The sequence below is a fragment of the Glycine soja genome, chromosome 8, assembly GCF_004193775.1.
Source record: "Glycine soja cultivar W05 chromosome 8, ASM419377v2, whole genome shotgun sequence".
NCBI lineage: Eukaryota > Viridiplantae > Streptophyta > Magnoliopsida > Fabales > Fabaceae > Glycine > Glycine soja.
The window spans coordinates 21,310,527-21,382,615 of record NC_041009.1 but is presented as its reverse complement, the minus strand read 5'-3'; the positions used below and the strand labels follow the sequence as shown (position 1 = coordinate 21,382,615).

At 32.4% G+C, this 72,089-nt stretch overlaps 5 protein-coding genes, 3 long non-coding RNA genes and 1 pseudogene across 10 annotated transcripts; 3 read left to right on the top strand and 6 right to left on the bottom strand.

Annotated features, from left to right (window-relative positions):
• Nucleotides 1-11,051: 11,051 nt before the first annotated feature.
• On the top strand, nucleotides 11,052-15,073 carry LOC114422716 (ninja-family protein AFP3-like). Its single transcript, XM_028389204.1, has 2 exons — nucleotides 11,052-12,077; nucleotides 14,359-15,073. The coding sequence occupies exons 1-2, from the start codon at nucleotides 11,333-11,335 to the stop codon at nucleotides 14,763-14,765; spliced, it is 1,152 nt and encodes a 383-aa protein (XP_028245005.1). The 5' UTR covers nucleotides 11,052-11,332; the 3' UTR covers nucleotides 14,766-15,073.
• A 4,509-nt stretch (nucleotides 15,074-19,582) lies between these two features.
• Nucleotides 19,583-21,962, bottom strand: LOC114422715 (probable endo-1,3(4)-beta-glucanase ARB_01444). The gene has a single exon (XM_028389203.1). The coding sequence runs from the start codon at nucleotides 21,878-21,880 to the stop codon at nucleotides 19,919-19,921; it is 1,962 nt and encodes a 653-aa protein (XP_028245004.1). The 5' UTR covers nucleotides 21,881-21,962; the 3' UTR covers nucleotides 19,583-19,918.
• Nucleotides 21,963-32,185: 10,223 nt separating this feature from the next.
• LOC114424608 lies at nucleotides 32,186-32,792 on the bottom strand. Its single transcript, XR_003669038.1, has 3 exons — nucleotides 32,449-32,792; nucleotides 32,318-32,369; nucleotides 32,186-32,233 (listed from the first exon to the last, which is right to left on the bottom strand). It is a non-coding gene; the product is annotated as an uncharacterized LOC114424608 (long non-coding RNA).
• A 5,523-nt stretch (nucleotides 32,793-38,315) lies between these two features.
• On the bottom strand, nucleotides 38,316-38,950 carry LOC114424609. Its single transcript, XR_003669039.1, has 3 exons — nucleotides 38,842-38,950; nucleotides 38,711-38,767; nucleotides 38,316-38,625 (listed from the first exon to the last, which is right to left on the bottom strand). It is a non-coding gene; the product is annotated as an uncharacterized LOC114424609 (long non-coding RNA).
• An 857-nt stretch (nucleotides 38,951-39,807) lies between these two features.
• LOC114424607 lies at nucleotides 39,808-41,415 on the bottom strand. The gene is made up of 2 exons (XR_003669037.1): nucleotides 41,326-41,415; nucleotides 39,808-40,106 (listed from the first exon to the last, which is right to left on the bottom strand). It is a non-coding gene; the product is annotated as an uncharacterized LOC114424607 (long non-coding RNA).
• Nucleotides 41,416-47,329: 5,914 nt separating this feature from the next.
• Nucleotides 47,330-51,460, top strand: LOC114422714 (LRR receptor-like serine/threonine-protein kinase RPK2). The gene has a single exon (XM_028389202.1). The coding sequence runs from the start codon at nucleotides 47,572-47,574 to the stop codon at nucleotides 50,980-50,982; it is 3,411 nt and encodes a 1,136-aa protein (XP_028245003.1). The 5' UTR covers nucleotides 47,330-47,571; the 3' UTR covers nucleotides 50,983-51,460.
• A 4,352-nt stretch (nucleotides 51,461-55,812) lies between these two features.
• Nucleotides 55,813-58,884, top strand: LOC114424016 (annotated as a pseudogene).
• Nucleotides 58,885-60,610: 1,726 nt separating this feature from the next.
• On the bottom strand, nucleotides 60,611-63,089 carry LOC114424532 (protein NETWORKED 1C-like). 2 transcript variants are annotated; one of them, XR_003669005.1, is made up of 3 exons: nucleotides 62,223-63,089; nucleotides 60,844-61,018; nucleotides 60,611-60,670 (listed from the first exon to the last, which is right to left on the bottom strand). XR_003669005.1 is itself a non-coding variant. In XM_028391389.1 (2 exons), exons 1-2 carry the CDS (start codon nucleotides 62,637-62,639, stop codon nucleotides 61,013-61,015), a joined length of 423 nt encoding a protein of 140 aa, XP_028247190.1. In that variant the 5' UTR covers nucleotides 62,640-63,089; the 3' UTR covers nucleotides 60,698-61,012. The 2 variants fall into 2 exon arrangements, 1 of the variants encoding a protein (XP_028247190.1); XM_028391389.1 differs by lacking the exon at nucleotides 60,611-60,670 and having other exon boundaries at nucleotides 60,698-61,018.
• A 539-nt stretch (nucleotides 63,090-63,628) lies between these two features.
• Nucleotides 63,629-66,679, bottom strand: LOC114424530. Of its 2 annotated transcripts, XM_028391388.1 has the most exons (4): nucleotides 66,539-66,679; nucleotides 65,325-65,794; nucleotides 64,846-64,923; nucleotides 63,629-64,228 (listed from the first exon to the last, which is right to left on the bottom strand). In XM_028391388.1, exons 2-4 carry the CDS (start codon nucleotides 65,778-65,780, stop codon nucleotides 63,746-63,748), a joined length of 1,017 nt encoding a protein of 338 aa, XP_028247189.1. In that variant the 5' UTR covers nucleotides 65,781-65,794; nucleotides 66,539-66,679; the 3' UTR covers nucleotides 63,629-63,745. The 2 variants fall into 2 exon arrangements, 1 of the variants encoding a protein (XP_028247189.1); XR_003669004.1 differs by lacking the exons at nucleotides 63,629-64,228; nucleotides 64,846-64,923; nucleotides 65,325-65,794 and adding an exon at nucleotides 65,821-65,930.
• Between the last annotated feature and the right edge of the window lie 5,410 nt (nucleotides 66,680-72,089).

The window sequence follows — 72,089 nt, the reverse complement described above, 5'->3', positions numbered from 1 at the left end:
ATCTACAACACTGTTGTCTATAAAAATAATGTTGTTTTACTATTTTTTTGTAAATAAATGATAATAATTTTTAGGTGAAGAATTAGAGGAACACGAGGAAAATTAAGTTAAAAAATCACTTAAGCAATCTTAGCATTAAATTGATTTTTTATGTAAAATTTTTAAATTTATGTAAGTAAAATATACAAATAACAATCCATTTAAACAACCATTCATTGTACATGTTCTTAGTTGCTTTAATACAAATAAGGAATACAAAATGGATTATTTTCAAATTTCGGAGATCATAAATAATTTTTAATTTGAAGAATTAAAATTAATATATAATTTAAATTTAAGAGATTAAAAAAATATTTAAACTTTTTTTAGAGGATATAAGATTATGAAAATGAAAACTAGTTTTATTGTGAAAAAAACTACTCACTCTGTATAATATTTATTATATTAATTATTTTTAGACTATAAATACTTTTTAATAAATACTTTTTGTTAAAAGAAGAAAAAGAATATATTAACAAATATTAGAATAAAAAAATATCAAAAATAATAAAGATTATTTTTAAAAAAGTTATAAATTTAAGATAAATATATTATTATAATCAAATTATTTATTTTTCTTAATTTTAATAAATTTAAGACTTTATGCAAGAGTGATCGTTTACATTATTATACATGAATTGTCGATCTGATCCTAATACCTATTATACTAGGAGAGATAAAGAAATTTCACTGGTAACGAATAGAACGCATCCAATCACAAGTAGACACATAACCCTAAATGGACCACACGTTATTATATTTTGTTATTCGATTTGAACGATGTTTCTATAGTACTACAAATTCCTGTGAACAATCACTTAAATATAATAATTCAATGAAAATGGAACCTTGAAGGGAATGATAATACTTGGGGGATCGTGATAATAATGCAAAATAAAATAATAAGAAAGCTATTGCAAATTGACAATAGAAAAATTAACGAATACTCTATTCCAATTGTTAATGATAAATTATTTCACTCGCATCCTTGGGAGTCAGATGAATGATTGATTACAGAATAAGTGTGCCACACTTGATAACAGGTTGAGTTTGTTGGAACGAATTTGAACTTAATTTCCATAAACCCAATTAATAATTACTCTATTTTTTTTAAAACTCGGAGTAGTATTTCTTTATTGAAAGTCAAAGAATAATTTTTAAGTATTGAAATTTGTTGAAGAGATTTAGAAATATTTTTTCATACATATAAACTCTGAAATTCTTTTATTTATATATATATATATATATATATATATATATATATATATATATATATATATACCATTGATTACATATTATTGTATTTTTTATAAGTAAGAATCAAATTTGATATTAAGATATTTATAATATTTATATATTCTACTTAATTTAATTAAATGAGTTAGATTCTTTAATGATTACAGATTGTATAAAAGGTAGAGTAAACACAAATTTTAGAGATTATGGTTGTTTTTCAATTGATAGGATCATGATAAATTATATGTTTGTTCAACTTTCTATTTTTTATTTTTGAAAATGTTAAATAATTATATATTTTTGTAGGTTTCTTATAAGTTTTGAAAAAATATTTTCAGATCAGACTTATTTTTAGACATTTGTTTATAATGATTTTCATTAATTTGTACACTTATTTTCATAAAAAATATTGAAATTTCATAAAATGGAAAATAAAAAGTGGTAGGGCCTTAAAGGTAGTAACTAAGTAAGAGAGAAGAAGGAAATCTTATTTATTTTAGGATATTTATATTCTGTAATAAAATATTATTGAAAATAACTTTTTAAACGATATAAAATATATTTCAAACATAGATGTTTTCAAGAATATTCTTAAGCTTCTCTAAAAGAATATCATTCTTAAGAATGTTTTTAGGAATCTTATGCCCTAAAATAAAATAAAAAAATCATTTCATAAAACAAATGAAACCAAAAACACAAATTTTACCAAAGCTCCAAATAGTAAAAGAGGTACGTGTTTTCATAAAATATGCTAAACATATTTTTAGAAAAGAGATGCAATTGTTATCTAAATACAATCTGATTAGTTTCACTTTTAAATAATATTAATTTGATATTTAAACTTATGTGTTTTACTTTCTATATTTAATACAACAACAACAACAACGCCTTATCCCACTAGGTGGGGTCGGCTACATGGATCAACTTCCGCCATAATGTTCTATCAAGTACCATACTTCTATCCAAACCATTAATTTCGAGATCCTTTTTTATAACCTCTCTTATAGTCTTTTTGGGTCTTCCTCTGCCTCGAATTGTTTGTCTTCTCTCCATCTGGTCTACTCTCCTCACTATAGAGTCTACCGGTCTTCTCTCTACATGCCCAAATCACCTAAGTCTATTTTCCACCATCTTCTCTACAATAGGCGTTACTCCAACCCTCTCTCTAATAGCTTCGTTTCTAATTTTATCCTGTCGAGTCTTACCACACATCCACCGCAACATCCTCATCTCCGCTACACCGACTTTATTCTCATGTTGGCTCTTGACCGCCCAACATTCTGTTCCGTACAAAATCGCCGGTCTTACCGCAGTCCGATAAAACTTTCCCTTTAGCTTGATCGGTACCTTTGCATCACATAACACCCCCGATGCTTTTCTCCATTTCATCCATCCTGCTTGAATGCGATGATTCACATCCCCTTCAATTTCCCCATCATCATGTATTACAGACCCAAGATATTTAAACCGTGTGACTTGAGGGATAATATGGTCTCCTATTTTCACCTCTGAGTTAGAAACCCTCCTTCTTTTGTTGAACTTACATTCCATATACTCCGATTTGCTTCTGCTTAGGCGAAAGCCATGTGTTTCTAGAGCTCGTCTCCAAGTTTCCAACCTCTCATTCAACTCCTCCCTCGACTCTCCAAGGAGGACTATGTCATCTGCAAAAAGCATGCATCTCGGTGCTATCTCTTGGATTTGTTCCGTGAGGACATCCAGAATTAAGGTAAAAAGGTAGGGGCTAAGGGTTGACCCTTGATGTAAACCAATTGTGATGGGAAAATCGTCTGACTCTCCACCCTGTGTCCTAACACTAGTCGATACCCTATCATACACATCTTGGATAGCTCGAATATATGCAACCCTAACCCCTTCCTTCTCTAGAGCTTTCCACAAAATCTCTCTAGGCACTCTATCATACGTTTTCTCCAAGTCAATAAAAATCAAGTGCAAGTCTTATTGGGCCATGCGATATTGCTCCATCACCCGCCGTAATAAATAAATCGCTTCCATGGTCGACCTTCCCGGCATGAAACCAAATTGATTCTCAGTAACTTGAGTCTCCTTTCTTAATCTCCGTTCGATCACTCTTTCCCATAATTTCATGGTATGACTCATGAGCTTGATTCCCCTATAATTTGCACAATTTTGTATATCCCCCTTGTTCTTATAGATTGGCACTAACGTGCTTCTCCTCCATTCCTCCGGCATGCGTTTTGACCTCATAATTTCGTTAAAGAGTTCGGTGAGCCACTCAAGACCTCTATCTCCAAGAGTTTTCCACACTTCAATAGGTATGTTGTCTGGCCCCACCGCCTTACCATTACTCATTCTTTTCAACGCTTCCTTTACTTCCTGTTTCTGAATCCGACGATAGTACTTATAGTTCCGGTCCTCTTCTCTTGTGTCTAGACTGCTAGAGTCATATCTATATCCATCATTAAATAAGTTGTGGAAATACGCCTTCCACCTTTCCTTGATATCTTTTTCATGCACTAATACTTTGCCTTCTTCATCCTTAACACACTTTACTTGATCCAAATCTCTAGTCTTCCTCTCTCTACCCTTAGCAAGCCTATATATAGATCTTTCTCCGTCCCTGGTTCCTAGAGCTTGGTATAGTCCGTCAAAAGCTTGGGCTCTTGCCTCACTCACCGCCTTCTTGGTTTCATTTCTAGCTATCTTATACTTATCCCAAGTTTTAGAATTTCTACACCTAGACCACTCCTTGAAACACTCCTTTTTTACTCTAACTTTGCTCTGAACATTTTCATTCCACCACCACGATTCTTTACCCCTAGGTCCAAAACCTCTAGATTCACCCAACGTCTCTTTAGCCACTTTAATAATCTCTTGGGACATCTTGTTCCACATATCATTTGCACTTCCTTGTGATTGTCCACACCAACCCTCCCATATCTTTTGTTGGAAGATTCCTTGTTTCTCACCCTTCAAGTGCCACCATTTGATCCTTGGTGCTACCAGAGGACTTCTTCTCTTTGCCCTATCTCTAATTCTTACATCCATAACCAAAACTCTATGTTGGGTAGTCAAGCTCTCTCCCGGGATAACTTTACAGTTCAAGCAATACTTCCTATCAGACTTCCTGATAAGGAAGAAATCTATCTGAGAACATGTCCCTCCACTTTTGTAAGTGATAAGATGTTCCTCTCTTTTCTTAAACCATGTATTGGCTATAGAAAGATCCAAAGCCTCCGAAAACTCCAAGATGGATTTACTCTCCCCATTCATCTCCCCTAGGCCAAAACCCCCATGCACCCCCTCAAAACCTCTAGCCACGCTACCTACATGTCCATTGAGATCCCCTCCTAGGAAAACTTTCTCTCCTTGGGGTATATCCTGAAGTACCCCTTCTAGATCCTCCCAAAATTTTACCTTAAAGTGTTCTGCTAACCCAACCTGAGGTGCATACCCACTAATAACATTAAAGGTGTCCTGTCCCACTACCAATTTTAAGACTATGATACGATCTCCTACTCTTCTTACATCCACGACATCCTTCTTCCACTCCTTGTCCACAATAATCCCTACCCCATTTCTTGATCTGATTTTTCCCGTATACCACAGCTTAAATCCCGAGTTGTCTAATTCTTTCGCTTTTTCACCTGTCCACTTAGTTTCTTGTAGGCACATAAAATTGATCTTCCTCCTCACCATAACATCCACTATTTCCATAGATTTTTCAGTAAGTGTGCCTATATTCCATGTACCAAAGCGAATCCTCCTGTCATGAACTAGCTTCTTTACCCACACCCGTTCACGAAAATGTGGGAACCCTTGCTTACTTTTCACTACATCCGGGCGGCGATGCAGCGGCTCTTGCTCTTTTGACACTGTACTCGAGCCATACAGCGCGTTGCTTCCGGGCAACGACCTAGCATTCACATTATTACGTAATTGATCCATGTCATAGAGATTCGACAAAGTTTAACGTTGGCTGTCGAAAGCCTAACACAACCCTCTCCTTTTATCCGGGCTTGGGACCGGCTAAGAATAGCAAAGCTACCCTAGGCAGGATTACTTTCTATATTTAATAAATGAATTTTTTTAATCTTAAAAATTTATGTTTTAATTTTCAAAAGATCTCTGTCGTTAAAATTTTTTAATTAATAGAGTTAAAAAAATTAATGACATGAATCTTTTAAAAATTAAAATATAAACTCCAAAAACTAAAAAAATTCATTTATTAAATTTCAGAGATTAAAGAATTCACTTATTAATTATAAAGACTAAGATGAATAAATTTAAAAATTATAAAAAGTACAATGTAGAGAGATGAAAAGGAGGGAAAAGAAAAACTAAATATTACTTTGGATGATGCTCAAAATGAGCAAATCAGTTTTTACATGAATATATGGAACCTTATATAATTAAACGTGTAACTAATTTGTAATTAACTAAACTAACTTGTAACTAAATAGACTAATAAATAATTTGTATCTCTAACACCCCCGCAAGCTCTGGAAAACACTTCCATCTTGGAGAAGATAATACATTTGCATCAAAGAAAATGAAAATAAAGTCTAAAAAATATATCTAAACATGCCGAAATACATCGACAAAAGCTGTAGCTTTTAAAAATCTTTGACCAACTTCAGTTTTTTCAATCTTCTTCCAAGAGTCCAAAGCAAGCATCAAAGCTTAACCATTAAGCGAAAACAACAACAAGACCATTTGGAAGAAGCTCAAATCATTAATCCATGAAACTATCAAAGCATAACCACCAAGTAGAAACTATACCTCAAAGTTTAACCACTTGGTAGAAGTAACAAGGCTTAACCATTAAGAGCAGAAGTCAAACAACAATTCAATGTTTAACCATCCATGACAAAAACTTAAATAATGTTTAATCATCATGGACAGAAGCTTACATCAACAAAATAGAAGAATTACAAAATTTGTCTTCTATGAGGACTTTTCACAAACACTTTGTGAACCAATAATAACCAAGGCTTGACCACCTATGGTAGAAGCTAAAATCATCAAAATAGGCCTAAAAGAATCTTGGAAAGCCTTTGTGGGAGCATTGCATGTATCACCGCTTAGACTATTAGTCATAGGTGTAGTGACAACAACAACAGGCCCATTAACTATTGTTTCATGTTGAATACTTCGAGGATCGAATACCAAATCCACAATCCTATGTGCCACTGCACTTCCAATACCAAAAGTTATTCCTTCAGCTACGATCCTAAATAGAGATCCACAATCGCCACCTTGAATAGGAGCCAGACGTGGAGCATGGTTAACACCATTGGAGCTACCGTGGCCACGGGGCATTTTTCTTGCCAGACAAAGAAGGAAAAATAAAAGTGCGACGGATAAAAAAAGATTAGAATGAATTCATTACTCTGATACCATGATAAAAGTTCAAGGTAGAGAGATAGAAAGGAGAGAAAAGAGAAAGTGAATATTACTTTGGATAATGCTCAAAATGAGCAAATCAGTTTTTACATAAATATATGTAGCCTTATATAACTAAACTTTTAACTAATTTGTAACTAACTAAACTAATCTATATCTCTAATAAAGGTCTCTTCCGTTATTTTTTAATTAATGAAGTTAAAATTTTAACGGTAGGGATCTTTTGAAAATTAAAATGTAAGATTCAAGGACTAAAAAATTTATTTATTAAATTTCAAAAATTAAAAAACTCTCTTATTAACTATAAACAGTGAAATAGATAAATTTAAAAATTAAATTAAATAAATAATTAAATAATAAACATTTTACTAGTCTCCTACCCAAGGCTTTTTCAACTTGAAAGAGTTTAGAAGACGTACTTATAAAAAGACAAACACGCGAGAACAGGCACGGCAAAGAAAGCTGGTGGAAGCTGTCCTAACCGATGAAAGTGTGCAAATTAGAAATTACAGATAGTGGTGCGATGATTCAGCATTCAAACAGTGAAAGGACTCGTTGGGCAACACTCCCTCCTCCATTAAACGTAGTGAATTAATTGTTGTTATACTATCATAGTATTTGACTTTGATCAGTGACGGCAACGTCAACAGTTATTACTACAAAATAAAATTTTTATTTAAATATATTGAATAAATATCTTTTCCCATAAAAAAAGATTTTGTTCTTTTAAGATAATTTTTTAATAAAAAATAATTGATATTAATTTTACTCATTTTATTATTTTTAATTTATTATTATTATTTTTAATAAAACTTATATAATTTTTAGTTTGAAAAAATAGTACACTATTTTTTTCTCCCAATAAAAAAAATTTAGATCCTCCACCCTCTGAAACGGAAAATAATTTATGATCAATCAATCCAACAACTGATCATGGGGCACGACTGCATGACCTATTTCATAAATCCTTTACTATTTTATAAATAAAATGTTAAAACCACATAATTTAGTGTCTTATAAACATAGGATATTTAATATTTATACTGCATAAAAAAATAATACAAAAATGTTATGAAAAACATTTAAAATTATTCTATATTCATTAATAGAAAGACAAACAGTATAGTGTCTGTCTGTTTGTCCATTTTTTTTCTGCTACTTGAATTAATTATTTGGTGATTTCTTTTATTAATGTAACTGATAGTAGAGAAAGAGATTTGTTTTTTTTTAATAACTGATATAAGAGATAGAAATGGAATAATAAAGTAGGATAAAAAAGTCAAAAAATTTAGAATCCAAGTAAGGTCTTCGGTGGAACATAATTGCAAATGATCCATATGGATCATGTTGAAAAATGTTAATCGATTGAGAAATGTATCAATTTTGTCACAAACAGTAAAGATTAAATGGAAGATCGATATGTATTCTCTCTACCAAATTCCTTTGCAAAGATGGAATCATAAACAACATTAAATATAAAAATGTATGCATAGGCGTAACAAAGTCACTTTATCCCTAACAATACAATGTTGAAATGTTCATTCCCAGTTCTTTAGACATTATCATTTCCCAATGAATAACCCCTAAAAACACAGATGCATGGATGACTAAACCACACAATAACAATGAAAAACAGAAAAGAACAATAGAAATTGAAATAATAGATAAGAAGAACTGAGGGGGATTACATTACAAGGAGTTTTGACTGCTAAGATCCAACTGAGGGGGTTTAGCCTCTCATAGTCATGAGAGACTTGGGATGGATGACTAGTAACAAGCAATTGAGAGGGTTTAGGCTCTCATAGTCATGAGAGGTTTGAGATGGATGACTAGTAACAAACAAAGGGGGAATGACTAAGAAAGAAAGTTTCTCCTAAGGGATAGACCTAGGTAGCTATGAGACTCTGTGTGTCTTTCCCTTTTGCTTCCTCCTCCTTATATAGGCACTAAATAGCTTAATTTTCACGTTGACTTCACGCTTAGCGTGAGCTTTCGCACTAAGTGCGCCTTTGGGCTTTGTTGTGGGTTTTTTTGCACGCTAAATTTGAGTTGCGCGCTAAGCGCAAGAACGTGCTAAGTCTGGTGGCGCGCTAAGCAAGCTATCTAGTTCTTCAAGATGTTAATTTCTTCATTATTTCCTTAAAAAAATAATAAAGTAAAGAAATTACACCCATTTATTAATCCAAATTGATTATCAAATTTGCTTATATTTCGCAGTTATCAAAATAACCGGGTATAATAGGTTGTTTTGGTTTATTGTATATTTTTATATTTTGGTTTTTTTAAAATTTTAAATAGTAAAAAATTACATTTTCAACCTTATTGAGATTAACCCTACCTCTTTACTGATATTTAGGGTGCGTGCCTGTGATCATGAGAGACTGAAACCTAGATTTTACAAATTGATTTCCGACGACTAATAAAATCTTGAAGATTGATTTGACGGAGGGTTGCTAGTGGCAATGACGACATTGTTGGTGCGAACCGTAAATCGTTTGGCTTTGACGGAGGAGAAGCCAATGGTGAAGATGGCTTTGACATAGAAGAAGCTGACAACAGAGAAGAAATAGACCTTGAAGGAGGGCGAAAGCGTCGAGAAGAAGCACATGGAGATGTGTTAATCATTATAGATACACTGAGAGTGTGTTTGGATAGAATAATTTAATTAGGTAATGTATTTTTTTTTATAGGGAATTAATTTTTTTTTATTATCAAAATTAACTATTTGAATATTTTAGTAAAAGAATTTCAAAATTTTAGAAATTTAAAAGGAATTTTAGTTAGTTGAAAGAATATAATTTCAAATTCTTTCTTCAAGGAAGTGAATTTGGAAATTTTGTAACTTACTCTTGAACTTTTCTCTCTCAAACTCAACTCAATGTACCTCATCGTCATCGTCTTCTCCTACCCTCCCATTGACCCCATCAACTTCGATCTCATCATCGTCGGCACCGTCCTATCGGAATCCATCATCGCAGTCGCCGCCTTCGTCGTCGGCAAAACCATCCTCCACCTCGACCCTAACTCCTTCTACGACAGCCATTTTGCTTCTCTCTCCTTCCACGATCTCACTTCCTACCTCACTTCCCCGCACTCCTTCCCCTTCGCCACAATCACTGTCGCATCCTCCGACTCTAATGACATCGTTGTCGTCGACCTCGTCCACCAACCCATCTGCACCGACGTGGAAACTGCGACCTACGATGAATCCGTGTTTCTCAGCGAAAATTCAACATCGATTTGGGAGGTCCGATGCCACTGTTCTGCACGGACAAGACGATTGATTTGTTGATGAAATTGGGCGCGACGCAGTATTTGGAGTTCAAAGGAATCAACGAGAGCTTCGTCTATGAAGCGAACACAGGTTTGGTGAACGTGCTGGATTCTCGAGGAGCGATTTTCAGAAACTAGAAGCTTTCGCTAAAGGAGAAGAACCAGTTGATAAGTTTCTTCAAGCTGATTCAGCAGTACAGCCATGGTATCCAAACACAAAATTTTAAAAATAAAGAAATTTAAATTAAAACATTTAAAATTCTCAGAATTTAAAATTTTTTAAAATTTTAAATTATCTCATCCAAACACACTCTGAGAGTATTTTTATGGACCAAGATTTTCAATAGAGACTATGTGACAACCCTTTGCTCTTATTAAGGCCAAATAAGTAAATTATATTTTCTCATAAAAACTAAAATTATTTAATAATATAACAAAAATTTGCTATAACAAGTAACATCTGAACAATCTTTTAACCGTCCAATATTATATAAATATATCCTGCTGATAGTATAACCTAGTGCAAAATGGACCACATTTTTCATTTGTTCACCATAGAATTGGCCTCCAAGTAGAGATATTTATGGTAGATATAGGCTATAGATGATATCAACAAAGAAGAAAGAAGAAAGAAGAAAGAAGAAAGAAGAAAGATTACTAATACTATTGTAGATGATATGAAAACTCGGACTCATTATTCTTATTCATGTGAATAAATAAGATAAAATATGATTTTCTTTTCTTTTCTTTATGGAGGGAAAGAAGAGGGTGTGGATTTGCAAGCTCGGCGTGGGTGTTATCTTGTATTCTAGTGTAGTATGTGTCACGTTGTCATTCCATCACGTGTAGCTTCATTTCCTTGACTCTCCCTATTCATGCGACACGTGTCCAACATCGAAACTCGCAACCCAATCCCCTCTCCTACTACAAGACAAACCACTACCCAACAACACAACCACTCGCCTCGTACGCGCCACCTCACCACCCGCTCCTCTCCTCACCTGTCCCTCCAAACCCCCTCACCCCTCCACGTGTCACCCCCTTATCCCCTAAGCCCATTCCCGTCATTTCATACACCCCTTCGCCTTTTCTCTCATTTTCCCTTTTTTCTCAAAAATTCTGTTTTTTTTTTCCTTTCTCTCTCTCTCTCTCTCTCTCTCTCTCTCTCTCTGTCCTTCTATATCCTCAGCAACACACTCAGAAAATGTTGAACAAACAGCTAGAATCTTTTGTTCCAAACAAAAACGTATGAATTGGTCGGTTTTTCTACGGAGTCGTCACCATGAATCATCTTCAGTTACCACCAACAAGCTCCACGCTTGAGTTTCACGTTTCTCCGAGGTTTTATTATCATCCGTGTCGTGTCTCTGTCTCCGTCTTTTAGTTTCTTCTTCAGATGGCAGAAGTTGAAGACAGAGACAACAACACTCGTCACCACCATCATTACATTTCTTCAACAACAACAACACAATCTCCAATGAACAATTTCCCGCGAGATCTGTTAAGAACCTTCATGGGAGTGAACAATAATAATAATAATAATAATAATAGTAATAATAATAATCACCACAATTTGCCTATGCCAGTGGTGAAGTTAGAGGAGGAGTTAGAACTAAGTCTCGACCTTTCGATGAATGGTCGATTTGGGGTGGACCCCACGGCGAAGAAGATAAAGAGAACAACTTCGATACCGGAGTTTGCAAGCGACAAGGAGATGGGATATGCTACGGTGGGGTGCACGGGGTCTCTGGTGAGGACGTGTTCGCTTCCGACGGAGACCGAGGAGGAGTGGCGGAAGAGGAAGGAGTTGCAGACGCTGCGGCGGATGGAGGCGCGGAGGAAGCGCTCCGAGAAGCAGAGGAACATGAAAGCCTTGAGAGAACAACAACAGAGGGTTGTTGGTGTTGTTGGGTCCCAAGGGAGCAATCCGGTGGATCAAGGTGCAGGGGAGTACGGTGAGGTTGCAGTTGCACCACCCTTGGCGAGAACTGTGTCGTTGACCACACGTGTTTGTGGACTCGGCTTGAATGGGGACAGTGAAAAAGAGAAGAAGAGTGGAATAGTGTTGCCACCTCCCTCGCCTTCTCAGGGTTCCATTGGTTCTTCCGGAATCTCTGAAGCTGAGTCTCAACAGGGTCAAGGTAATTTAATTACTATTACTACTATTTTATTTTACCCTCTTTTTTTTTTTTTTGTATTTGTTAATGCATTTGCTTGCTTTCTTTAATTGTTCTGGTTTTTAGTCCTTTTCATTTTTGTGTGTTTTCTTTTAGGATATCTGTTAGTCACCAATGAAGCCGGAAAAGTGCCATTTTTGTTACTGTTTTTTTTTCTTTCTTATTACTTTTCAAGCCTACTGAGGAATTAACTCTAGGAAAAGGCAAGGAAAGTCTAAAATTTACGCAAATATCTACGTTTAACTCACCCTAAAAGACTTTTTGAGAGATCAGATTTGACATTTTTCGGATGCTAGATCCTGTCTTGATCCATGAAGTTTAACTTTTCAACTCTATTGTAATGAAAATTGGAATTACTGTTTTTTTTTATTATTATTATAGATGCTAACTTTGCATTAATTGATCAAGATGAATGAGTTTTTGGATGTTATTGTATTTGTCACATGGAGCAATCACCGACCTGGGATTCACTGTCAGAGATGTCAGATCATGTCTGCGCCTCTCAAATAAATTTTGTCTTGGTTCAATTTGGCAATTACTAGGTGATTTTTGTAACAACAAAACGTTTCACCTGGTAGTATTATTATTTAAGCTGGAATTGGAATTTAATTTTAAGATTCATAAAACGCTTTTCAGAGTCTTGATTTTATAAGTTAATTTATTTTAGCACCAAAATAAAATAAAATCGTAGTATATGCTACTGGTATGTCTTATGTGTAAACATAACATCATCCAAAAATGAAAGCCTCATCCCTAGTGGCTAGTACGTCGGGGAGATTCTTACTATGATGAGAAGTCTCGAAAACCTCTAACTAGAATATTGATAAACATAAAACTGGAGATGAACATATGCATGTATGAATATTAAATTTAAGGCAATCATTCTTTTTCTTTTTTCTCCTGAAAGAAAGCAGTCATTCTACTACTAAGATTTTCAATTTCCTTTTACTCTAGGCTAGAAAAATGAATATGATTAGTACAAGAGTTTGGATCCTCTGTAGTCATGCAGCCTCTCCAGCAAATATCTACCTTTAATAACTAATTACCAATTATAAAAATATTCTTTTTATATTCTCACCTTTTATAACCATCAGCTATAAATTCTGTAGAGGCAGCAGAATTGTTGCAGACAATCCAAGTGCTTAGAAAACTGATGTTTTGAACATTATTTGTCATAGTATACGAATGATATTCAAATTATATTTTTGAAGGAGACAACTAATTTACTTGAATTACTTGACCAAACGAAGCTCAATGGTACTATAGCATATTTATTATTATGGTCAAACTAGGTTTATGGATGAGAGTGCTTTCAAATCAATAGCTAATCGCTATCTCTTGGAACACTATAGTTTAGTAATAGGTTTTTATCTCATTTCAGGGTATACAAGTAATACTTGTAATGCTAAAATTTATTAAAGAAAGTGAAAGAACATGAATGTTAAAAATTATTAAAACCCTCCATTTCTTTTTCTTGTAATGCTCATTTCACTTAATCTATTAAAATATTTAGGAAGTTCAGACTTGTTAATTATCTTTAGATATTACTAAAATATTGAGATATAAGATGTATTTGAGTTTTATTCAAACCCATATTCAGCTTCATGATCTGTATATTAGGTTTGGCTAAAGTGTGGTTAGAATTTTTTACTCACAACTTTGCTTTCATAGTTTAACATCAACATTAGAGAAGTTGTTGATTCTTGTTTTATACAATATTTTTTTTTTCTTGTATAAATATGCTAATGATCATGAAAACTGCAACTAGTTTCAAAGGTGTATGTTTACATATTTCTTTTATAAATTGAATAATTTTCCATTTGGCAGTTGCCCCCTTTCGATATATTGCCACCAAAATGTCCAGAACATTAATTGAGTTTGGACTTGAGTGTATGCATTGTTTTGAAGAGTTACAGCCTTGTTTTCTGTGGACACAATTATACTTCACTTATATTGATTCATCATTAACTTCTAGCAACTGAGGGTATGGATGGTTGCTCAAGTACATGTCTCAAAGAAATCATTCTTGTAATCACAAAAGTATTGTAATTCATGAAATGCTTTGTCCTCTACTACATGCTATATCAGTTGGCAAGTTGATTAATCAACGCTTATATTATGATCTAATTACTATTCTGTCTGCAAGCTTCTAACTTTTTACAGTGGGGGTGACAGAAGTGGATTACATGAATTTTTTTTGGGCATATCTTTAACTATTTTTCAAACCGTTTTTGCTACACTTCAGGAACAACACCTATGGATGTTAGAAGCCCTACTAGTGCTAACTTGTTGCCAGACAGTGAACTGAAATCACCAGCAGGTGTTGCTGAGAACAACACAGGCAAGAATGCTGCTGCTGCTGTAGTGACAATGAGAAGTCAATCTAACAAACATTCACCACCACAGAGCAGAACCAAAGACATTGTGAGGAACTTGTTGGAAGACATGCCCTGTGTCTCCACCAAAGGAGAGGGCCCTAATGGGAAAAGAATAGAAGGCTTTCTTTACCGGTATGGAAAAGGTGAGGAAGTGAGGATAGTTTGCGTTTGCCATGGCAGTTTTCTCACCCCTTCTGAGTTTGTCAAGCATGCCGGTGGCAGTGACGTGGCAAACCCCTTGAAACATATTGTTGTTAGTCCGAGCTTGTTGTGAGGCCAAGAGAAAGAACCAACCAATTATATGAGTGATCAGATTTTACTCTATTGACTCCTATGTTCACTCTTGAACTCACCTCTACTTCTTCTTCTAATCTGCATGTTATGTTCAAGTTCTGTTCATCTTTTGAAATCATAGATAATATTCTGAAAGAATCTGATTTTCTTATTCAGGTATTCTTCCCCTTTGTTCCTATTTGACAGTAGAACAGGAGGGACAATGATACCTGTTAGAGTTTGTTAGCTAGTTTTCTGTTATCTGTTAGTTTCCATCAACTTAATTTAGTACTTCAGTTTTTGTTTTTCTTCCCTTATGGTAAATCACTAAATTGATTTTACATTCTAACAAAAATAAATTGATGTTACATATATTTTTGGGTTAAAATTAGTGTATTAACTTTAAAGTAATTCTGTCCAAAAAAAAATCTTTAAAGTAACAAAATCTAGCAAGGCTAGATTCTTGTGTTTCAATTTTCCCTAGAGATATGGAATGAAATGGAATAAAATAAAATAAAATTGTTATTCTTTTTTAGGTTAAATGAAATGAAATAAAGATTATAACTTTTTAATTATGATAAATTGTCTAATTATTGGAGCTATACTAATGAAGAAAAAATAAACAAATTGAGAAATGAAATTATTTTTTATTTTAAAAATAGAACACTTAATAAAAATGTCATTCCATTACGATTTTTCTTGGACGAACCTTTGCTCAACATTTCACCTCTAGCAGTTGTTGCACTCACAGAAACAACAACAATTAAAGTCATTAAATTATGATTATGATTAGTTATTTTAAAATAACAAAAATCTAGTGCTTAGTGAAGAATTATACCTATATTATTTTTGTTAGATGTAAAGATTAGTTTTTTTTTTATAAGAAATAAAACAAAAACAATCATTATATTTTGAAAAAGCATTTTTTTTCTTCGTAACTAGAGAAAATTATATAATTTTTCCTCATCTCGTGCAAATTCATAATATATGTGTGTTGAAATTCATCTAATACAAGTGTGTGTGCAAACTGCGTGTCTTCATTTTGCAGTATAAGGAATTTGTTATAAAACAATCCTCTCTTTTTAATGGAACCTTCTTTTTCTCTAAACTAAAGTCTAGCATGACTTGACTCTCAAATGATGCATGCAACCTTCTCTCTCCCACTAAAATCTACCTTGACTTAACTCTCAAATGATGCATGAATGGGTAAGTAGATTTTAAATGCAGGATGCATGTATAAATTAGTTAATGACTGAGATTTATTACCTCTACCTTGTAATAATACAGGTTTCAGGTAAATTTTCTATTTCCTCGCTCATTAGAAAGTTTTTAAAATTGTAAAGAAGGGATAACTGGATATGTTAAGGAAGGAAGGAAACACAAGGCTAAGGTGAATATAGAGAAGATACATTATATCTGGGTTTATTTTAGTGTGTTTTTCTTGTTTTTATGTTATCCTATACGTGTTACAGAATATCTGAGTTTTTTTGCCATCGACATTTGATAGAGATATAATTTTCTGTGGTTGAATATGCCAAGCTGACCATCCTAAAGACGTGGAAATTATTATTTGGTGTTTAATTATGAAGAAATCTTTTTCTTGGATTTTTAAAAATTATTTCCTTGTATTTCATCCCCTTCCCCGTTTAATTTCTTGCTTGATTAGTGATTACACCGGCCGGGAACTTGGTGAATTAGAAAATATTTCAGACTTTTGTTATGCGGATGGGAGCAATAAAAAATGCGGAGCTGTTTCTGGACTCAAAATGCTAATTAATTCAATGACATAAATTTGATCCTGCCATCTAAATTGGTTCTTTAATATGCATGATTTTTGTCTTAATCTGCTCTTGATTATTCTATTCCGCAGTTTTACAGCGTGCCATTTCAGACTGATCTGTTTATAATTGCACAATTTGGTTTATGAAAGATGAATCATTATCCATCCACCACCATATGTTAACCCAAAGTGCAGAGTAGAATAAAATGCAACAACCCATAATTAATTATTCATATATCAGGCACGTTACTCGTATAAATATCAAGTGTGCTGCTAACTAAGAAAGTTTCTTGTCTCATGGTCATATATTAAGCAGATAAAAATAAGAATGGAAATATTACGGATATTATGGACTTATATATGACAGAAAGGCTTATCAAAATCAATACGAGGAACAGTGCATGTTATATAATGGTAAAAATTAAAGGATCCGAGAACATCATGCACATAAATGAATATTAATCCTTTGGCCTGTTATTGTTGTTGATCTTCACTTAATTGGTTAATTTTTCAAAGTCGCTGGGGAGTGATAGCAGACTCTCATGTCACTTGGTTGTACACCATATTTCACCAGCATCTCATTCTTATTACGTGCCATAATTTCACCATTTTTGGTGAAGCATATTGGGAGCAAGCCACAACAAGGATGAGATAAAACAAATGATTTGGTCCAAGTAGATAATTTCTAGAGTAACTTATAGAATATTCTAAAATGTGTGAGTAAGGATAAAGAAAGTTTTAGAAGTCATTTGCAAATATTAGATTAAGTGTGTGCTGACAAAATCTTAATCATTGGTTTGGGAGGAATCATTAATATAAAATGGAGGTCTTGTATTAAAGTTTGTATGAAACTCAATAATAAAGCCACAAATCAAGAAGATTTATACAAATAGTCTCTCCCTCCAAAACATTTTATATAATCTCTCATTCTCAAATATTTCCTTTAGTGCTAAAATTTCATTCCAACAGAATATGTAATTTAGAAAAAGCAAAAAACACAGACTTACACTGAAAAAAAAAAGTTATAGGGGGATAGAATTACCCAAATTTAAGCGGATTACTGATTTATTTTATCTTATATTCTCTATCTTTAATTTCATGGAAAACAAAATTATTCATAGGAGTAGGATTATCCAAAATTTTCAAAACTTTTCATTTATTTTTTCATGAATCCAAATTTTTTTTACCTCTTCCTTAACGTTCACGTTATCCTAAACTCTTCCGAACCACAGAAACTCCCCAAACCCAGGAATGAGATAAACAAAACAAAGCTAACACCCCCATTAACCCAAAAGAACCAACACCACCACAATCTGCTCCCTAACACCATAGAAAGCTTCAAATCAAAATTATCAAGGTGCAATTCGTTTTCTCTCTTTTTTCAATCGATATTATTTTCGTAGTAATTATGGAATGAGAGTGGAATTTATTTGAAGTTAATTTAATTTTGAGATATCGGTTCTGTTGATTTTGGAGTTCTGGTTTTGCCATGGAAGTGTTAGGAAATGTCTATATGTTGATGGATTTTGGAGTTTATGAGTTCAGTAGCATGGGAGTTTCTGGTTTCGAATGCTTTGAGATGCCGTGTAGCATGAAGAGAAATTTTATTCAGTATAATTTTCTGTAGATCAAAGAGAACGATAGGAAAAGAAAAAAGATGTGTGATAAGAATAAGATAGATGATGTGATAGAGAAAAAAACAACATAATATTAAGTGTAGAAAGTATTATAATTTTTCATTTGTGAGAAAAGATATGGTCAAAGATTTATAATAACTCAGACACCGTTTTCAACCGACTGAGTTAAACTCTCTTTGACATAAAAAAAATTGCATGACCGAAGAAATGTGTTATTGGGGAAGGAAAATGTCAAATGTGGCTAGCTATGAGATGACTTGGGAATGTGTAGTGGAGTAGTGTGGCCTGATGTTGATGTAATGGAGTGGAATGTATGCAGTTATATTTGTCTCTGCGGGGCCCTGCAAACAGTGTGTTGTATCAACAGTTTTGAAGTGTGAACACAAACAAGAAAAAAGACTTTTTTCTTCTTCTAATTATGTTCCATATGCAGGTTGTTTTCTGATAAACAAGTTGACAAAAAGTGCAATATTTTAGATGCTTTTTGATATTATTCCTCAATCAAAAATAGAGTTTACTTTGATTTCAATAACTTACATAATTATAGCTCAAAGGGCTAATTATCAAGATAAAATTCTAATTTTGATTGACCTAAGATATTACCCTTAAATTTTCTTTACAAAAGTATATTTTTTTTCATAAAATAAGTTAATTAAACACAATCTCTTTTGTTTTTGTTCCTTTTTCTGGTTTATCCTTCTTATCTCGTGCATCAGTGATCCAACTTTGAGTTCTGTTGGACTGAGACAAAAAATTTGTCTTACAATCATTTCTGTAAAAAAATATTATTGGAAGTATGCTTAAGTTGCTTAGGAAATCCATACCTTGTTGTTCATTGAATCTCAGTTGAGTCAGTTCTGCAATCTCACTCAGAAACAGTGGTTGTGCGAGCAGTACAATGTATGTCAAGATCTCTACCACTGTTGGTGGATGAGCCAAATCTGAACAAATTGTGGATTTCTCTGGCTTCTACCGTGGTAATATGCTCTTGCAATTTCTTTCGAAATTGAATTGGGACCAATTGTACAAATTATAAATATTTTGCTTCAATAGTTATTTTCACAAACTCAAGTGTTGTCCAGTGAACCTCGGAATCTGTGAAGATTTTTCTATGAAATTGTTTGAGTCTAGTGTTGCTTTTTCCGAATACATTACTATCAGCGTTTCAGATACTTCTAGAGAAACAAAACGTTAAATCAATATAGACTTGTTTGTGCCAGTAAGAGTAAGAGCACATTTGTGTTGATGTGCCTTGTTTTCTTTGGGCATCTTTGATTCCGAAGGAAAGGTCGATTGGACCTAAAGATCCTAATCATACTATGTAGTGAAACACATAGGCCACCTGATCACAAAAAAGATAAGTCATGGCAAGTTTTTCCATAGACCTTTGCTGTTTCAATAGGCTTGAACATCATTTGTTGATTTGATTCAATTGTCTCTTAACACCACTTGACAACATAAGCAAAGTGTGTTTTTTTGCACTAGAAACACTGTTGAAAATTACAGGAAACTGAACTGCTAATACAGTAGAAAAATCTGCTATACTGCAAATTTTGTTAAATTCTTGAAAATTCCCAAAGCTCAAATTTACCCCCATCACATTAACAATCACTGATACAAGATGTAGAATTTCATAAATAACAGAAAATAAAATATGTTGACAAGAATCAAATTTAAAAATAATATTGCAAAAATAAAAAACTTGTCCAGAAGCTTGTGTGCAAACACTCCTCCTCCTCATCTGCTGTGAATCCACCACAAGAGATTAGTGAACGAATTCCCATCATCAAAACCTGTCAACTTTCTAATATTCTGCAATGCTGTTTTCTTATCATAAATTCCTTGCAAGGCATAGGTCATCCCCTTCCACCCTTGACTACTTAAAAAGGGCACTGTCCATTCCACAAGCTCCTTCACATAATCAGCATCAGAGAACAATGTCTCAGTAATAGGCAACAAGGGTAGCACTTGGATTCCAAGCCTACACTCTCTACACGTAGCAGGGGCCCACCATAGTTTACTATCCCTCTTGTTAGCCCACAGAACACCCACTATTCTGTTATCTTTTGCAAATTCTTCTTCATACAAGTTGTCTTCTGCTTTCACATGCCACCAGGTTTGTGCAGCAAGAATCTCCAACGCCACCAGCGTTGATCCAGTGTCAACAAGACTTGAGTCACCATATGCTAGACCCAGCAATGCTGCTGCATAGTATGCATTCACTGCTTCACTTGTACTTTCTTGATTCCTTCCATCTTCAAATTCAGTCAACCCTGCAGCCCAAGAGTGTAACTTATAAAGATCAAAACACCTTAGGCGTGTATAATCTGAGTTATATCTTTGGCCCAAGTTCATAAAATCTGTCACAAGTGAATAAACTTGTGGCTTGTACTTTTGTCCCCATTGAGGATCAATCTTTGCAAGAACTGCAATTCCATAAATGAAGTACCCCAAATGGAAATGGTGATCATTGTAAATTCCAAACCCAAAATCAGCAGTTGAATCTGTAGAGCCATGTTTAGTAACAAGTCCACGCCATTTTCTTTCATAGAGAAAAGCATTCCCTTTGAAAGTTCCATCCAACCAGGGCTCAATAGTCTCCTTCAGAAATTTCTTAACCTTTGGAATCACTTTAGGGTAAGACACTTCTTCCGCTATCAACGCCAACCTCGCAGCCCTTCCAACCTGCTTCCCATAGAAATAAGATGAATTTGTTCCTATTGCTGAAGAATTCAGCGCTTGAACATCCTTAACAAGCGCCGTGACAATCTCGCCATAAGACTCTTTCTCCACACCTTTGTTAGAATTCCATGTCACAGGAATAGGATTGGTTTCCAACACCCATGAATCTCCAACAACACCAACAAGGTCACCATCAATGCTTCTATACTTAAAATCATTCAGCACAGTAACATCACGATCATATGACAGAAGCTTAGCATGAAGAGGGTGAGCCAGCATGAGCAAGTCCCCAGAACGTTTCTTTTGCCATTTATACTCAACACTAAATGGTTTCTTGAGTGCTGCATCACCAGACACAGGGTAACAAGAACTGAACTTGTCAAGAGTTTCCACATACTTGGAATCAGAATCAGGCAAAGCCGCTATACGAATGATGCCAGAAAATGGCTTGGATGTAACCTCAGAAGGAACATGGTTCAAGTAGATTGGAGAGGAGGTGTATATGATCCATGCCTGAGTGTTGTTAAGCTTAAGGGTGTGTTTGGTGTTGTAATCATCTGAAGACAAGGAAACTACGGTGTGCACTGTTTTGATGGAAAGAGGTGTTGGCTTTGTGACAGAAGCAGTTATATAAGGGCTTCCTCTGACAAGAAAGAATCTAAGGTTGGAGCTTGGAATGTCCAAAGTGACACCAAGGTCACTGTAGGATGAGACTACACGGTTTTGTTGATATGATGAGTATGTTTTAGAGGCAGAGATAGTGAGATCTGGCACAAAAGCTTGGTACAGGAGTGCTGTGGTGAAGAGGAGAAGAGGGTATGAGGCTGAGAGTGAAGAGTTTGAGGATTGGATGAGGTAAGGATGAATGTACTCAGGCTGTGTCCCATTAGGAATAACAAAGTTTTGGAAGAAAGAGTTTGTGGGGAGTGGTGATGAAAGGAGGTTTGGTGAGAAGTAGGTTGAAGGGTCTGGGATGACTGTGGATTGAGTTTGAGGGAAGAGAAAAGAAGAAGACATTGTTTGTGGAGAAGAGAGAAGGGGATGGGAGTTGTGGTTTGCTTATTGCAATGATTGTGGTCTCTTCTTAATATGAAGCTAAGAGATATTCTAGACCTAGCAAGTTGACTTTAGAATAATGGTTCGGTGTATTATTATATCTTCCCTCACGATCCTTGTGTTTGGTTAAGTTATGGTAAAAGAACATTTAGAGTGAAGAGGAAAATTACAAGATAGTGTTCATTGAAAGCTATGCAATTAAGTGGAGTCGGTAAAATGTTTGTGGTTAAAATAATTATAGTCACCACTTGTTAGAATGAAGAGGAAAAAGGAAAAGACAAGATAGTGTTAAATGTTAATTGAAAGCTATGCAATTAGTGTTGAGTGTGTAAATGTTTATTACTTACTGTATAATTTAGTGTGTAATTGTGTGTTGTTTTTCATTTGTTGCTTTGTATAAGCTGGCATGCAGTTTACTTGGATGGTACCGATGATGGATTATAGTAGTATTTTATTTCCATAATTTTTTTATGCCAGAGAGGCAGATCATGTGAACACCCAAGGCAGGTAAAAATTCTAAGCGGAACAGAAACTTTTTCCTTGATTTGTTAAACCCCTCTGTCTCTCTCTGTTCAATTTACAATGTTTGAAGAGCTTTTGTTAATTGATTGCACAGGATATTCTTATTGAACAATGTTACTAGTATATTCTTTTACAAATCTTCTCAATACTTTATAAAAAAAATAAATATATTTAATATTTAGTTACTTATACTATACAAATTAAGTAAGAAAAATTGTAGGGAGAAGTTGTAAGAGGATTTAAAAGTTCTCATTCTTATCTAACTCTGTTCTACCAAAATATAACACGACATAATATTGGCCTATATGGTTATTTTGTTACTATGCCAGCTTTTCCGTGCAGTTTTCACTTTTTATTTTCTTTGTCTATTTGGATGTTGAAAGCTGCGGTAGTGCTTGCCTTGCAAGTGGTGATCCTGTAGCACAATGGTAATGGTGAAAACACAATAAAATCTCATTGATTGTGTTCCTGACCATTTATTATTATTACCTCATTAGCACTTCAGCTCCAACACATAAATTCACATATGTTGATTCTAATAATTGTGGAATTAAAAGCTGAAATCCTGGACCAGTGACCCAGATGTGCGTTGAATTTTACAACACTGAATGATTTCTCCAATTTTGCAAGTTGCAACTAAATATCTCTTTCACCAACACATTCAAAATATTTATTGGAGGAAGTTAACTTCTTTAATAAATTTCAATATTAATTTTTGACATTGAATAATACTTTCATTAAAAAAAAAATGCGTATGTCTTTCCCACTTGAAAACAGGTAAGATGCATCGGGAAAATGGTGTAGTACTATTCAGTTCAACTACAAATTCTTCCATTTTTAGTTTTTATTTATATATTTTTTTAGTTCCTGCACATACGTGGGAGATATATAATTTGAACCCGTTAAAAAGCGGATGAATTGGTACATTTTTTTTTGTAAGCGGTTTTAATTTCAGCACAAGATGTGCATAAATTTCCCCCAAAGGAGAGAACAAATGAATATCCATCTAAAACTATTTATTATACCTTTTAATGCAATTTTTAAAATTAGACTTTTTTTAGAGCTCTTAGCTCCGACAAAATTGAATTAAAATAATTAATTTTATAATTATCTCCCATTTGCATCTAATAAAAAAAGCATGTATTAATAAATGCACTTAATTTAGTAATTGATATTAGAAATTCCAGTAATCACCCCCAGCTAATGAAACAGCTTTATATTATAAGTAAGAAGCTTATATTTTTGTAGTAATAAAACCATGAGAAAAAGAATTATGCACGTATAATGTAAAATTTTTTATATAGTTATTTTCATTTTATATGATAAGTTTATTCACTTTTAAAGTAATTATTTATAAATAATTTAAACGATAATTTGAGATTGAATGATGGTATAAAACTATTTTACACCATCAATGTATAAACATTAAATTCTAAAATTATTTGGAACAACTTTGATGTGAGTTAAAAAATTATATCTGAAATTTATCCTTTATTATATTCTACTTATTCAGATGTCAGCTAAAACATTACATCTAAAATTTTTTCTTTATTATATTCTAGTTATTCAATGTGAGCTAAATTTTATTATGTATAAGATAGCTTTTTTTCTGATCAATGTAAAATTTTATATGATCGTAATACATGTTTTCTCATTATTTTAATTATTTAAATTGTAATAGAAGATAGGAGAAGGTCAAGCAGCCCATTTTTAATAAATATAAATAACATAATAATAGCTTTATTAGTGCTACTATTACCATTTTATTGAAATTTATGAGACTATTTTGAAACTATATATTTGCGGACTTATTCAAAGTTTAGTTCGATTTATATAAATTTAGATTATTTAAATGGTATGTCAAAATATGATTTTAGAGCTTTTTAAGTTTTTTTTTTATAGTATCAAGGAAGAAAATCGTATTTAAGATGAGAAAAATTATTATGAAAGAAAAAAATTTAAAGTCTTATAAAATATGTTTTTAATTAAAAGACAAAACTGGATATGATAAATTAAAATTAAACTCTTATCCCAAGATATATGCCACATAGAAAACGTACATAAAATTGAATAAAATATTGATCAAGTACTTAAAGAGGTTTCATAATCTTAATCATTTAGAAAAAAAGATTTCTTTTGACTACGGTTCAGATTGGATAATTTTTTTCAAGTATACTTATAAAACAAGAAATAAGGAGGGAAAACAAACTAAACTTCTCTCATTAAAATCAAATCACGTATTTCAATTTTTAAAGAGTTGGATGAGATATTTTTTTAAAAAAAATTAAGATAAATATGTTAATTTTAAATTAATGAAAATATAATTTATTTATTATTTATTATTTTTATCTATGAATAACTATTTTGATTCATCTTCATATAGATGCACCTTTTGTTGAGTTGTTTAGTCAGTGGAGATGCACCTTCATCATAGATGACCGTTGAACTAATAAAATGTAATTAGTTGATGTATACAATCTTGAATGCTTCATAAATTGTTAAATCATAATAATATAAGTAGTATTTAATTAAAGTAAAGTGTATGGGAGACAAATGTACTAACAAAATCAAATCTGCATCGTTTCCGTTGCGTGCTCGGCTAGCTACACGCTCCCGCATACATGACGTAGCAGGTGACCGTTAAAGAACAGACAAAAATGAAAGATCTTTGCGACTTGAAAGGATTTGCTTTGACATATTCTAAAGCAAATGTAAAAACCCACCGTTCGACTTGCTTTATTATTCACTGAATTGATTGGGTATTTAATTGAATTAACTGTACAAACTAATTAGTTAGCGTAAAAACTTTAAAATTTTGAAGTTGGGGCTTGAATAATTATACTTTTTTTTACTATATTATTATTATTTTTATTAATTTGACATAATATATAGTTCGATCCAAATGAATTTTATATTAAAATGCTAAAACATAAGGGGATTTATTAATTATTATGGCATGCTATATATTTAAAACAATAGTGAACTAGTAGACCAGGTTACTTATACTACTATAAAAAAAGAAAAATTAATTTCATACATATTTATTTTAAGAATACAATTTACATACACTATCAATATAAGTCAACTAATAAGAAACGTATGATAAAATATGACTTTTAAAATAATTAGTATAAAAATTAATAAACTTAATCCGACGACCATTTGTAATTAAACGTTTTGTACGGTCCTAACACATACTAATTACTTGAGTATTTTAAAATATGTAATTATTCTTAAATTTCGTGTAACAATGTCCCCCTTAATTAATATGTGTTAAGTTTTCATTTTTAACCCATCAAATAGACGTTTCAATAAAACCAAAAAATTCCTATTTTTTCAGTAAACGGTGCTTTGCAAATAGTGTTTTTCAGTTAGAATATAATTTTTGGTTCAAAATATGTATAATGTATGGAGGTCCACGAAGGGAGAATAAGTCAAGGTTAGCAATAATTTCGCCAGCCATTTATGACCTAAAATAGTTTATACAACTTTGCATACATTATAGATATAAGAAGAGATTCATAAGACCAGCAACTAAAAGAATAGAAGGATTCAGCCATGTGTTTAGGGAGTTAAATAATTTTTTTATGGTGTACAGTTACATACTTATTTTGCTGTCGGTGACTTTTGTCACGTTCTATGGATGAATGTTCATATGTTTTGGCATCTCTTGCACTATATTATGTACTTAAATCCCGTTTATGCTTTATTTTGCTGTCGTTATGTCTTTTGGATGATTGTTGATGAAGGGATGCTCATATCTAGTCTTATTAATTAACTATTTTGGGATCTCTTAATTATTAATGCATTTTCCCTCGTGCTTATTATTCAGAGTTAGTTCTAGTAGTGTCTTTCACTCTTTTGGACGATATTTAATTTGTTGATTAAAAGATATGAGATGAGCCTAAACTTGTTGCATTAGTTGTTTTAGATATCTTGCTTGCACTATATTATGTACTTTTTGGTCGGGTTTCTATTCATGAAATAATGCTATCTTCATCCTAAAATAGGAAAAAAGAAACTGATGTTTATGATGAATGAACCATACTAATCAGGCAATGTTAATTAACCTCTTGGTCGACAATTCATAATTAATAAGGTCAAAATATAACAATTAGGGGTGGGTAAACGGGCTCAGGTCTATCGATTGGTCTGCGGAACCTGCGATTCACGCGGATAACGGACCAATTTTTTTAAACTGTCCATGATTATATGTCATATTTTTTTGTCCGTCCCGCTTGACCCGCGGACTATGCGGGTTTGGCCTATGGGTTGTCCGCATTAGGATTTTATTGCTCCAAATATGAAATCATTTGTTGTTGCAGATGTTTAAGTTTCATATTTTAGATTTATTGCTTGGATTCTCTTTTGTTAAAACATTATTTATTTTATTGATGTAATTGACTAATTGTTGAGATTTTATTTACATTTGTATTGAATTTAATTTGATTGTGTTATATTTTTATTGAAATTGAATTTTTTTTAAAATTAGACTCACAGACCAGCCTGTTTAACCCACAGGATCCGCGGGACAGGGACGAACCAATTTATTTGGTTCGTGGTAAGGATGCGGGACAAGCTAACCCATTCCGCTGCCAATACGGACGGGCCTACCCGCTTACCTACCCCTAATAGCAATGCAAAGGCTAAATGCATTATAATCTAACTACCTACCCTTTTTATGACTGCTGCCCTATTAATTTAATTGACCGTTAATTCATCACATGTGTTGTCTATCTTTTTTCCTCTATCAATGATATAAGGAGTTCTATAAATAGACTCTAGAGAACTAAAGGCAACCTTTAACTTTTTTTCCTCGATCAATGACATACTTGTAACCTATTCGCCATCTTATCATGTCCAAATTGATATGAGCTTGAATGTTTGCCATTTAATAGAAATCATGCTATAATATAACCCCTCCCGAGTGTGAATGAAGACGACATGCTAGCATGAACTTTTTTTTTTGTTTTTTTTACTAAAATGGGTAATTTTGTAAAATTATTTATCAATAGAATGTTTTAAAAAATTATTTAGGGATAATTTCTGCCAACTAAGATTTAGGAAGCCTCACTTTAAGTTGCATGTGTTTTTCATTTATCATATACTAGAAGACCTCATTTTGATTTATGTCTTTTTAGGTGTTTTTTCAGTAAATGAGGTGTCATCCTAGTATGTTTAATCTCTGTTTGGTATTTGGCATCAACTTTTCTTTTTTAGAGTTAGCTTGATCAACATTGATGATGCTTCCTATATTAATAAAACACTTAAAAGAAGTCACTCAAAGAAAGACATCCTATTGTTGGACAAACAAAAAATGTAAAATGTTACTTAGAGTGGTATTTCTAAAATTCTAATTGACAAAAATCATCTCAGCAGATAAATATTTTTTTAATTAAAACACCCATACTGATAACTAATTTTGGAAAATGACCTATTTTGGTATTATAATGGGCTAGCATGAAGTCAAACCAATGACGAGGTCATATCTCTTGCTTCCGCACATCAAAGTCTGTGTGCTCACCATCTCAAGCTTAGAGAGCTAGGCATTTACAATGATGCATGCATTGGAAATGACTGAAAAATAATTAAAATTGGGTTAAATATCACTTTTGGTTTTTTATATATTTTTTTAATGATTTTTGTTCTCATACATATGAAAATATTTAATATTTATTACTGTAAAATTTTAGTAATATTTTATCCTAATAAATTTAAAAATGTGTCACTTTTTTTAAAAAATAGGTTCAAGTAAATTTAAATTTATGATAATAATTTTTTATATCATATAATTAATATTAATATGTCATTTTTTATATTAATTATGTATATTATTGATGTAAAATAAAATATAAATTCAGATATCTTAAACGTATTTTAAGCTTAAAAATAATATATTTTAATTTTATGAGAATAAAAAATATATTTTAATATTATTTTTTAAATGTTTATTTTAATGTTTTATATTTTTAGATTTATTAAATATAATATTTTCGTCCCTAAAGTTGACGTTCTTAATATATAAAGAATTAACCGTCACAAAATGCAAACTTCTTAATTTTGCCTCTTACTCCTCTTCTTCTCCCTCCCCCTTCTGGTCTCTCAGCCCCTTCTCCTTTCTTTGAAGTTTTTCTCTTTCTTTAAAAATTCCGCTTTTTTCTCTTTTTCTTTTCATTCTTCTATCTCTCGAAAGACGTCACCTTGACACAACTCTTTCTCTCTCTCTGTTTGCTCTCTTTGTGGTGTTCCCTTCTTCCGATCCTCTTCTTAATTTCTTCATCCACGTTTTAAGTGTGCATTATTTTTCTGATTTGGAGAGTTGGTTTCTCCTTTTGTTCATTTTTACATGCCTATTGCTATTGTTATTTATTTGATTCCCTTTTTATTCATGATTAAAATGTTGCTCTAGTTCTTTTGTAGTTTCAATTTCATCAACATCAAATTATCTTTATGTTTCATCATGCATGCCTACGACATCAAGCTTTTCTCTGATAGAAATGACTAATACTTTCTATTAAAAGTACACTTTGTAGATTGATTAATTTAAAGGCGATCGAGTGGAATTTCATTTAATTAATTACCAGTTAGTAAAGTTCAGTTAATCAATTGTCATTTAATTTCTTTTCCCCTTATATTGGCCAACATTTCTTGTGGTTGTTCTTGATGACATAACATTATGACTAGTCATGCATGCAAATTGCAATGATTTCAGGAGCATTTCTCATTATACCCTAGGCTGAGTCTATATAGGTTGCTTCTCAAGAGTTAAGGTTATGCCTACTTTCTAGGGGTCACACATGTATGTTTTGAGATCAACTACTTGTTCATGGTTACATTTAATTATCATGATATGTTTCTGCCTTCGAAACTGCATAAAAGATGAGCCAAGCATATGGTAATTATGCTTATAAATCCTTAATTTATGTGTATGCGTGTGTATTGTATGTATTTATTAGTTTAAAGAATTTACAAAATTGTAAGTTGTAGTATATATTAGCAGAGCATGAAAAGTGGCCAAGTGTTACATTTGATATAGGGATTGTAGACTAGTAGTTGTTCTTAGCAAAACATGTGTTGGCCTCTTGGTATATATTCTCAGCTTGTACAAGACATGCATGCCTGCTATGAAGCATTGGTCATATATGCAGGGTTTCAAGGCTCAGAGCATAACCTTTATCAAAGCATGGACCTTATAGTTTACAGTTCTGTACATCTCCATAACCTAATTAATAAGGATGTTAAATTTAAGTTTAAGGTCAAGTTTAAGAATCGAACAAGTTTTAGTGAGAGTAATTAGCTTTTATATAATAACTAGTCAGTAATCCGTGCACATGCACGGGTCTTTTGTCTAAATGATTTTTGATGGAAGAAAAAAAAGAAAGAGATTGTAAAAAGATAAAAGAACTAACATTCATATTAAATAGATGTAAATAGTAGAGTTGATCAATTGTCAAATTGTTTGAGTCATTTGATTAACCAAACTTCAAAGGTTGATATTCATGTGAATTTGAAACCCATGCATACGTATGAGTCACTTGATTAAGAGACTTCAAAGGTTGATGTTTATGCGAATTTAAAACCTGTGTATACGCATGAATCACTTGATTAAGGAAACTTGATGTTCATGTAAAACAATTGTTTCAGATCACAAAATTAACAAACTATATTAAGATGAATCTCATAAGGCTTAAACATAATAAACAAAATAAATGTTTAAAACTAAAAGGATTAAAAAGTAAAAAAAAAGTGTAATTAAATTGAGAATTGAAATTTCAAATAAGTAAAATAGTTTTTTTATAAATATATAACAGCATGTCAATTATAATATAAATTACTCCATATTTACATTTGTCAGGTCACTTAACAATTGTTAATTTATACTTAAATACTTGAATTTGAAGCACCTCAACAATGACCACACTATTTCCTCTAATTACCTGCAATAATAGAAAAAAATTAACAATTTCAAATCCATGTTCATGTTCTATTAACTGCACTGTCTTAACAACTTAAATTTAAAAGACAATGCAAAAGAATAGAACTCATCACCATTTCTATGAGATTTTTCTCATTGTCATTCACTTCACCACAAAAAAAAAATTCAAGTGAAAAATAAGAGGAATCCTAATGTTTTAAAATCCCGTGATTGTTCTGACCTACTCATGGTGGAGAGAAGGGATCAGAGAAGTGAACAAAAAAATATGATAATAGCATGACTACAATTGTAAAGAAGAAAATGAAAGACGAATTAATAAGAATGAAGAAAGAAGACATAAATCCATAGCACAATAGCATGAAATTTGAAGTTGAAGTACCTCTCAAATAGCTTGAACCTTCCATAATTTTTTTTAAAATAATAATAATAACAATAATAATAAACATGCATAAAACAAAGTACAAAGAAAGAACCTTGCAAGCAAGAAAATCAGAAAGTGTAAAAAAGGGAAAAAATCAGTAAGAAAGAAAAAACATGAAACAAACAATAATAATAATAATGATAATAATAATAATAATAATAATAATAATAATAATAATAATAATAATAACAACAACAACAACAACAACAACAACAACAACAACAACAAAATAAATAAATTAATTAATTAAATACAAAAAGAGAAAGTAAGGAAAATTTCTAATTTTCATTGCACTACCGACGTGATTTGTTTCCCGTGCGAATCTCAGTATTAAAATTGGTATAGGAAACATCAATTATGGGTTGAGGAACCACAATAATAAATGTTAGAAATCAAATACTTTTAATATATGTAGCTTCGTGAGTTTGGATGAAGCCCACATGTTCACTTTGATGACAACAAATTGTAATAGGCTAGATGTGTGTTGTGGTGTTTGTCTTTGGTATGCTCAGTCTTAAGAGGCATGTCAAAAGAAGATTTTATTTTCCTTTGGTAATCTTTCCACTGCCCCTTTTCTTTGTTTGTTCGTATGGGGAGATCTTCCCTACTATCCTTTTAAACACACCAAACATCTCTGAAAGAGGAATCTGCTTGTCTCTCTGTGGCTCTGAGTGCTTTATAATTTATATTTTATCGTAGTCTGTAACACTTTATTTAATTAAAGACCAAACCTTATTTTGTAATCATCAAAGCTCAGGAGAACATAAATATTTAACTTTGTGTATATCATTTACATTGAATTATCTATGTAGCCTTATGCTCGTAATTTTTTAATTTGCAAATGCTTTGGCCAGTTCTTTTGTGGCATGAAGTTTTGTAATATGGAAGATGATATAACCAACAAAGTTTTATTTCAAGCAGGCAAACCCAGAGACACTGAAGAAGGTGTGTGACATAGTCAAGAAGCAATTGGCACTTCCAGAGGAATCCGCTGTTATAGGCCAGTCTAAATTTTAAGCATGAGTACATCAGTAATTCAATATTAATATATAGTGATAAATAATAAAAATAATTAGTAAAATAAATAAATTAAAAAAATAATTCTGCACACAAAAAAATCTTCTAAATATTTTTTTAATGAAAAGATTAATTGCTACATTTGATTCCAAGTTTTAAGTATTTATTACATTTCACGTACATGTTTTTTTTTTCCTTTATACACAATCCAATAAGAAGAAAAAAAAAATAACTTTCTTTTCATTTTCTCTCCTACCAAAAAATCATCTCAGTTTTCACTCTTTATCTTTCTTTTTCCTTCCACTTTTCTCTCCCAAACTAAGCATAACCTTAAAGTAAACCACTAATTCTCCTGAGACTGATGACCACAACCGGTACATGTGTAAAAAGTAGTTTGCCCTTTGTCTGCTGATCTCATCTGAAATAGAATGATTAAAATAAATAAATTTAGACTCTTAAATAAGAGCTTCAAATTGAATTGGCAAATCTACATTAAAGATACCTGTCTAGTATAATAGGTAGCTTCCCCATGGCCACATTTTTCACATTTCTTGCTAACCTGTCAAAAAACAATAACATTTAAACATACAAAAATCTGCTAAAGAAACTACTAAGTATTGCAAGATGCATCACCTTAGAATATTCCATCACCGTATGTTCCTCAATTATTTCCATTCCAAGCTCTCTTTCGATAACATAAGGAACAATTGCCAATACTCAACATAAAATGAAATATGTTCATGGTTACGGTGAAAAAGTCATAATACTTAAATCCAATTTGGTAGTGTGTGGATCCAAAATCACTGCCATAAGAAAGCTTTTCTATAATATCAAAGTAATGGTATGATGAACTCAAGAGTCTCTTTCCTCCACTGAGTCCAATAACTGCAGCAGTAGCCATTAAATCCCTTCCTAGCCACTATGTACGATCACCATCAATTTTGCCTATTATAACAATGATCCTAAACCGTATCCACTATTCCTTCTGATAAACCAAAGAATATAAAAAATATTAATTATTGTAATAATATAAATAATGAATTATTCAAGATTTCCTTTATAAAGAAGATTAATAATATACCTAATTTCCCTATTTACATTCAATCATTTTTTTTGTTGTTTTGGGGATTTGGCAAAATATATCATAATATAGAAGGAAGCAAAGATGCAAGAGGGACACATTATTTTTAATTCAGGTGCGGAGAGAAGAGTAAATGAAAGAAATTAGATATCATTCAAATGAAAGAAATTAGATATCATTCAAACTATAACTACCATTGCAGGAAGTCTACATTTAATTTGGCACATATCAGGATTCACAGCAAGAGACAAAAAGCAACGCAGATCAAACCTTGTCCTAGTGATGCACTTGTTATTAATTCTCTGACTGCTAAATCCACAGCTTTTGCCACAAAATCAGAGCCCTATATTGATGCATAAGAAAAAGCTCTAAATTTTGATATATAAAGCAGTAACTACTATTGTAAAAAATTCCAAAGAGCCTAAAAGGAGGAAAAAGAAAGAAAAAGTTGTCATGGTTACACGGTATCCATATAGCAAGAGTTGAGCAATTATTATATAGTTCTAATTCTTCCCTAATTCAGGGAAACCATTTGAGTCATCAGCATTAAACCACATCTAAGAAGAGCCTACAGATGCAATTTTTACCTCCCCTTTGCTAATCACGATTGATTCCTTTGCTCATTTTTTCAAGAATTCTTGACAACCTCAGCCGACATATCATTGGAATCCCCACCCGACTTTGCATGTTAACACTGGCTGCTCAAGGCAACCAGTTCGACATATTAAAGCCTGCAACAGTACATTAATATTATCAGCCAATATGTGTGCATGATTTAGGAAAAAAAAAAGGGAAAATAGAGCAAGGCAAAGAATGTGTTTAAAAGAATTGAGAAATATCAGTAAAGTACTAAGCAATTTCTTTAACTATATATCAACGTTCCAACAAAAATACTTGTATGCATCAAAAACCCCAGGTTTGTCGAAGTAAATGTATAAAAAAGGGACAAATTTTAGCGGATGGTGAGGAGTTATTTTTCAAAAGAATGAAACAGGTACATACATTATAATTTTTTATATCAAGAGATGCAATTTAAACATTTTTTTAATTAAATACAAAATATTGACTAAAAGAATGAAACAGGGAAGCAAAAGTTTGCAGCCTCATCAAATAAAAGTGAACAATCAATACAATGGATATATTATGAAATGATAGAAGTTCTTTTTTAATGTAAAAATACATCCCCATGTGTGTAACCCTCAGCTACACCCACCATATCAAAATCAAAATAAAAAATTCAAACAAAACTTTAAATGAATAAGAACAAATTAACAATACCCCACATTATCTTCATAGTATATGCCACGACAACAAATTAGCAATACACCACATCATTTTTAGCATCAATAATGCAAGAAAGAGATCAATGCTCTTAACCATCAAGTCTCTCGGGAGGCTAACAATGGTTGGCAAAACACACAAAAGTAAAATGTGATTGGCTTTCTCATTTGTCTCTTTGCTGATGCCATTTTCCCTAAAGAATGCTTATCCACACCAGTGCTATTTATCCACGTCCTAAGCCAAACTTAAAAGAAGGACAATGATTTAGGTGCATTAGTTACTCGAACCCATTAAAAGAAGTGAACCAATCAAAATAAAATAAAGTGTGCTTCTTTTCTACTGCTTGAGAAGCAAAATGTTAAAAATAATTGCCCAAAGAATTTCCTTCATATGTTATAAACTTAAAATAGATATTAGAGACCATTTAATTTCAAAGTTCACTCGGTCATTATAACAAAAAAAAGGACATCCTACTACATAATAATAATAATAATGATAATAATGATAATAATAATAGCTTCTAAAACAGTCTCTATAAAAACTCACATTTTTTAGAATCTTAAAATCACTTTTTTTAAAGCTTTTGACTAACAATAGTTATAAAGACTTTAAGCACAGACAATGGAACCAAGTCAAGGGAGTACCGTTTTAATCTTCTAAGACCTTTTTTGGTTTTCTTTGTTATCACCACCTACATACACCAGGAACCTCAAAGAAAAATTCAAAGTTCACTTGGTCATTATAACATAAAAAAGGACACCCAACTACATAATAATAATAATAATAATAATAATAATAATAATAATAATAATAATAACAATTAAAGAAAAAAAAACACAAACTAAGAGAGAGCAAGAAAAAAACCTGCGCTTCTTCCTGTTGTACAAAAAACCTGGGCTTCTTCCTGTTGAACAATAGATTAAAATAATTAAAGAATATAAATGATATCAATACCAACCAATTGTTACAATGATTATCATCAAAATCTTGCATGTATCATTCATTAGACACCCAACGTGGAATTTGCAGGATGCGCACTAATGCACATGAATTTTTAAGATTAAAAACTAAAACTTCATTTAGGCATTTCATCAAACACATAACTTACAACCCATATGGGGAACATGACGAAAAAATTAGCTCGGGAAAATAAAAAAGGAACCAAAAACGGAGTTGAAAAATCAGTAAAAAAAATAACTATTATTAAGAAGCAAACATGCATAACAACAAACAAAATTAGAACCTTGCAAATAAAAACAAATAGTAATGAAACAAACATGCATAACAGGAAAAGAGGAAAAAACATGCCTGTTGGATGCTTCTTCGTCGATAGCCCAGAAAAATAAAAAGGAACCAAAAAAAAAAATTGAAAAATCAGTAAGAAAAAATATAACACTGAAGATGTTAATGCTATCCATTGGAAAGGATGGCCACGACAAAAGGACACTCGTGAAGAAAACTGCAAAGCAGTGAAACCTGAGAATCTTCTGAACTGAGAAGAAGCCATGGCAGTGAGAATAAACTGCTCCATTCAAAACACCCTCTGTCTCCTTAACCCTCCCTTGTTTTCCCTTCGTTACAGAGCTTCTCCCCTGAAGCTGAAACCTCAACTGCATTTTCATCAAAACCCCTCTTAAGGAGCTTTGTTTTGAGAGAGAGAAAGCTTCCAAGTTGTACAAAGAAAGAAAGTGAGTGAGAGAGAAAGAGAAAAGAGCCTTTTGCCATGTGAGAAAGAGATATGGAAAAATAAAAAGAAAACTAAAAAGACTTGGGATGAAGATTGGAAAAGGAGACACCTGCAACAATACGTGGAGCAACCAAGGGAGTGGAAAATGAAAAGGTTAGAAAAGAGGACACTTGGAACAATATGTGGAGCAACCAAGGGAGTGGGAAATGAAAAGCCTAAAAGACCAAAAAACCAAGGAAATGCACAGCTGTCACAATCTTAGGTAGGGGTATTTTAGGAATTTCTAGAGGGTTCTCTTTTATAGATAGTACTAGTCGGTAACCCGTGCGCATGCACGGGTCTTTTGTCTAAATGATTTTCGATGGAAGAATAAAAAGAAAGAGATTGTAAAATGATAAAAGAACTAACATTCATATTAAATAGTTGTAAATAGTAGAGTTGATCAATTGTCAAATTGTTTGAGTCATTTGATTAACCAAACTTCAAAGGTTGATATTCATGTGAATTTGAAACTAGTGCATACGTATGAGTCACTTGATTAAGGGACTTCAAAGGTTGATGTTTATGCGAATTTAAAACCTGTGTATACGCATGAATCACTTGATTAAGGAAACTTGATGTTCATGTAAAACAATTGTTTCAGATCACAAAATTAACAAACTATATTAAGATGAATCTCATAAGGCTTAAACATAATAAACAAAATAAATGTTTAAAACTAAAAGGATTAAAAAGTAAAAAAAAAGTGTAATTAAATTGAGAATTGAAATTTCAAATAAGTAAAATAGTTTTTTTATAAATATATGACAGCATGTCAATTATAATATAAATTACTCCATATTTACATTTGTCTGGTCACTTAACAATTGTTAATTTACACTTAAATACTTGAATTTGAAGCACCTCAACAATGACCACACTATTTCCACTAATTACCTGCAATAATAGACAAAAATTAACAATTTCAAATCCATGTTCATGTTCTATTAACTGCACTGTCTTAACAACTTAAATTTAAAAGACAATGCAAAAGAATAGAACTCACCACCATTTCTATGGGATTTTTCTCATTGTCATTCACTTCACCACCAAAAAAAATTCAAGTGAAAAAATGAGAGGAATCCTAATGTTTTAAAATCCCGTGATTGTTTTGACCTACTCATGATGGAGAGAAGGGATCAGAGAAGCGAATAAAAAAATATGATAATAACATGACTGCAATTGTAAAGAAGAAAATGAAAGACGAATTAATAAGAATGAAGAAAGAAGACATAAATCCATAGCACAATAACATGAAATTTGAAGTTGAAGTACCTCTCAAATAGCTTGAACCTTCCATAAAAAAAATTAAAAAAGAAATAATAATAATAATAAACATGCATAAAACAAAGTACAAAGAAAGAACCTTGCAAGCAAGAAAATCATAAAGTGGAAAAAAGGGAAAAAATCAGTAAGGAAGAAAAAACATGAAACAAATAATATTAACTAAATAATAATGATAATAATAATAATAATGATAATAGTAATAATAATAATAATAATAACAACAACAACAAAAACAAAATAAATTAATTAAATACAAAAAGAGAAAGTAAGGAAAATTTCTAATTTTCATTGCACTACCGACGTGATTTGTTTCCCGTGCGAATCTCAGTATTAAAGTTGGTATAGAAAACATCAATTATGGGCTGAGGAACCACAATAATAAATTTTAGAAATCAAATACTTTTAATATATGTAGCTTCGTGAGTTTGTATGAAGCCCACATGTTCACTTTGATGACAACAAATTGTAATAGGCTAGATGTGTGTTGTGGTGTTTGTCTTTGGTAAGCTCAGTCTTAAGAGGCATGTCAAAAGAAGATTTTATTTTCCTTTGGTAATCTTTCCACCGCCCCTTTTCTTTGTTTGTTCGTATGGGGAAATCTTCCCTGCTATCCTTTCAAACACACCAAACATCTCTGAAAGAGGGATCTGCTTGTCTCTCTGTGCCTTTGGGTGCTTTATAATTTATATTTTATCGTAGTTTGTAACACTTTATTTAATTAAAGACCAAACCTTATTTTGTAATCATCAAAGCTCGGGAGAACATAAATATTTAACTTTGTGTATATCATTTACGTTGAATTATCTATGTAGCCTTATGCTCGTAATTTTTTAATTTGCAAATGCTTTGGCCAGTTCTTTTGTGGCATGAAGTTTTGTAATATGGAAGATAATATAACCAACAAAGTTTTATTTCAAGCAGGCAAACCCAGAGACAATGAAGAAGGTGTGTGACATAGTCAAGAAGCAATTGGTACTTCCAGAGGAATCCGTTGTTATAGGCCAGTCTAAATTTTAAGCATGAGTACATCAGTAATTCAATATTAATATATAGTGATAAATAATAAAAATAATTAGTAAAATAAATATATTAAAAAAATAATTCTGCACAAAAAAAAATCTTCTAAATATATTTTTTTTATGAAAAGATTAATTGCTACATTTGATTCCAAGTTTTAAGTATTTATTACATTTCACGTACATATTTTTTTTTCCATTATACACAATCAAATAAGAAGAAAAAAAATTAACTTTCTTTTCATTTTCTCTCCTACCAAAAAATCATCTCAGTTTTCACTCTTTATCTTTCTTTTTCCTTCCACTTTTCTCTCCCAAGCTAAGCATAACCTTAAAGTAAACCACTAATTCTCCTGAGACTGATGACCGCAACCGGTACATGTGTAGAAAGTAGTTTGCCCTTTGTCTGATGATCTCATCTGAAATTAGAATGATTAAAATAAATAAATTTAGACTGTTAAATAAGAGCTTCAAATTGAATTGGCAAATCTACATTAAAGATACCTATCTAGTATAATATGTAGCTTCCCCATGGCCACATTTTTCACATTTCTTGCTAACCTGTCAAAAAACAATAACATTTAAACATACAAAAATCTGCCAAAAAAACTACTAAGTATTGCAGGATGCATCACCTTAGAATATTCCATCACCGTATGTTCCTCAATTATTTCCATTCCAAGCTCTCTTCTGGTATCCTGCCAAGCAGAGGATAACATAAGGAACTATTGCCAATACTCAACATAAAATGAAATATATTCATGGTTATGATGAAAAAGTCATAATACTTAAATCCAATTTGGTAGTGTGTGGATCCAAAATCACTGCCATAAGAAAGCTTTTCTATAATATCAAAGTAATGGTATGATGAACTCAAGAGTCTCTTTCCTCCACTGAGTCCAATAACTGCAGCAGTAGCCATTATATCCCTTCCTAGCCACTATGTACGATCACCATCAATTTTGCCTATTATAACAATGATCCTAAACCGTATCCACTACTCCTTCTGATAAACCAAAGAATATAAAAAATATTAATTATTGTAATAATATAAATAATGAATTATTCAAGATTTCCTTTATAAAGAAGATTAATAATATACCTAATTTCCCTATTTACATTCAATCATTTTTTTGTTGTTTTGGGGATTTGGCAAAATATATCATAATATAGAAGGAAGCAAAGATACAAGAGGGACACATTATTTTTAATTCAGGTGTGGAGAGAAGAGTAAATGAAAGAAATTAGATATCATTCAAACTACCAGTGAGAGTTAGAAAGAGCATACTCTGGACTCTAAATTCATTAGAACTGCAGACTTCATGGATACCTTGGCACGGTCAAGCTGTACCTGTGTAACTACCATTGCAGGAAGCCTATATTTAATTTGGCACATATCAGGATTCACATCAAGAGACAAAAAGCAACGCAGATCAAACCTTGTCCTAGTGATGCACTTGTTATTAATTCTCTGGCTGCTAAATCCACAGCTTTTACCACAAAATCAGAGCCCTATATTGATGCATAAGAAAAAACACTAAATTTTGATATATAAAATAGCAACTACTATTGTAAAAAATTCCAAAGAGCCTAAAAGGAGGAAAAAGAAAGAGAAAGTTGTCATGGTTACACGGTATCCATATAGCAAGAGTTGAGCAATTATTATATAGTTGTAATTCTTCCCTAATTCAGGGAAACCATTTGAGTCATCAGCATTAAACCACATCTAAGAAGAGCCTACAGATGCAATTTTTACCTCCCCTTTGCTAATCACGACTGATTCCTTTGCTCTTTTTTCCAAGAATTCTTGACAACCTCAGCCGACATATCATTGGAATCCCCACCCGGCTTTGCATGTTAACACTGGCTACTCAAGGCAACCAATTCGACATATTAAAGCCTGCAACAGTACATTAATATTATCAGCCAATATGTGTGCATGATTTAGGAAAAAAATGGGAAAATAGAGCAAGGAAAATAATGTGTTTAAAAGAATTGAGAAATATCAGTAAAGTACTAAGCAATTTCTTTAACTATATATCAACATTCCAACAAAAATACTTGTATGCATCAAAAACCCCAGGTTTGCCGAAATAAATGTATAAAAAAGGGACAAATTTTAGCGGATGGCGAGGAGTTATTTTTCAAAAGAATGAAACAGGTACATACATTATAATTTTTTATATCAAGAGATGCAATTTAAACATTTTTTTAATTAAATACAAAAATATTGACTAAAAGAATGAAACAGGGAAGCAAAAGTTTGTAGTCTCATCAAATAAAAGTGAACAATCAGTACAATGGATATATTATGAAATGATAGAAGTTCTTTTTTAATGTAAAAATACATCCCCATGTGTGTAACCCTCAGCTGCACCCACCATATCAAAATCAAAAATAAAAAATTCAAACAAAACTTTAAATGAATAAGAACAAATTAACAATACCCCACATTATCTTCATAGTATATGCCACGACAACAAATTAGCAATACACCACATCATTTTTAGCATCAATAATGCAAGAAAGAGATCAATGCTCTTAACCATCAAGTCTCTCGGGAGGCTAACAATGGTTGGCAGAACACACAAAAGTAAAATGTGATTGGTTTTCTCATTTGTCTCTTTACTGATGCCATTTTCCCTAAAGAATGCTTATCCACACCAGTGTTGTTTATCCACGTCCTAAGCCAAACTTAAAAGAAGGACAATGATTTAGGTGCATTAGTTACTTGAACCCATTAAAAGAAGTGAACCAATCAAAATAAAATAAAGTGTGCTTCTTTTCTACTGCTTGAGAAGCAAAATGTTAAAAATAATTGCCCAAAAAATTTCCTTTATATGTTATAAACTTAAAATAGATATTAGAGACTATTTAATTTCAAAGTTCACTCGGTCATTATAACAAAAAAAAGGACATCCAAGTAAATAATAATAATAATAATAATAATAATAATAATAATAATAATAATAATAATAATAATAATAATAGCTTCTAAAACAGTCTCTATAAAAACTCACATTTTTCAGAATCTTAAAATCACTTTTTTTTAAAGCTTTTGACTAACAATAGTTATAAAGACTTTAAGCACACGCAATGGAACCAAGTCAAGGGAGTACCTTTTTAATCTTCTAAGACCTTTTTTGGTTTTCTTTGTTATCACCACCTACACACACCAGGAGCCTCAAAGAAAAATTTCAAAGTTCACTTGGCCATTATAACATAAAAATGGACACCCAACTACATAATAATAATAATAATTAAAGAAAATAAAAAAAAACACAAACTAAAAGAGAGCAAGAAAAAAACCTGGGCTTCTTCCTGTTGAACAAAAAACCTGGGCTTCTTCCTGTTGAACAATAGATTAAAATAATGAAAGAATATAATTGATATCAATACCAACCAATTGTTACAATGATTATCATCAAAATCTTGCATGCATCATTAGACACCTAGCGTGGAATTTGCAGGATGCGCACTGATGCACATGAATTTTTAAGATTAAAAACTAAAACTTCATTTAGGCATTTCATCAAACACATAACTTACAACTCATATGGGGAAGATGACGTAAAAATTAGCTCGGGAAAATGAAAAAGGAACCAAAAACAGAGTTGAAAAATTAGTAAAAAAAAATAACTATTATTAAGAAGCAAACATGCATAACAACAAACAAAATTAGAACCTTGCAAATAAAAACAAATAGTAATGAAACAAACATGCATAACAACAAAAGAGGAAAAAACATGCCTGCTGGATGCTTCTTCGTCAATAACCCGGCAAAATAAAAAGGAACCAAAAACAAAATTGAAAAATCAGTAAGAAAAAAATATAACACTGAGATTGGAAAAGATGGTCACGGCAAAAGGACACTCGTGAAGAAAACTGCAAAGCAGTGAAACCTGATAATCTTCTGAACTGAGAAGAAGCCATGGCAGTGAGAATAAACTGCTCCATTCAAAACACCCTCTGTCTCCTTAACCCTCCCTTGTTTTCCCTTCGTTACAGAGCTTCTCCCCTGAAGTTGAATCCTCTACTGCATTCTCGTCAAAATCCCTCTCGAGGAGCTTTGTTTTGAGAGAGAGAAAGCTTCCAAGTTGTACGGAGAAAGAAAGTGAGAGAGAGAGAAAGAGAAAGGAGCCTTTTGCCACACGAGAAAGAGAAATGGAAAAATAAAAAGAAAACTGAAAAGACTTGGGATGAAGATTGGAAAAGGAGACACCTGCAACAATACGTGGAACAACCAAGGGAGTGGAAAATGAAAAGGTTAGAAAAGAGGACATTTAGAACAATACGTGGAGCAACCAAGGGAGTGGGAAATGAAAAGCCTAAAAGACCAAAAAACCAAGGAAATGGACAACTGTCACAATCTTAGGTAGGGGTATTTTAGGAATTTCCATAGGGTTCTCTTTATAGATAGTATATAGATATAGAAGTCAATAATCTAGAGAAACAACTTATGAGCCTCATCTTTGACCTTAGATATTTGTTGATCTAGTGTTTATCTTGATATTTCTTCATTTTTAACAAGCAACAACTTTTGTCTTATATATGGTTCTTATCTATCATATTTTGAAAAAGCCTAATGGAGTTGGCTATTAAGCCTCTGTTGCACCTTCAAATTTGCATGGATTGCATGCTTCTCTATGTGCCTTCAAACCATTATATGTCTATGATTATGCACTTGTCTTTCCCAAAATACAAAATTCCTTGAAACATTACAATTTTTCTCATCTTTCTCTTATTATTGGGTTTAATGAAAACAATGTTCTCTGGGTTTATGGTTTTGCTTTAAGAATAATATATGGTAAATCAGAAGACAAAACTGACATGTTTTCTAAGAGCATCAACATTGCATCAACATTAATTGCTTTCAATTTTAGATACCTACTTTATGTATCTTTTATGTTATATTAAAATAATTCAAATAATTCTTACAATGTTACCTCATATTTAGACAAGTCATACATAAATTTCTTCCAATAAAAAAAGTTAAGCAACTCACATTTTTATATTTTTTATTTTCACTTAATTTTTTTAAAATAAAATTTTAATTTAATTTTTAATTAATACATAATATATTTTAAGAAACCTTGAAGTTCCATAACTTACCTAAGATAAAAATCTTAATTTTAAGAAATTTTTCATGTCTTTAATAAAAAAAAATCAACTCTTCATGTCAATAAAATTTAACTTAGTTGAATATGATACGAAAGTTATTATACGAAAGTTATTATAAATTTTCTTATACTATCTTTTACTCATAATGATAAAAAAAGACAAGCTCTAATAAGAAAAAGAAAATTATATCTTACAATAAAAATCTTAGTAAGTAATTAACATTAAAGATGCTCTAATTCGTATATAGAAAAATACAAATTAGATACAATTTTATTAATGTCGATTCTTAATGATACTCATGTTGTCAAAGAAGTTGTTAACAAAGCAAAACGGTTTAAAAAAGAAAACAAATTGGCCTTAGACTCTTTAGTTTCCTGAATAAAACGAGATCATTTTTTTTTTCTGTAAACGAGATCAGTTTTTGAAAAGAAGAATTATGACAATTAACATGTCAAGGGTTATAACTTTTTTAAATGTGTATTTAAAAATTAAATAATCTTATATAAAGTTATTAATAATATATGTAATCAAATCATGACACGTAGAATTGATGATAGGGTAACACTCATCAAAACCATGTTAATTATTATCAAGGACAAAATTTTGGTCAGTTTTAAACATTGAGAAATAAAAAAACTACATACATATTAAAGAGGTAAAAAAAAATGGGATAAAATACATTGTTTTAATCTTTTATTATATTTATTTTAGTTATTAGTCCTTTAAAAAGTTTAATTTAATTTTTTATATTTTTAAAGTGAGTTAAAATTATATTTTTCTTTATAAAAAATTAAAATGATTCTTTTAAAATAATAATAGTTTTTTATTTAAAATATGATTGTAAACTTATTTTTTATTAATTTAAAATGTAAAACTTATATCATCAAATTCATTTATATAAAAATTATAAAAATCGAATAATATTTAAACAAACAAGTCATAAATATAATAAAAATCACACAAAAAATAATTCTGATGAGCAATCAACACATAATATAATATTAAAATTTCCATTTTATGATTATTAGTTAGATTTCAATTTTACGTCATTTTTTTAGAATTTTATGATTGTTCATTAATCATTGGTAACAAATGATGACACCTATATAAAACACATCACAAGATAAAAGTATCATATGTTTAGATGTAAGATATTACACAAGTTTATTCTCTAGGAGATTGGAGCATGGCTAAGTAGTGGAAGCTGAACTATGGGCGATCTTCTATGGTATGCGTATGGCGGTTGGTGCAAGTCTGGTGAATTTAATTGTGAAATCCGATAATTTTGATGTTGTTTGAGTGTTTAATGATGATGATGAACCTGACACAAATTTTGCTGAGCTCCTAGGTGAACTTTGAAGTCAGAGAAGACAATTATAGTTTTGAAACATTTAGATATATGTTAGGAGAATTGATAACCATTTAGCTGATTGTTTAGTTAAATATGGGTTGTCCATTCCAAATGATATGATTTGTTCTAACTCTGTCCCTGCTTTCCTAAGAGACTCTATCGAGGATGTCTCTATTTATGTTTCCAATTTGGCGATTAATTGATTTTGGGTCTAGGATATTTCTAGCCCAATCCATTCAAAAAAAGAAAAGAAAAAGATATGACACAAATTCATTTCATCACATTATGACATTGCACATGTTACATAAATTGCTTTTGTGATACATATGTGACATGTCATCTTTGCGTCACACCTAATTATTACACGAGTTCAAACCATCTCAAATTAATAAATTACCTTTAATATTATAATAAGTTATTTTACATTTCATACTAAAAATTTAACGATATATATTGTTACACACTATCAAATAATTGAATTTAACAAAAATATCTAAAATGACAAGTAGATGAATGGATGACAACGTGACCCTACCAATTCATTTTAATTAAATTCTTTATAATAATTTGATTTGATGATAATAATAAAGAAAAAACCACTAGTCATGACCCCTTAGCTTATCTGGAGGGCAACAACACTCCCAAAAAGAAGAGGGACCCCATATTACATTCTGGAACATAGGCCCACGTGGGGTTCTTTGGGGCCAGCCACGTGTACAACTTTAAGGTATATCCATTTTAAAAACCTAACCACCGAGGAGCCATCCATTTGATGTGCCTTCTTCGTTTGTTGACCACCTGTAGACCCCACTCAGACAGATAGGTCCCCATGGACCCACCACTACCCAATCCAATTCCCAAAACAAAGAAAACTTTTTTTTTTCTTGTTTAGTAATTACTAAATTTTATTAATGTATTACTATATCTTTAAATTAGGTGTAAAAAAAAAACAATTTTTAAAGATTTTTAATATCTGCGTTTTTATTCAAAACCTTTCGATTCATTAATGAGTCTTCAAATACACATTGCCGAAAATTTTCAGTTTATTATTTGACTTCATTAATTAATATTCTTACTAATTAAGAAACTAAAAAGCAAACAAACATTAAATTTAATATATAAAAACTAATGTATGTAAAACTTACTTTACTTTTTAAGTGTTTAAAAATATATAGTTAATTTTCTTAGTATATATATATATATATAGTTAAGAAATGTTCAAAATTTAGTCTATGAAATGTTTAATGAGTAACGTACTAAAGTTTTATTTTTTTAAGCAAAACGTACTAAAGTTTTAACAAGACGTAAAGTTATACATTAAAGAAAATTTTCAGTTTATTTTTTGACTTTATTAATTAATATTCTCAGCATCCTAATTAAGAAATTTATACACATATAAATAAAATATTAAAAGTTATTGTATTTAAACTTAAGAAGTTTTTTTTATTACTTTTTAAGTGTTTTTTAGGGTAACTTTTTAAGTGTTTAAAATATAAATTAATGTATTGTAATAAATATTGAAAATATAGTCAATGAAATGTTTAATGAGTAACGTACTAATGTATTGCGTATACTATGTTTTAAAAAAACGTATTGCGTATACTATACAATCTGATTTTTTTAATACATGTTCACGAATATATGGTAAGTAAAATTAAATAGATTTTATTAAATTTTTTTACCTTTTTAGAAATAAACATTTAATGATTTTACAATTTAATATATTAAATACTTTTATCGATAAAAATGTTATTTTTAAATTGTTAACATATGGTGTCAAAGTAAGTTAACTCAGTTACTCAAGTCACTTAGATAAGCTCATTTCGTTTCAAAAAGTAAGTCAATTTAACTTGACTAAATTTTTGTGACAAAAAAATATTCTAACTTAAATGGCTTTGACTCCCGACTTAGTTTCACTTAAGTTAAAAAAAAAGAAATTAAAAATATGAGAAAAATATAACAAGTTGAAAAATATAATTATTTTTTTAAGAACATACTAATTCATAATTCAAATTAAAAATAAAAAGAAAAAAACATCAAGAAATTTAAAATAACAAAAGTGAAAATATGATGAAAATTTTAGAAAAATAAAAGTTAATGATTCTCTTAAAGGTGCTGATTCAAGAAAAAAAAGTATTTATATTAAATATTATGGTAAAACAGTATAACTAATTACATTTTTTTTTGTTGCGAAAAATACTTTATTTTAACAAGAGCTTTTATATATATTATAAAAGAAATATAAGTTGCCTTTTCATGCTTTTTAATGTAGTCCTACTACGTTGTTAAATAAAATAGTTTTGCTATATATTATTTTGCCTATAGGGCAATGATTAACTAATCAATAAATATCTTTTATTTTATTTAAACTCTCATTATTACTATTCAATATTACACTTTTCAATATAAGTATTTTTTTATACTATTTTCATCTTTTTAACCTTCATTACTCTAATAGATAAAAAAACCATCAATAAAACTATAATACTCATTAATTTTTTTGACTAAGTATTAATAACTATACTCAACATTTAGTACTGGATACTTATTTTAGTAAAGAAAATAAGTATTTAATGAAAGACATTTATTACTGGCATCCCATGGCATCTTCTTTCTATGAAGAAAAATATATTAAAAAAGCTCAGAAAACCTTCCTTTCCCCAACAAAATTAAAAAAAAAAAAGGAAAAGAAGAAAGACAGAGAGAGAATGGAAGAAGAAAAACGCGTATTCTGAAAAAGAAGCCACCCCTCTCTCTTCGCCGCTGTTTTCTCTCTTCTGATAATTTCCCAATCTCAAGCACCGAACCAAAACAAATTAGGGTTAGGGTTTTCCGAAAACCCTTTCGTTTTGCCCACTGCAACTGAAAGGGTTTTTCGAAGAAGCTCTCTGCGATGTTTTCTTCTTCTTCAGTGATCAAATGGAGGTTCCATCACAAGCCCATGACGCTCGTGCGACTCTTCACACTCGCGTCCCTCCTTATGCTCTCTCTAAACGACGTCGTTTCGTCAGATTCCGACAAATCAGTGCTCCTCGAGCTGAAACACTCGCTCTCCGACCCTTCCGGGCTGCTCGCCACGTGGCAGGGCTCCGACCACTGCGCGTGGTCCGGCGTGCTCTGTGACTCCGCCGCGCGCCGCCGCGTCGTCGCGATCAACGTCACCGGCAACGGAGGTAACCGTAAACCCCCTTCTCCGTGCTCCGATTACGCTCAATTCCCCTTCTATGGGTTCGGAATTAGGAGGAGCTGTGACGGTTTTCGTGGCGCATTGTTCGGTAAGCTTTCTCCGAAGCTCAGTGAACTAGCGGAACTTAGGGTTTTGTCCCTTCCCTTCAATGGCCTCGAGGGAGAGATTCCCGAAGAAATTTGGGGAATGGAGAAGTTGGAGGTGCTTGATCTTGAAGGGAATTTGATAAGTGGGGTTCTACCTATTAGGTTTAATGGATTGAAAAACTTGAGGGTTCTTAATCTAGGGTTTAATAGGTTTGTTGGGGAGATTCCGAGTTCGTTGTCTAATGTTAAGAGTTTGGAGGTTTTGAATTTGGCAGGGAATGGGATTAACGGGTCTGTTTCTGGTTTTGTTGGGAGGTTGAGAGGGGTGTATTTGTCTTATAACTTGCTTGGTGGGGCAATTCCGGAGGAGATTGGGGAACATTGTGGGCAGCTGGAGCATCTTGATTTGTCTGGTAATCTTTTGATGCAGGGAATTCCGGGGAGTTTGGGGAATTGTAGTGAGTTGAGGACGGTTTTGTTGCATTCAAATATATTGGAGGATGTCATTCCTGCTGAGCTTGGGAGGCTTAGGAAGCTTGAGGTGTTGGATGTGTCGAGGAATACGCTCGGTGGGCAGGTGCCTATGGAGCTTGGGAATTGTACTGAGTTGTCTGTGCTGCTTTTGTCTAATCTTTTTAGTTCAGTTCCGGATGTTAATGGTACTTTGGGGGACTCGGGGGTGGAGCAGATGGTTGCTATGAATATTGATGAGTTTAATTACTTTGAAGGTCCGGTTCCTGTTGAGATTATGAACCTTCCTAAGCTGAGACTGCTGTGGGCGCCTAGGGCGAATCTGGAAGGCAGTTTTATGAGCAGTTGGGGCAAGTGTGATAGCTTGGAGATGCTAAATTTGGCTCAAAATGATTTCACTGGGGATTTTCCTAATCAGCTTGGTGGCTGCAAGAATCTCCATTTTCTTGATTTGAGTGCAAATAACCTTACTGGTGTGCTAGCGGAAGAACTTCCTGTCCCTTGTATGACTGTGTTTGATGTTAGTGGGAATGTCTTATCTGGCCCAATTCCTCAATTCTCTGTTGGCAAGTGTGCTTCAGTTCCTTCCTGGAGTGGAAATCTGTTTGAAACAGACGACAGAGCGCTTCCGTACAAATCCTTTTTTGCATCTAAGATTCTTGGGGGGCCCATTTTGGCTTCACTAGGAGAAGTTGGCCGTTCCGTTTTTCACAACTTTGGTCAAAACAACTTTGTTAGCATGGAGTCATTGCCAATAGCACGTGACAAGCTGGGGAAGGGGTTGGTTTATGCAATTCTTGTGGGAGAAAACAAGTTGGCGGGACCTTTTCCTACTAATTTATTCGAGAAATGTGATGGGTTAAATGCATTGCTTTTAAATGTAAGTTATAATATGCTATCCGGTCAGATTCCTTCCAAGTTTGGCAGAATGTGCAGATCATTGAAATTCTTGGATGCATCAGGTAATCAGATTACTGGGCCAATTCCCGTAGGTTTGGGGGATATGGTCTCTCTTGTTTCTCTGAATCTAAGTCGGAACCGTTTACAAGGTCAGATTCTCGTCAGCATTGGCCAGTTGAAGCATCTGAAATTTCTCTCTTTGGCTGATAATAACATAGGTGGTTCCATCCCTACCAGCCTGGGGCGGTTGTACTCTTTAGAAGTCCTAGACCTTTCTTCAAATTCTCTTACAGGTGAAATTCCCAAAGGTATTGAGAACTTGAGAAACCTGACTGATGTTTTGCTTAACAATAACAAACTTTCTGGACAGATTCCTGCTGGTTTGGCAAATGTCAGTACACTGTCAGCATTTAATGTATCTTTCAATAACTTATCTGGATCTTTTCCTTCAAATGGTAACTCAATAAAATGCAGCAATGCTGTGGGGAATCCATTTTTACGTTCTTGCAATGAAGTTTCTCTTGCCGTGCCATCTGCTGACCAAGGGCAGGTTGATAATTCTAGTTCTTACACTGCTGCACCACCAGAAGTTACAGGCAAAAAGGGAGGGAATGGTTTCAATTCTATTGAAATAGCATCTATAACATCTGCATCAGCCATTGTTTCTGTGCTTCTAGCCCTAATCGTCCTTTTTATTTATACACAGAAGTGGAACCCTAGGTCCAGGGTTGTTGGGTCTATGAGAAAAGAAGTTACAGTGTTCACTGATATTGGGGTTCCATTGACATTTGAAAATGTTGTTCGAGCCACAGGAAATTTCAATGCTAGCAACTGCATTGGGAATGGGGGATTTGGAGCAACCTACAAGGCAGAGATAGTACCAGGAAACTTGGTGGCAATAAAACGTCTGGCAGTTGGACGATTCCAAGGTGTTCAACAATTCCATGCAGAGATTAAGACCCTTGGAAGGCTTCGTCATCCAAATCTTGTCACTCTGATTGGTTATCATGCCAGCGAGACTGAGATGTTTCTCATATACAACTATTTGCCAGGTGGCAATCTGGAAAAGTTTATCCAAGAGAGATCCACAAGGGCAGTGGATTGGAGGATTCTTCACAAGATTGCATTGGATATAGCCCGTGCACTTGCATACCTGCATGATCAGTGTGTACCCCGAGTTCTACATCGGGATGTCAAGCCCAGTAATATCTTGCTGGATGATGATTATAATGCTTATCTATCTGACTTTGGATTGGCTAGACTTCTGGGAACCTCAGAAACTCATGCTACCACTGGTGTAGCAGGGACCTTTGGCTATGTAGCTCCTGAATATGCCATGACTTGTCGTGTTTCCGACAAGGCTGATGTGTATAGCTATGGTGTGGTGCTTCTGGAGTTACTCTCTGACAAGAAGGCATTGGATCCTTCATTTTCGTCATATGGGAATGGTTTCAACATAGTAGCATGGGCATGCATGCTACTGCGACAAGGCCAGGCAAAAGAGTTCTTTGCCGCCGGCTTATGGGATGCAGGACCTGAAGATGATTTGGTAGAGGTCCTACACCTGGCTGTTGTGTGTACGGTTGACTCTCTCTCAACCAGACCTTCAATGAAACATGTTGTACGGCGGCTTAAGCAACTTCAACCGCCATCATGCTAGCCGTTCATCCTGGTGAGACTGTGCTAGTTTGACATAGTAGTAATCTTAGAAAATATTGTAATTTGTGATTTAGCATGGAGTCCTTTTTAGTGGACTGCTCTTAGGTTGAGTTGGAAATTGTACCTAACCCTCGCCCCCCTCCTTCCCTGTACATTGTAATATAGATGTGCCCCCAATTTTCCATGCTCCCTTCCTGATTAGGTTAGGGGCCTTGGTGATGATGACTCTGCAGAAGAATGCAGATATTTGATGTCCAGCGCTATACCTGTTTATTCTAGTTTGATTTGTTCAATAAAATCATAGAATAGAATCAGTTTCCTGAAAGAAGTTTTTGCTGGGTTCACCTGCGCAATGTCTTGTTTTATTTGGGGAGAAAACCCATGTCTGCCTAGTCCCAGCAGGCAATTTTTTTTTTTGGGGTACAATGTTGTAACGAGGTTTCAGTTTGCTATATCGTATAAACAATTTAAATCCCTCACTGGGTGAGTTTTGTGTCCGGGATGCACTTGGGAATGGGATGATGGGATTTTCCTATAATATCAGATTTAAGATACGACGTGTAAAAAAATTAATATATAATTAAATTCTAGGCTCTCTTTTTGGTAAACTTTTCACTTGATATATTTTCTTCAAGCCAATAATTTACATTCAACTATGACGTGAGATCATCATGTTATTACTTAATTGTATATTATAAAATTAGCCAAAAGAGGTATAAAATTGACCTCAAGTCTCAACATTTTAAAGTTTGTCATTCCTCTCATTATTTTTTTAAGTTTGTCATTTAATTCCACTGTTTTACTGATGGAATATCATTACACGTTCAAACATGTAAATTTTATTGTGTTTTTCTGTACAAATTTTACTAGTTTAGCTTTATAATTAAAAAGTTAAACTCAGTCTGATTCATAATATCAATATCTTTGCTGTAATAAGCCGGATTGATATCGGATGCTGCATATAAAAGGGTTATCCAGTCAAAAGAAATCAATTTGCACAAATAATCAAGATCATGATACCGCTTTAGCCATTACATCATTATTTACTAAATTTCATGTGAATTGTCTTTTTCGTCTTTTACGACAAGGAGAGATTAATTTATTGAAATCCACATTTATATAGACTAAAAATTATCAACAGGATTAAAATCAAAACAAATGTAAACTTACATAACTAAAATTAAAAAAATTTATAAAGACTACAAATAAAAAAAATAAAAACTAACATAGGAAACAAAAAGATATTTAAGTTTATATTTTACCACCTAACTTTCATTATTTTATACATTTTACCATTAAGTTTGATTTTCATAATTTTACCATTCAAATTTCTAATTTTTGTGTATTTTATTGATGATGATGTGTCTCTAAAAATATAATTATCTTTTTTTTAAACGATTACTAACATGATGTAAAATATGTAAAAATTAAAAAAAAATAGGCGGTAAAATTCTCAAATAACAAACTTGCTTAATAAAATGCGTAAGAATTGAAAAGTAGAGTTGTAAGATTCCAGAAAAAAAAATTAAATGATAAAATTTAAAAAATAACGATAGTTTGATGACAAAAGGTGCAATTAATCATACTTTATATGCATCAATAGATAAAGTTTAAGGAAGAATTAAGAAAACATTAAGTTTAAGGTATTAATTTTGCAAATAGGATTAAGATTAAGGATCAATTACGACGAAACTAAAATTTAAGGTATTTGTTTGCAAAAGAGGTTAAGCGTATTAATTAAGCATTATTTTTGCTAAAATAATTGAGACATATAGGGAGCATTTATTATTACTCTATATATATATATATATATTTTACTATATTATATGGGTGAAGTATTTTTCTAATTTATTGATGATGAATCTCTATATAAGATACTTTATTAATCAAACTTAGCCAAACAAAAATTGATTTTTTTTATTGGAGAATCACAAAAATTGATTCTGATTATAAAAATAATTGATTATTGAAATAATCTAATTTTCCCAATTGTTATAAAAAGATACTCATTTTCTCTAACAAAAAATAATTAATTAGTTCAAATGATTTAATTAGACAATTTGAGTTTAAAAACAATATATTATTGGATAAAATAAAATATTGAATTGAATACATTTTTTGTTCCTGTCATTTAACACTTTTTTTTCATTTTTGTTCCTGCAAAATATTTTTTTTCATTTTAGTTTTTACAAAATGTGTTTATTAAGTACTTTAGATAGTATTTTTTTATTATTTAAAATATTTTTTTACTATTCAAATTATTATCTAAAATACTTTAAGGATAAAAAAAATAAAACATACACATATTATATGGACTAAAATGAAAAAAATTACAGGAATAGAAATGAAATAAATAATTGCAGTAACAAAAATGTATTTAAGAGTTTTAGCATGAATAGTATTATATATTGTTTTAGTGTCTATTATTAAAAAATAATAAAGAATTTTGTTAAGAATTTACTTATTTACACAAATGTTTAAATAAAATTTTTAATATCAAGCCATCGGTTGAATAAAATCAAATAATCTAAATGATTGATTAAAGTTAATTATTAATGTGATGTGTATATATATATATATATATATATATATATATATATATATATATATATATATATTAAAGTTAATATATGTAGATTAAGATATTATTAATGGTAATTAAGAAAAAAAAGTAAGATCATTCTATAATGTTGGAAACTAATAACGATTTACATAAGTTTTAACGATTTATATTTTTTAACTAAATGATTTAAAGTTTGAATGTTATTTAATTTTTGTGTATAAAATAAATCTGATTCGGATAAGAGTATGTATCTTATTTACCCTGGGTCCTTCATAAAAATTAATCAATGAAAATTATTTCATATTAATAACATGTCATGTTAATAAAAAAAATTATAATATTTGGATTTGGTGCAATTCTGAAAGCGGAGTTATATATGAGTATCATTTGATCTCAGTGCACAGACGTGTAATTTCATGGATCTTAGATGAAACTCATTTTTATTTCTTATATTTCTAAAAAAAAATTAATTTGGTCCAAGTAATACATCATTTGCATTAATTTACATTATTCTTATATCGATTCAATAAAATGATTAATTTAGATTATTTTTTATTGGTCTTTGAAGGTAAAAATATTATTTCATGTTATCCGAATGTTAAAAAATATTTTTATATAACTACTTTTATTAATAAATTAATTATATTTAATTTATCACTAATTTAGTATTGAACATATTGGATTACATACAAAAGAATGTTTTAATCTTTACATAAGAAAATAATTTATTTGATAATTACTTTGAAGAACTTAATTAAATCAAATAAATATTGTAGTAGAATTAATATTGCTATATTATTTTTTATCCGTAGGAATTGAAAATGATATTAAGACTTTACAACAAGCACACACACCATACTCAATCAATTAAGCTAGATCATTTGATATATTGTTACATTCTTTGTCAGCACCAAAAATATATAATTAATATTAACATAAAGAGTGTTTTTTCTTAAATGCAGAAGTTATCCATAAAAAATAAGAATCATAATCTATTATTACATATTAGGATTAAGTCATGTGATTAGCTACCATAGTTAATCATATTATTTTTTGGAAAGGCCTTAAATTATGAAGGTTCTTAAAATAAAGAGAGATGAAATTATTTTAAGTCAAATATTTCTCCTAAAAAAAGTCTAAATCCATATCTCTTTAATACCATAAATAGAAGTATTTGACTAAGGATTAGTTTGATTTATAAAAAATATGGTAATAGACAAGATAAATATTTTTGGTCTAAGATTGATTTGGAAAAAAAGTTAGGGAACAATACAAATCAAGTAGATGTGCACGAGACAAAATCTCTAATTTTTGTTACTAAGAAAATCATCAATCAATTTTTTGTCTTAGGTACAAATTATTCAAAAGATACATTTATGCTTATTTTTATCTATTTAATAACTAAAAAATAATTACTGACTTATATAATCATTTTTAAAAGAAAACACTTTTAAATCTCTCTCACTTTTATTTCAATAAACACATTAAATTTGTTAAAATATAGTACTAATAAGGATAATAAGAACAATATAGAATAAAAATACAAATTACATGACAATTTTATCTAGTACATCGGACACAAGTTAGAAAAGTTTAATAAGAGTCTAATATCTAAACTTGAAAAGTAGAAAGATAATTTGTTATTCTTAGAATTTCACTTATTAAAGAGATGATAACAAGATATTTATCTTAATGTGAATGCATGTAGAATCATTTTTTTTATTAATTCAAGAACACATATTCAAATGCATAAAATCTTTTATTTATTTATTATTGTTGTAATATATTATAATATAAAATAAATCTTATTATTTTGGTGCAAGAATTAGAAACACTCCATTATAACGATCACATTTATTCTAATTAATTGGGTCAATAATGTCTATATATCACATTCTCTCTTATATCTTATTTTATCATTGACCAAAAATCTTAGAAAATAAAAATTATAAATAAATAAAAAGTTTCTATTATCATAGGTCCGGATTTTCTTTCATCTAATTAATTTTCACTAATTTTTTAAAAATATTTTTCTATTTTTTTATTATATCATTCTCCTATGCATTTCCATAATAATTAATTAACCCAATTAGATGTATTTTTCATGAATTTCTTTTGATAACAAAAAGACTGTATAGGAGCATGATTATTAATTTCAAATTATAGCATTTCTCTCGATCCTAAAGTCAATCTTCATGTTTTAAACAATCTCTTATTTTTTCTTATTTTTAATTTTAATATCTCTTTCTTTCACCCTTATAACCAAAAATGGGGTCTAATAAACGTTTTCATAATAATTCATTGAATAAGAAATATGACCAACACGATTTATTTTATTTTAATGAATTTCTTCTAATAATAAAGACTCAATAGGACCATGATTATACATTTCTAATGCTAACATTTCTCTTGGTCCTAAAGTTAACCTTCATTGTTTTTCCTGAGTTTGTCATCCTTCATGTTCTAAACAATCTCTTATACACATGGAAGAGTATTTTATTATGAGAGGTGAGAGGATTAAATAGTCATCCTGAGAACAAAATAGAAGGTCCTGATTTAATTATTAATCAAAATTACACGTGCATTTAATATTGGATCTATCATGTGCAATATTTTTCTCAGTCTTGGATTTACAATATAGTTTTAATTAATAATTAAATTTGGACCTTCTATTTAATCCTCTCACCTCTCATAATAAAATACTCCTATATATATATATATATATATATCATTTCATCATATTTATTGTTTTTTAATCATTCTCTTACACCTATATCCCCCAAAATCAACATTTCCTTGAATAAGAGATAAAACCAACATAATTTGTTTTATTTGTATTGAATTTCTTCCTTTAATAATAAAGATCATGATTATAAGTTTCTAATTCTAACATTTCTCTTGATCCTAAATTCAAAATTCATATTTTAAACAATTTCTTATCTTTTAAATATTTTTTTTCATCATATCATACCTATTAAATTCTTTTTCTTCTTTAATTTTTTTACCTTTATTTCTCTTTCTTTCACGGTTTCGCCTATATACCCAAAAAAATGGAGTGTATTAAACATTTTCATAATAATCCATTGCATAAAAAATAAGACCAACACAATTTATTTTATTTTTAATCTTAACAATAAAGATAGTATAAGACTATGATTCAACATTTCTAATTATAACATTTTCTCTAGTCCTAAAGTCAAAATTCTTATTCTAAACAATCTCTTTTTTTTTATTTTTATATATATATATATATATATATATATATATATATATATATATATATATATAATAAGAGGCCTAGGTCAGCAGCACCACACAACAACACTGCAAGAAACTACTTCTCCCAAACTCAATCCACAGTCCTCCCAAACCCTTCAACCTACTTCTCCTCAAACCTTGTTTCATCTCCACTCCCCACAAACTCTTTCTTCCAAAACTTTGCTCTTCAAAATGGGACACAAGCTGAGTACATTCACCCTTACCTCATCAAAACCTCAAACTTTTCACTCTCAGCCTCATGCCCTCTTCTCCTCTTCACCACAGCAGTGTTGTACCAGACTTTTGTGGCAGATATCACTATCTCTTCAACTCAAACAACCTCACAAAACCATGTAATCTCATCATACAGTGACCTTGGCGTCACTTTGGACATTCCCTCTTCCAACCTAAGGTTCTTTCTCTCAAGAGAGGAAGCCCTTATATAACCGCTTCCGTAACAAAGCCAACATCTCTCTCCATCACAACAGTGCGCTCCATAGTTTCTTTGTGTTCCAATAATAAGGAAAACACCAAGTACACCCTTAAGCTTAACAACACTCAGACATGGCTCATATACACCTCCTCCCCAATATATTTGAACCATGATGCTGCTTCCAACATTACTTCCAAGCATTTTCTGGCACAATTCGCGTAGCAGTGTTGCCTGTTTCCAACTTCAAGAGTGTGGCAATTCTCGACAAGTTCAGCTCTTGTTACCCGGTCTTTATCGGGTAATGCAACACTCGTGAAGCCTTTTCGTGTGACGTATGAGTGGCAAAAGAAAGGGCCTGGGTTCTTGCTCACGCTAGCTCACCCTCTTCATGTCAAGCTTCTACAATATAAAAAGAATCATCGCATGATTGTTCTGCGTGATTTTAAGTATAGAAGCATTGATGGTGATCTTGTTGGTGTTGTTGGAGATTCATGGCTGTTAAAAACTGATACCATTCCTGTGACATGGCATTCTAACAAAGGTGTGGAAAAAGAGTCACATGATGAGATTGTCTCAGCGCTTTCTAAGGATGTTGAAGCGCTAAGTTCTTCACCAATAGCAACAGAATCGTCTTATTATTATGGGAAACTTATTGGAAGGGCTGCAAGGTTGGCGTTGATAGCAGAAGAAGTGTCTTCTCCTAATGTGATTCCAACGATTCAGAAGTTTCTGAAGGATAGTATTGAGCCTTGGTTGGATGGAACTTTCCAAGGGAATGGTTTTCTATATGAAAACAAATGGGGTGGACTTGTCACCAAACAAGGGTCAACAGATTCAGGAGCTGATTTTGGGTTTGGAGTGTACAATGATCACCATTATCATTTGGGGTACTTTCTTTATGGAATTGCGGTTCTTGCAAAGGTTGACCTTCAATGGGGACAAAAGTACAAGCCACAAGTTTATTCACTTGTGTCAGATTTTATGAACTCGGGCCAAAAATATAACTCACATTATCCACGTCTAAGGTGTTTTGACCTTTACAAGTTACACTCTTGGACTTCAGGGGTGACTGAATTTACAGATGGACGGAATCAAGAAAGTACAAGTGAGGCTGTGAATGCGTACTATTCAGCAGCATTGGTAGGTTTAGCATATGATGACTCAAATCTTGTTGCCACTGGGTCAACACTACTAGCTTTGGAAATTCTTGCTGCACAAACTTGGTGGCATGTGAAAGCAGAAGGCAACTTGTACGAAGAAGAATTTGCAAAAGAGAACAAAATAGTGGATGCTCTGTGGGCTAACAAGAGAGATAGTGCACTATGGTGGGCCCCTGCTACGTGTAGAGAGTGTAGGCTTGGAATCGAAGTGCTACCATTGTCTCCTGTTACTGAGACATTGTTCTATGATGCTGATTATGTGAAGGAGCTTGTGGAATGGACAATGCCCTCTTTGACTAGTGAAGGATGGAAGGGAATGACATATGCCTTGCAAGGAATTTATGATAAGGAAACAGTTTTGCAGAATATTAGAATGTTGACAGGTTTTGATGATGGGAATTCATTCACTAATCTCTTGTGGTGGATTCACAGCAGATGAGAACAGTGACGGATGCACATTTAGTTTTGAGCAAAGTCCAGGGAAACATGATGTCTGTTAAAGTTTGAAGTAATTTTTTAAATTTAATTTGTTATTTTCTGTCTTAAAATAAATTTCATTCTATATTATTTTATTTATATTAAGAAAAATTAATAAATATATAAAAGTGGATAATTATTTTACAAAACTAACATTATGGTTAATATTATATTAAAAAACTAATATGACACTAATAATATTTTCTAAATGTGATATTTATTATGGAAGAGAGAAAATATTTCATATAAATTATTGTTATTATGGTAGCTTAAATTTGTTTTGGGAATTTTCAAGAATTTTATGGATTGGTCTTTCCCATTTTCTAGTGCGCGCACTAGAAGTTTAGGTCCTGTAAACTTGAAGTGCTTTTTTTTAACATAACCATGGTTTTCAAATACGGTCAATATGACAGCGATTTCTGCCTCGACATAGAGGTTTAGGGTTTCTGCAAATGTAACACAACAGCATCGGCAACCAGGTCAACTGTAGTTGTTCGTAATTTTCACAATATTAAAGAACACAATTGAATCTGTTGAAAATAAAAGTTTAGAAGATAAAGGGTTGTGGGTTAGTATTAATTAGAAGAAGGATTGTGAGTTAACGTGCATTATATGATATTCTTGTGTAACCATTATTGAAAATAACAATTTAATATTTATTTATTTCAATCCTTTTACACATTAACATTATCCAAGATTTTATATTTATTTATTTTGCTAAATATATTTATTTATTTATTTAAGACAATAAATTTAAATAAAAATATATACAATTTTGAAACAAATGAAATAATGTGATAATATGATTTTTAATAGAGTACATAATTGCAATTTAAGTAAGAAAAAAAAGGGGAATATGACTTCGAAGTTAAATTAATTAGGAAGATTTCATACCATAAGTTTGTATGTATTTTTGATGATGTTATAGAAATTACACACACAATGAATTACACTCAAATGAAGAATAAATAAATGAGGGAAAATCTTATTGATCTCAACATTACTTACAAAGGTTTTTGTTGGGGGGATTCGAGGGGTACACCTGTGGACCGCGAGTCACCACATAAGGAGACCTGACACCACACTTTAATTCAAAACCTTAAGGCTCAGGTTTATTGGTTCTTCTCCTCACTTATATGGTGCCCAACCTTTTTACTTCTACCCGATGTGGGACTTCACCTCACACTTGTAACCCAACACATCTCCTCCTTCGTTTGAACCCTCGCTTTCTTTGACATTGAAGCCCTACCCCTTCTTCCATTGAAGCTCCTTCACCTGTTCTTCCATTGAAGCTCCTACCCCTTCTTCCATTGAAGCTCCTTCACCTCTTCGACTTCATCGCTCCAACTTCTCGGCTCGAAGTTTCGTGAAGATAGAGATTGGTTAGTCAGTTACTAACTTTGTTAGGTTAAGCTTATTTTAACCTTGTTTTAGGTTAACTGGTTCGTGTACTGTTGAAGAAAGGTCGCGGGTTCCATGTAATTTCTTTTAATGGTGATGTTTGGTAATTTTCGTTGCAGGGAAGACACGCGCATGTCATCGATGACTTGTTGATGAAGAAGTTGATGCATTTTTGAGTGGACTGCAAACGGGTCAGTGGCTATTTCTTATTGAAGCTTTCGTATGGTGTTTTGTTAGTAAACTATATTTTGTCATTAGCTAAATTCTCAGCAAGTCCATCTAAGATATAAAAGTTTTTTTTAATGGATAGATTATAAACCAAAGCTAAAATTACTATCCCATACCTGAGCTGCCACTTCAGAATCAATGGGATTCTTTCCTAGCCCAGTCCAGATTACTACAACAAAAGCAACCACGATGATGAAAACTAGCAAAGTAACCTGGAAAATCACGAGTCATTATACACAAAGGAAATACATTGTAAAGCAAATTATTAGACAATTGAAAAAATCAAGGTGAAAATGATAGTGTAAAAATCAAAACTACATAAGAAACATTCGTTCCCCATACCAAAATCACAATCTTTTGCCGATTTCCAACACGACCAAACCGAAAAGGAAATCACTTTCTATGGCTATCTATGCTTGCTAAATTTGATTCATTTGAAGTCTTCTCCAGCAAAGGGTTGTCACAAAAACTTCCTTCATAGTCATCATCATCATATGCCTGATGGCAAAGGTCAACCCTGCAAAAGGAAACCCAAGTGCAATATAGAAACCAGTTCATATTTAGCAGTACAAGTGTCTAAAATTTGATGATATAGACAAACATCTGCAAAGCACAGGTACTTTCTCAATATTCATTCAATAAAACATTGTTTTTTTCATGTAAATGTTAGCAGAAGACTTCTAGGGCTCCCCCCCCTCAAAAAAAAAAAGCACACACCTTGAACCTTTTCTGCAGAAAATTTTCATGTTCTCTTCTCCAATATTTCACTCATTGCCATACCACCCCAATTTTGTTCTTGTCTAGGCAAATTCTTGTTATTTTATCTCCATCACTAACTTTATACAATGTCAGAATTTAGGCAAATAATATAGCCGAGGCCTAAGGTCAAGCTTTATAATTAGTAGTGACCATACCCGAATATAGAGGTCAATGAAATCTCACAAGTGCATATCTTTGTTCTCATGTGAAACACACTGTTTGGTCCTAGCTAGCTTTTCCCTTACCATTTTCTACCTAGCCTTTTAGAGATCTCATGTACTGTTCCCTTCATTTCATTTGGTAGCAATTTGAAAGATATCACTCTTTGAAAATGAGGGTCCTCTGTTTTTTCACTTTTTGCTAACAATTAGCATACATACACGAGCTACAAACTTAGTCAACTCAACTAAGATTACGCTATGCAAAAGCTGCAATGTGTCTAATGTCTATGCTCGAGCCAAAGCTTCTTATTAGAAACTTTTGTAAGGTTTATAGATACAATACAATTTACAAACGTTTGTATACAATAAGTTACTTAAAGTACTAACACGTATCCTAATCTGATATCAATACTCCACCAATATGAATATGAGAAGTATCCAAGCCTTTAAAAAAATATGAAAATCTAATATAATTACATGTAAGACTAATAAGCATGAATAATATTAAAACATAAAAGTATTATCTCTTTATCAATCAAACATAAAATTTGTCCTCTTTAGAGATGATCTCAAGAAAGTAATGAGATTGATACTCCTATTTGTAGACAATAGGAAGTGATTGATGATGACAATGATTTCTAAATTTTATTTTATTTTTAGTACTGTTCAAAAAATGTGTTATTAAGTTTGGAATTGCAACTATATATTTATTATGGTTTATACAATTTTATATATATCATATGAAGATATATATCTTACGCAAAATATATCCTCATTTAGAATTTTGTTTTCCTCACTCACCCTGTGTACTTCATCCTCTAAAGCCTGCTTACGAGATTCCACATTCCCCATTATTTCCACTTTACTGTTAAGTTCAGAAGCAAGAGATCTAAGCTCTTCCTGAGACTGAGAATGCAACTGCTGAAGAGTTTGGAAAGCAGTTTCAACCTCAATGAATCGCAGTCTCTCCTCTTGTATGCAAGCCCAAAGTCTACCCAATTCCTGCTGCTTCTCATTAAGTTCTTCACTTTGAGACCCCACTTTTTGTGCCAAAGATTGTAATTCTGACTGTAGAGTGTGATTTGATGTCTCCAAGAGAAGACATTTCTGTTCTGAACTCTGTAACTTTTCAACCCCATCAATTATCTTGGAATTTAGCCTATGCACCTCCTCTTCAGCACAAGAGAGCTTATACTCCAAACTGGAAATTATCTCCATGCATTGCTGATAGTGGAGAGCAGCATCTTCCTTTTCTTCATTAAGTTTAGTAACTTGTAATTCCAAAGCTTCGATTTCCTTTTCTACTATATCGGCATGCTCCTTAATCTTCTTGCATTCTCCTCAACTTCTTTTATTCTCTCCTCCAGTTTTGATATTGTCTCCAAGCACTGGTTATATTGAACAAGGGTAGCTTCCTTTTCAGCTTCTACTCTAGCAAGTTCCTGCTTTAGGGACTCAGTCTCAGTTTCAACTTTAGTAGCTCGTTCATTAAGTTCTCCTGCTTCCTTTTGCAAAGAAGAAATATTTTTCTCCAGATTAGATATTTGCTCCAAGCATTCCTGGTACTGAAGAAGACTAGCTTCACTTTCAGCCTGTAATTTGATTTGGGCTTCCTTCAAGGCTTGAACTTCAACTTCAGCTTTACTTGCTCACTCATCGAGTTTTTGAGAATTCTCTTGTGCAGTAGACACTTCTAACTCGAGATTAGACATTTTCTCCAAACTCTGCTGATACTGAAGCAAGCCAGCTTCCCTTTCATCTTCTAATTTGGCAATGGCTTTCTTCAAGGCCAAAATTTTTGTCTCAGCTTTTGTCACGCGTTCAGACTCAGACAAAGTGTTGTTGCTTCCACTGTTTTGCTCATTACTCTCCTCCCGCGTCTCAAAAAAATTGAGCCCCCTTCTAGCAAACTTTGGAAGAACATCCTAATCATCAGTATGATTAATCAGTAGAATTAGCAGCTTCACCCTGTGAAAACAACTTAACCGAGTCAGTATATATTTAAAGAAAATATAATATCAAACAAAACAACATAGGGCATATAAACATCTCATATATGACTTACATTTGAATTTGTATCATCAGTACAACCCATAGCAGGATTTTTGGGCTCAACCTGTAAAAATAAACTCAGCCTAGTAAGCATATAACAATGCTTTTGTAGACATGAAATAGAGAATACATATATATCAGTTAGGATTGCTCATGAAAAGCTTCCTTGAACCAGCCAATGAGGAATCCAAATCCTTTAACATAATAGTTGGCATTTGATCGATATCCCAACCTACAACTTTGCAGATGACTTGTGCATAGGCCCTGTGAGCTCACTTCCTTCTTGTCCTTAGTATGGCAGTGGAGTGCTGAATTAGTCCAATACAATCCTTAAACCTCTTCCATACCTTCTTCCCAATACCCCCACAAACCAAACAATAAAAATCTTCTTCCTTGTGATTGTTCTCATAATATCTCCTAAGGTCACCATCTTCTGCAAACACTTTTTCAAAGAACTTATACTCCTCAGATTCTTTAGAATCATTATCTAGCAGCTCATCATCCTCTGCCTCCTCATCATCTTCGTCACTGTCAGAACCAACATCCCCAACTAAGAACTTCTGGCAAGCTTCTAATGCTCTGTGCTGCAATTGCAGCACTGCCACAGTTGCTTTCTCTTCTACTGATAGAGAATAATTGAGAGAAGATGATTTGATGTCATCAAAGGAAGGCCATCCTGAAGTTGTAGAAGAAAAACCAGCCTTGGGGCTTTCACTTTCCCACTCAGCACCAGAAACCAGAGATTCATGAGATTCCTACATTCAATTTTCATTAGTAACAACCAACAAGAAGTAAACATATATGGGAGTTGGGATTTGCTAGCAGACAATATTACTATTCCAATTTTCACAAATTTGAAGAAAGTGTAGCCTACCACAGCTAGCTATGTTAGCCAATAATTAGGTATAACTTCCATCTTTTATATTTAAAATGCTATCCCTTAAAAGCTAGCTCTTTGTATTTGATCTAGTAATGTGTTTAATGTGCAAGTTCAAGACAATTTCACATTATAGCAGTGAATGGTGAAATAAACCTCAGCTTTTGAAGGAGCACCAAAAATTACATTCTCGTAGCTGTGCCACAGGGTACCATCCACACCTGTGAATCTTGGTAACTTTCTCTACTATTACATAAAAGCTTTTGTAATTTCAACCAGAAGAATAAAAAGATTTACATAGATTAGTTCATTATCATTTATCAAAAATTTATCCTCAATACATAAATTTTCTCCAAATTTTCCCCAAATAACATTCTAACCCTGAATATATAACCTAGAAAGATACGCATAGGAGGAATGGAGAAAAACAAAAAGAGTAAAGGTGCATGCTTCTATTCAGCATTCATAATTTGAGATAGACCATAGTTGTCTCACCTTAACTATTTCTCCTCCATTTTCAGAACTTGGTTCCAAGACCTTTCCGTCTAGACTCACACTTTCTTTCTCAAAACCCTGCAGAAAGAGAGTTAGCATAACTGCATAAGAGCCATGATAAAATAATTTAACCTACTCACATCAGTATGCACCCATAATTTCTTTCAGGCTTCTTTTTCTCTACCTTAAAAAGGTGAACCTGATACATAAAAATAATTAACCTTGCTAAATGCTAACATTCTTATTAAACCCTATTACATGCTCCCCAGGATCAACAAGTTTATAAACATCTTTTATTAAAAGTTAAAACGACAGAAAACCAAATTTTGCAGAAAGCAATAAAAAATATGCAACAAATACACTTTGTTTGAACTCAAAAGCATTAAGCAGGACATTTGGGTTCAACCTGTAAACATAAACTCAGCCTAGTAAGTATACACTCAATTAAAAATACAGATATATCAATTAGGATTGCTCACCAAAAGCTTCCTTGAACCTATGAAGGAGGAATCCAAATCCTTTAATACAATAGCTGGCAATTGATCAATGTCCCAACCAACAACTTTGCAGATGACCTGTGCATAGGCCCTGTGAGCTCTCTTCCTTTTTGTCCTTAGTATGGCAGTGGAGTGATGAATTAGTGTCTTACAATTCTTAAATCTCTTCCATACTTTCTTCCCTATACCTCCACAAACCAAACAATGAAAATCCCCTTCCTTATAATTGCTCTCATAATATCTCCTCAAGTCACCATCTTCTGCAAACACTTTTTCAAAGAACTTGTACTCCTCACATTCTTTAGAATCATAATCATCTACCAATTCGTCTTCATCCTCATCATCTTTGTCATCTTCGTCACTGTCAGAACCAGCATCCCCGACTAAGAACTTCTGGCAAGCTTCTAATGCTTTGTGTTGCAATTGCAGCACTGCCATAGTTGCTTTCTCTTCTGCAGATAGAGAATAAGTTAGAGGAGGTGCTTTGATGTCATTAAAGGAAGGCCATCCTGAAGCTATTGAAGAGACACCAGCTTTGGGGCTTTCACATACCCATTTGGCATCAGAAACCAGAGATTCATGAGATGCCTACATTTAATTTTCATTAGTAACAACCTACAAGTAAACATGTGGGAGTTGGGATTTTGCTAGCACACCCAATATTAGTATTCCTTTGCAATTCCAATTTTCACAAAGTTGAAGAAAGTGCAGCCTACCACAGGTAGTGACAATAGCCATGAAATATAAAAAAAAATTCATTGTTAAAATTTTGAAAAGCTAATATACTAATGTGTTTAATGTGCATGGTCAAGAAAATTTCATACTATGTTTATAGTAGTGAATGATGCAATAAATCTCATAGATTTTGAAGGAACAGAAAGTTTCATTGCTCATAGCTTGGTTGCAGGTTACCAATCCTCTACTGTGAATCTACTAACTATTTCTCTATTATTGAGTAAATGCTTTTATAATTTCAACCAGAAGAAGAAAGACCATAGCTTTTCCATAGAATATCATATATCAAAAAATTATTCTCAAAATACATAAACTAAAGAAGCAAATGTTCCCTAAATAACATTATAACCTAGAACAATACACATAGGAGGCATTTAAAAATGGAAAAAATAAACAAAAAGTGTAAAGGTGCATGTTTCTATTCAGCATTCATAATTTGATATAGACCGCAACTGTCTCACCTTAGCTACTTCTTCCCCCTTTTCTAAACTCAGTTCTGAGACCTTTTCAGCTGAATTTTCACCTTTCTTCACAAAACTCTGCAGAAAGAAGGTTAGCATCAGAAACCAAGCCAAGATAATTTAACCTATTCACATCACTATGTGCCCGTATCAGATGATAGCAGTATCTCCAGCACATTTTGGGTCAGTATCAGATGAAATGTAGCAATTTTTCTCAGAGTTGTTAATTATTACATGTTTTATTATGATACCCTGTTACTGCCAAGAATGAGTAAATAACATTGGCAACACACTTTAAAGGGGGAATTCAGACTACTACCACAAAAACTAAATCTATAACTCTTGTATCTTCCACTTTTTACTCCAATTGTCCAATTCTCCTATAGATCATAACCAAATTCATCCAACAAATCTCTTCTCTTACGCATGAAGTATTTCGATTGCCAATATTTTTGTTTTGTCAATCTGACAAATTCCTAGACAACGCCATTCTAGTTTTCCTTAGAAGTCATAGCTCCTGCAAAAATTTCAACTGTAAAAACTCATAGTTGTAACAAGACGACACTGCTCCTGCAAAATTCCAACTATAAAAAACTCTTAGGTGTCTAAGTTACAGTATTAACGTCTCCTACCAGAGGTCTGTGGTGAAAGTTTAGAAAAAACATTTCATTTAGAAAGTATAGATTATATAAAACAAACTGGCCATTGCCAGCAACTGAACTTGAGGACCTAAATCACCACAGTTTCTCCTTCAATGTTGATGCATTCATGTATAATTTCAGTTTTACATAATAAAAACATCCAGATAGTTAATGCATCAAATATAAGTGCACTGCATTGAAGTGTCAACATGACTTTCCATGTACATAACTACTAGGGCAGGGGTAATCATGGTTTTAAAAAGGGTCTGCAACTGCATTTGTGGTCATAACCTCAATGTATTTTAACTTGCTGTGATCGCAATTGCAGTTGCATCGGCTGTGTTTCTAGCAATGTCAACAAAACTGCAACCATGACAAAAATTTGGAACCATGGGAGCAATATGCAAGAAAGTAATTTAAGCAGTTAAAAGATATCACACTCTAGATTCCTACACACCATAACTGTGAACAGAATACTCACAGAAGCAAAGAACTTCATTCCAAGTTGGGGCTTCTCATTTTGAGTTTCGGCACACAGCCTAGCTGATGATGCTGAATAAACAACAAACGAGCCTCATGTCACTCATGAATGCCCTTACGTACAGGGAATTTAATTACTTGACTTCTGTACATAATTGGCATTGTTATACACCTACAAAATCGAGCCTTGATTAATGGATGTTGTACTGATTGAAGTAATATTATTGTGTAATTCTAGCTCTAATTCAATGTAATTAAATTAGTGGGCACATAGAAACTCTGGAATGGTATTATTATCATGTGAAAGAAGCTTGTTGCCCTCAACATGTTAAAGAATACATGAGTATGCTTTTCCCTGTTCTGGTCAAGTTAAGATGTTAGCCAAAACTTAATTTGTTTCCATTTGACCAAATATTTAAATTATCCTTATTTCACTTAAAATAAACCTCTTTACTGGTTGTACTATTTTATAAACCTCAAACATGATGCATTGTTATTTGAGTATGATTGATCCAGCTAATAGTTTCCCCCATTGATGGTACAGATTATATGTCGTCATTACAACATTTGTGTTAGTGTTTTCCCTGTAACTGCATCCCCGCACTCGTTGTCGTTGACACTGAGCATCTTTTGAGGTATGTCTCTATTTTTAAAAAGTGGTATGATTGTAACATGTCGTTGTTCAAATATCGGTATTGTTTCATGTTACTAGTTAGTTGCATTATGAGTGAACCTTAGTTCCCCGTTCGAGATTCGATACCGATTAATACAGATAGTTTGAATTAATCGATGTATTGATTCTTGAATTGTACATTTGGACAGTTTGGGATGACATATTTTTATAGTTGAATCATACATAGAGGTAAATTATCTTTTGAATGATTTGAAGAAATTTCGGTATACTGCATTTGACATTGTTCTTCGGGTGCATATTTGATCGCGGTGATTGTTCACACATTCACCGCTTTCATCTTGTGTACTTGAAGACCAATGCGAAATGCTGCCGAAATTTCATCAAATCACTCGAAAGAGATTTTACTTGTACGTTTGATTCAACTATAAAAAGTGTCTTCCTGAATGGGGTAGGGCCACACCTTCAATGCAAAAAAGTGAGTTTAGCATGCATCACATATAACTTATTCATTGTCATGAATAGCAAAGACGAAACATGGATCGAAGTTGGATGAAAGCAAAACGCATCAGTGATGAGTATGAGAACGGGGTGGAACAATTTCTACAGTTTACGCAACTTAATGTTGAAAGTTTGAGGGGCAATTATTATTGCCCATGTGTTAAATGTCTTAATGGTAGACGACAGTCAGTTGATGAAATCCGATCACACCTGATATGTTACGGCATCATTCTGAATTACACAAAATGGATATGGCATGGGGAATCGGCCGACAAGAGACTTTTGAGCAAGCGCATGCACCTCTGTATGATACAATAGAACGTGATTCCAACACGCCATTGTATCAGGGGTGCACATCTTTCACGCGGTTGTCAGCAGTGTTAGCTTTGGTAAACTTGAAGGCAAGATTTGGGTGGAGTGATAAAAGCTTCACTAAATTGCTGGTCTTATTGAAGAACATGCTTCCTGAACAAAACACTTTGCCGAAAAATCACTACGAGGCCAAAAAGATTTTGTGTCCAGTGGGAATGGAGTACAAGAAGATCCATGCATGCCCTAAAAATTGATGATGCAGGAACAAAAAATTGTCATCCTGCCAAGGTGTGCTGGTATCTTCCAATAATACCAAGGTTTAAGCGATTGTTTGCTAATGCACATGATGCAAAAAACCTTTCATGGCATTCGGATGACCGAAAATATGATGGATTACTGCGACATCCTGCCGATTCGTCGCAGTGGAAGACAATTGATCGTTTGTATCCAGAGTTTGGAGATGAGCCAAGGAACCTAAGGCTTGCTCTTGCTTATGATGGAATGAATCCTTATAGTAGCTTAAGCAGCAACCACAGTTCGTGGCCTGTTTTACTGATGATTTACAACCTTCCCCCATGGTTGTGCATTTTGCGTAAATACATTATCCTCTGTATGATGATCGCGGGTCCAAGGCAGCCAGGGAATGATATTGATGTGTATCTTACGCCATTAGTAGTATTTTCATTCATTTTACATCTTCATTAAATACACCCTTTGTATTCTTCATATTTTGTAGTGGTTTCTTGATGGAACGGTGTTAGACAGCGAAACAATTACAACGATTCGCCAGAAATGGGCAGCATATTTTCTTAAAGTTCAAAGCAATCAATGTACAAAGTCTTAGTTGACATAGGAAATTTTTTGGTTATTGTGAACATTACTGAGACAAATGTCACTATATTGACTTGTATTTATTTGGAAATATATTTATGAAACTTTGTGTTTTGTTGTCTCTACAAAATTGTTGGACTGAGAGAATGGAACTTCTTCTTTTAATTTCTTGTCATTAATGGCAGATGGAACGATATCAAGCAAGGAAAGACCCTTAGGTTTTCAATAATTACATTTTTGCTATACCGCTTATTCTTTTTTTTAATAAGACAGCAGACATAAAATTCACAAATTTCTAACTCCTGTGCATACTTATTCTTTTATAACTGTAAAGAAGCAATGCTTCTGATTGGCAATGAGATTTCTTTGCCTCTATAAGATTTAGAGTGAATGATGGGGAGGACAGCTACACAACTCTTCCAAGAATAGACCCTTCTGTGAGCCAAAGGATCCCGACACAGCATGGTAATTTTACATTTTTTATTTATTTGTGAATGAGTTTAATTTTGATTGTTCTTTTTAATTTTTATGAGAATCAGTTCAGTTGTTTTTTCTATGAACCAAACTTCTAGTTATTAACATTCAGTTTTGGAGGCCACTTCACTCGATTAAGTTAACTTATATGATACTTGAGTTCAGTATAAAAACATTGTAACTCTTAGCATTATACTTGTAAAATGGTTATCTATAAGACATCAACTGCAATTGCCTTAGTGTCCCTAATATAAACTTTGAAGCCCATAATAGCAACATTTGTATCATCAGGTTATATTTATGTAAATTAGCATTTCTATAGGTACCTTAAGTCATGCTTATAGTAGGTTTACAACTATTATATGATTCAATGTTTGTATGTCATTAACATGGCAAAACTGTTGATCAATTTTGATGGTTATGTAGTGGAACAGTGTAACTAACACTATATGGTGACAAGATTTCCCTCATGCCACTTCTGTTGATTTTGCATCACTTTTCCCAAAAATTGGCAATGCTGACATTCATCAAGGTTCAAACTGTGACTTCACTGCTCAGTTGGCTAGGTTTATGGCATCTCTTGTTATTGATGCACCCAGTCAGGCTCACTGGATTACTCAGCTTACAAAATATGACTTTGGAGGTCAACAGGACATCTTGTTACTTCAGTACCTGGAATTCACTTTTATAGAACTTCTGTTCTGTCAGAATCTTTTGAGGCTTCTCCTGTAAGTACTCAAGTATGTCATGCAGAGATATTGCTGTTTGCAGTGCTGGGGTTGGCTTCCCTTGCCACTGCCTCTGTATTTATTTTTGGATATAAACTAACATACTTTTGTGCTTTTAAATTTAATATTTGCAAACTGTATCAAGTGTTGTTAAATAGTGGCTATGGCCCTGCCATGGTGGATTTTTTGCCAACTGTCGTAGGCAATTTGTGAAGGAAGTTTGGCCATGGTGACACCATAAGGCGCAAGGGCATGTTTATGTGGTGGAATTTCAGCCTTCTGCCATGTTCCGTAGCCATCCGTTATTGATAACTGATGTATTCACCTAGCTTGGGTTAGAATAATATACCCCGAAACCTGACTTGTGGTTAAGTTATGCTAGTAGAATATCTTAGCTTTCATGTTAAATTCCAGCAATAATATCGTCAGCCATGTAATCATTTGGTGGCTTAGGTGAAGTGCTAGTTTCTAGTGTAATCCTCCTTAAGACTGTCTTGGATGCCTTTCCTTTACTATCTAAGGTTCCTCTCTCTCATACACACACAAGAATCAGGCAGGTATTCCTGAAGTAATCGAATAAAAAGAGGTTACAAATGATCCTTTCTTCTGCTAAAAATATCAGGTTCTAAAGGACGTGAAAAGTTTCTTTCTTTCAAATATCTACAAGTCAGTTTGTGAAAATGAGAAATATGATCTTATTAGGAAAAGGTATGCTTATATTTTCTTCTGCATGAGTATGTGCAATGGTTACATGTTAGATGATGAATATGTTGCCTGTAAATCCATTTAGTACTTTGTATAATCTCAAGCTATAATGATGGGTAAAAATGACCAGAATATTCAGAGTAGAATATTATGTAATCAAGTAATCAACAATTATTTGTTTTCCATATCACAAAGGTAGTGGCAGTTTATATTAACCTAAATTTGCTTCCGCTGTGGTATATTTTTTT

Coding starts and splice junctions, on each gene's coding strand:
- LOC114422716 (XM_028389204.1), top strand. CDS start 11,333: ATGGCAGAAGTTGAAGACAGAGACAACAACACTCGTCACCACCATCAT. Junction 12,078..14,358: donor TGAGTCTCAACAGGGTCAAG/GTAATTTAATTA, acceptor GCTACACTTCAG/GAACAACACCTATGGATGTT.
- LOC114422715 (XM_028389203.1), bottom strand. CDS start 21,880: ATGTCTTCTTCTTTTCTCTTCCCTCAAACTCAATCCACAGTCATCCCA.
- LOC114422714 (XM_028389202.1), top strand. CDS start 47,572: ATGTTTTCTTCTTCTTCAGTGATCAAATGGAGGTTCCATCACAAGCCC.
- LOC114424532 (XM_028391389.1), bottom strand. CDS start 62,639: ATGGAGATAATTTCCAGTTTGGAGTATAAGCTCTCTTGTGCTGAAGAG.
- LOC114424530 (XM_028391388.1), bottom strand. CDS start 65,780: ATGGCAGTGCTGCAATTGCAACACAAAGCATTAGAAGCTTGCCAGAAG. Junction 64,924..65,324: donor TAGGTTCAAGGAAGCTTTTG/GTGAGCAATCCT, acceptor CTCTTTCTGCAG/GGTTTTGAGAAAGAAAGTGT. Junction 64,229..64,845: donor ATGGAGGAGAAATAGTTAAG/GTGAGACAACTA, acceptor AATTGAATGTAG/GAATCTCATGAATCTCTGGT.